The 72089-nt window shown below is 43.2% G+C and overlaps 1 long non-coding RNA gene and 1 pseudogene across 1 annotated transcript; both read right to left on the minus strand.

Moving 5' to 3' along the window:
• Positions 1–23700: 23700 nt before the first annotated feature.
• On the minus strand, positions 23701–32396 carry LOC102552793 (uncharacterized). Its single transcript, XR_361105.5, has 3 exons — positions 31957–32396; positions 25082–25256; positions 23701–24124 (listed from the first exon to the last, which is right to left on the minus strand). It is a non-coding gene; the product is annotated as an uncharacterized LOC102552793 (long non-coding RNA).
• A 12385-nt stretch (positions 32397–44781) lies between these two features.
• Hnrnpa1-ps26 (heterogeneous nuclear ribonucleoprotein A1, pseudogene 26) lies at positions 44782–45609 on the minus strand (annotated as a pseudogene).
• Positions 45610–72089: the final 26480 nt, after the last annotated feature.

Below are 72089 nucleotides of genomic sequence, written 5' to 3' on the forward strand. Positions count from 1 at the left end.
GTTTTATTTTTAATTATGTGCATGTGCATGCGTGTGTGTGTGTGTGTGTGTGTGTGTGTGTGTGTGTGTGCGTGTGTGCATATGAGGGTGCAGGAACGCAGAGAGGCCTGAGGAAGGCACCAGATACCCCATAGTAAGAGGTAGAGATGGTTGTTAGCTCTCTAACATAGATGTTGGAAATCAAACTCACACATAGTTCGCCTTTGTGAGACAGGGTCTCTCCTTGGCTTGGAACTTGAAGTGGGCTAGCATACCCCAAGGATTCCCCCACACTGCCTCCACACTGCTTCTATTAAATGGGGATTCTGGGCATTTAACTCAGGTTCACAAATTTCCAAGGCAGGCACTTTACCGACTGAGCTAGCTCCCTAGGCCTGGATATTTTCCAATACTCACAATCTCCCAATATCTGTCCATAGAGGGGACAGCAAAGGACAAATGAGGCAGAGCACACGTGCTCCTTTACAGAGAGGGACAGGTAGTTCCTGGTAGCAAGGGGATGAGGGCAAGGCATCAGAGCAGATCCTGTTTGTCACTGCTCTGGCCAAATAATGGCTTTCTCTGCTCGTTTTAAAAGTCAGAGACAGTCTGGGTGACTTCAGTATAGAAAAGCAGCACACAGTTTTAAAATGCTCCAGAAAGTACAAAAAGGCGGAGAGAAGAGAAAAGCAGACTTAGTTGTGGCAAAGTCTGTGCCAGCACAAACTGGCTGGGCCCCTCCTGATCAAGGCTCTTCTGTCAATCAAAAGGCTCCAGATGCTTGCCAGCAGCACTCTCGTCCCCTAACCCAGTTGCATGTTCGCAGCCCGACTTAAATGTTTTATGATTTGATTTAAAATTAAATGACGATCCTTCACAAGTTCTCTCAGGGATTAATTGCGCAATCCTAGAAGTTAAAGGTAGACATGAATGAAATCGCCATGTCCTAATTTGCAAATGCTAATTAATTTCGCATAACTAAGCATTACCCTGTGAAGACTAATGGAAATTTCATAAATTCCCCATTTTTTTCATACAGCTGTGATCAGTGCGTTTCCAGGAGTTGAGACAAACATAATTTGCATAGGCAAACCGGAACAGCTCAAACAATGTCTTAATTGTTGTTATTTAAATGAGAAGTAAATAATTAGCATCTGCATAGCACGCTAAGTTCTAGTTGGTTAATTGCATGTATACAAATTCCACAAGGAAAAAACACACATATATATGGTCCCCACTCGCCAACTTTCATATCAACTGAGGCTTCTTCATATGAGTAGCCTGTGGGGGGAGTTTCGTGAAAGAAACATTTCTCTCTCTAGTGCTTTCAAACTTGGGGTGCAGGGTGGTAACCTTTGTCCTTCTCATGCTCAGATAAAACCCAAGGCATTATAGAAATAAAGCAAAAGTAGTCAGGAAGAAATTTGAAGATTAAGTTTTCAAAACTATTTTGGTGTGCGGTGTAAAGCCTAGGGCTTCGCGCCCGCTGAGCACACACCTTGCCACTGGGTTTCACACACCTCCGTCCCCCAAACTGCTGATCTAAGAGACGTCTCTGCTGAGGCTGAACTCCCTCAGTCACTCACAAGACGATGGCAAAGCGGCCCCAGCTCTTCTCATTACTCCAGGCTTGTCTGCCAAGAAGAACCCCAGTGTGTCCTGAGCTCTAGTGGGGCTGTTTGCTCTGCACTCTCCCGGCACAGTTTTCCAGATGGTTCCTTGATGGTATTTCATTCAGGGATCCTCTGGCGGGATGAGCCAACCCCTTGGGTTGACTCTGTGAAGAGAGGCTGGAGTGCTATATTCCACGTCTACGTGTTCTTGCAGTTAGGATCTTGGGTCTGAATTTAGGCTCTGCTGAGAAGAACCTTTGGCATGGTGTATGGATTCGAGGGAGAGAATGGCTCTCCTTCATGTGAATCTTGGTCAAGGCTCTGGAACCAGCACGTTCAGAGACAGCTTTTGTGCCATGATTAGAAGCGCCCTGGTGTGCACTTTTAGCATACTAGCTGAGGAAGATGGTTTGAACCAGCAGCAGTATAATCTCAGAGCTGTTCTTAGGCGTGCACGCTAGGATGGGTTCCTGCAGTCTGCTCCGTGGGTCTAAAACTCATCACTTAAGTTTAATTTGCCTCTGAAGGAAGAAGGCAAAGGACAGTGAGGGGCCCAGGAATAAACTTACCTGTTTTCATTTGGGAACAGTATAGACATTTTACCTTCGAAATATGGCTTACAAGTTTTAACTGTGTCAGAAAGCTTCATGTTAGCAACAACAGCAGCAGCAGCAGCAGCAGCAGCAACAACAACAACAACAACAACAACAAAACCAATAAACACAGAATTCAGTTTTTCTTATTAAGAAACAGAAAGGTTGAGGACAGGGCCCAATGGGTGAAGTGCTTTCTGAACAAACCATGATACACTTAGTTTGGATTTTCTGCACCTATGTAAAAACCAAGGCTGCATGCACTTTAATCCCCAGTGCAAAGGGGTCAGGGGAAGGGAATCCCTGGGGCTCAGTGGTTGCCCTGTCTAGTCAACATGGGGAGCTCTAGGTCCAGTGAGAGACCTTGTCTCAGAACGTAATGTGGTGATGTGAGTAGAAGAAGACATCCACACTCGAACTTTGCCTCTATGTGCACATGCATAGATGAATGCATCTGCAAGTGCATACACAAACACACATACATAAAGCACACACAGAAGCATGCAGAGCCCCTCATAGGCAAACGCACAAAAGAAACAATCAGAGGAGCAGACGTTTCTGTGGGTTTCCTTAAGAAAACAAACCAAAAACAAAACTAGGTCCTAGTCACAGGGCTGACACACATGATTTAGACACAGCCGTGCTGGGTGTCACCACGATGAATTTTAGATTGTCATTTTCAGCTTCATGCCCTCTCTTTTATAGAAATTCTTGGGACAATTCTTGAGAAGAGAGGATGGGAGGGAGAAGGGCAGGGCAGGCTTATTTCCAATGGAGCTTCCTTGCGAGTGGAAGCAGATTCCTCCATAGTGTGGCTCATGTAAAGGTCTCTCCTGGATGGCCACTCACTGGATCACAGCTTTTCCCAGACAACCATTCTCTCCTTGCCTACAAACACCTGGTTGCTCTATTGTGGAAAACTCTGGAGGCAGATCCCACAGGTCTCAGTAAGGAAACAGGAAGTCTGACCCAAGAGTGGAAGGCCTGCAAGCTAATTCCTACCAGGTTGCAAATTCTTACCAGGCCACCAGTAGAGGCAGGGAAAGCACGAGTTAAGAGTGGGTTCTGTAGGCCTGAAACCAGGAAGAAAGGGACATAAAAAGTCACTGTCCCTCACCAGAGATTCTAGACTCTGGTGCGTTAGCTGGACAAAGAGTGGTTCTGATTCCTGCTCAGAGTATCTCCTAGAACTTGGGACTCTGGTGGCAGTGGGGTCTTGACTTGAAGTAGAATAAGGGAAAAAAGAACTTTGGGGATCCAAATAACACAGTGCCAATGGGAAGAATAGTGGAGAAACTTGGCCCGAGACCAGCTACGTCTAGATAAACTGGAAATTTGCCCTGGCATTTTCCCCCTCTATTGTGAAAGGCAGGACAAAGTGATGTCATCGGGACATGCAGATGTCTCTGTCCTCTTGTTTGACTAGTGCCAACAAAATGGATCTTGGCAATTGTGTGATGCGACCTCTCCCATGCTAGACCAAGTGGTCTGCTATTCTTATACCTGTAGCCTCTGGCCAGACTAATGGAAACCCAGGAACCGCACATTTCTTTGGAGAAATGGGGCCATTCCACTTTTAGCTCCCAAAGGGAGTGCTGGTTTACTACCACGAGTTTTCAGATAAGACTGGCTTGCATTTCAGCTTTGCTTTCAAAGAATATACAGAAAAGCAACTTGGGCAATCCCTTCCCTTCCCTCCCTTCTTCCTCTTTGCCCCCATTCTCTTCCTTCTTCTCTCCATATCTTCCCCTTTGCCCACCTCTCTCTCACTCACTCATTTTTTCTGATTGTGAAGACCACTGAGTAGCCCTCGATAGCTTGGAACTCTCAATGTAGACAAGGTTGGCTCCGAACTCAGAGACTGCGTGCTTCTACCTCTTGAATGCTGAGATTAAAGGCATTTGCGACCTGCTGGCACTGTTGTCTTCTATTCAGTCGTATATTCATTCCTTGAAGAAGCAAGTATTTGTTGAGCATCTAATCAGAGAATGTAGGCATTGAGGTTTAGGTCACACATCCTGTCCTAAGGGTAAAAACAGAGAATGAAGCAAGATACTAGGATATATCATAGCATCAGACAACCAGAATGAACAGATAAGAGACACCCAAGGAAAGGTCACTTGATTGGAATGGGAGATGGGTCTTTTGGGAACATTTTAGAGAACGGCAAGAAGGTAAATCTTTTTCTAATGCTTTTCTTAACATATATTAATTATGTACCATAATGATTAGTTGTGATGGTCTCATGTATATATATATATACAATGTACTTTGTTCATATTCACCCCATTACTCCATCTTGTCACCTTCCGGCTCCTGCTAATCTCCTTTACAGAGGGTTAATCTAGGTGATAAGTGGAAGTCCTCCAGAAGAAAAGAATGGACAAGCTCAGTGTTGATGGATGGAAGATCAAAGGGTTTCGAGAGAACGTGATGCATTCTGGGAGCTGCTGGAGACAAGTGTCTTGTGGTGACAGTAATGCGTTGACAGGACTTTAATTTGGATCACACTTGTCTTGTTTCCCTGAGATAGCACAGCAGCTACAACAATGGAATGTCCCACATGTGGAATATTTATTACATATTAGAGATTGTACTGGGAGTTTTGTGATACTGTGTTAATGTATGTAAAGCTTCACTTTCACAGCAAAGGAAGTAATCTAGACAGGATCTGACATTGATTTGGCTGTCTCCTGTGACCTTCCCTTGGTGCTGTCACCCAGTGGGATTTGGAAGCTGTTCTCCATTGATTAGACCCTTGGTGATGATCACATAGTGCTAGAATATGAAAACCTTGGCAATTTCGATGTGAATCCTTAAGAAGAAAGCCAATTGAAGACCTAGAAATGAACCCACACACCTATAGTCACTTGGTCTTTGACAAAGGAGCTAAAACCATCCAATAGAAGAAAGATAGCATTTTCAACAAATGGTGCTGGTTCAACTGGAGGTCAGCATGTAGAAGAATGCAAATCGATCCATTCTTATCACCATGTACAAATCTTAAGTCCAAGTGGATCAAGGACCTCCACATCAAACCAGATACACTCAAACTAATAGAAGAAAAGTGAGGAAGAATCTGGAACACGTGGGCACCGGGGAAAATTTCCTGAATAAAAAACCAATGACTCATGCTCTAAGATCAAGAATCAACAAATGAGACCTCATAAAACTGCAAAGCTTTTGTATAGCAAAGACACTATCATTAGGACAAAATGGCAACCAACAGATTGAGAAAATATCTTTAGCAATCCTACATCTGATAGAGGACTAATATCCAAAATATACAAAGAACTCACGAAGTTAGACTGCAGGGAGACAAATAACCCTATTAAAACTGGGTACAGAGCTAAACAAAACATTCTCAGCTGAGGAATATCGAATGGCCAAAAAGCACCTAAAGAAATGTTCAACATCCTTAGTCATCAGGAAAATGCAAATCAAAACAACCCTGAGATTTCACCTCACACCAGTGAGAATGGCTAAGATAAAAAAACTCAGGTGACAGCAGATGCTGGAGAGGATGTGGAGAAAGAGGAACACTCCTCCATTGTTGGTGGGATTGCAGACTGGTACAACCATTCTGGAAATCAATCTGGAGGTTCCTCAGAAAATTGGACATTGAACTACCTGAGGACCCAGCTATACCTCTCTTGGGCATATACCCAAAAGATGCCCCAACATACAACAAAGACACATGCTCCACTATGTTCATAGCAGCCTTTTTTATAATAGCCAGAAGCTGGAAAGAACCCAGATGCCCTTCAACAGAGGAATGGATTCAAAAAATGTGGTACATCTACACAATGGAGTACTACTCAGCTATCAAAAACAATGACTTCATGAAATTCATAGGCAAATGGAATGAACTAAAAAATATAATCCTAAGTGAGGTTACTCAATCACAGAAAAACAGACTTGGTATGCACTCATTGATAAATGGATATTAGCCAAAAAGCTGGAATTACCCAAGATGCAATCCACAGTCCACAGGAAGCTTAAGAAGAAGGATGACCAAAATGAGGATGCTCCTACTCCTTCTTAAAAGGGGAAAAATATTCATAGGAGGGAATATGGAAGCAAAGTTTAGAGCAGTGACTCAAAGAATGGCCATTCAGAGCCTGACCCACATGTGGCCCATATATATACAGCCACGAAAACAAGATAATATTGATGAAGCTAGAAAATGCATGCTGAAAGGGACCAAATATAGATCTCTCCTGAGAGACACATCCAGAGCATGTCCAATACAGAGGTGAATGCTAGCAGCAAACCACTGAGCTGAGAATAGGATCCCCTTGGGGGAAATTAGAGGAAGTATTGAAAGAGTTGAAGGAGCTTGCAATGCCATAAAAACAACAATGCCAACCAACTAGAGCTTCCAGGGACTAAACCACTACCCAAAGACTATACATGGACTGATTCAGGGCTCCAACTGCATATGTAGCAGAGAATAGCCTTGTTGGGGCACCAGGAGAAGGGGAAGCCCTTGGTCCTGCCATGGTTAGACCCCCCCCAGTGCAGAGGAATATGGGGGGGTACAATAAGGGGGATGTATAGGGGAATTCCTGTATGGGGGAGGGGGAGGGGGTGGGGAGGGAATGGGGATTTATGGGCAGGAAACCAGGTAGGGTAATAACGTTTGAAATGTAAGTAAAGAAATATATTCAATAAAAAATTAAAAGAAATAATGAAGTAAAAAAAAAAAGAAAGCTAGGATCAGTAATGATGTTGATAACCCCTATGCACCATTTATTTATATGGAAGGTCCAGAGTCATTAAATCCATACAAAACAAAGCAGTAGACCATCAGTTGTCTAAGAATGACTACAGAGGGGAAAAGAGACATGTCTTATTTGGATGTGATAAAAATATTCAAAAATTAATTATGGTGATGGTTGCCCAAAACAGAGCACACAAGAATATCATACACATCAAAGGCATTGTTCTCATGCTAAGAGTTATATTTCAATAAAGTGATTGCTACCCAAAATAAATAATGAAATATGGGTGTGTTGAAATTTACGTAATGCCATGAAGAGGTGGCATAAATTAGGCTAGGTCACACATTTGATCATATGAAAGGCAGCAAGTCAGATTTAATGAGGCAGAGGGATGGAAATTCTCTGGGCACGAAGAAGTCAAGACGCTTTGTAGAGAGAAGTTATCGCAAGTGTTATAATGTGTGAGAGTCAGAAATCTGGACTCACCTGGACTTGAGGTTGGCGTAGATGGGGAGGTAGAGCTGGCTTATGGCATGGACCCCCTCGATTGTGGTTCTGAGTCACCTCTCCTTCCTCGGAGCTAGACAGCTGGCTGAGGTCTCCTCCATTTAATGATTATCCTTCCTTATGTCTGCTCAGAGCTCCGTGGCACCAGACGAAGCACTGGGTAAACTTGGCAAAAATAAGAATTCCACAGGTCAGCTAGCAAGATGATACAGCTTTCACTTTGCCATTTTCATATATTTTTTTGCAATTTCTCTTCTGTTGTTCAGCTTACGTTCGATATTTTAATTTGTTAGAATTTATATCTGCAGACATATATGAGAGCCCGAGTGAGGACTTTTCAAAATAAGATATGAGAAGAAAGAGGCAACATTGACATCTAGACCTATACACATTTCTGATAAATCGGGGCCGTGATGAACAACTGCCATTGTGTGAGTCATTCCCCTGTATCAGCACAACAAAGGGCTCACAGGAAAGAAGTGCTTGTACTCACATTTCAACGGAGTCAACTGCTCCTCAATGGACCTTATGGGTCATTGAGGGTGGCTTACTCCATTTAGCAGCCTTCTTTGAAAAGACCTTACAGATGCAGCAATGGCTCCTGCCAAATTAAAAAGGTCATTGTGCCACAAACTGGACAGACGAGTGTGCTGGTTTGTTGAAATAACCATTGGCCTCTACAAGACACACACAAGCATTTGTTAAAATGAGTTTCTTTTGGAGAGGAATATTTCTTGAGGCATTTTACTATCTAAGTAGTAAAACTCACCAGCCCCAAAGGGAAAAGTCACACATCACATTATTAAGTGTTCTGCTCTCAAACAGGGTATGTTGACATAGTGATGCTGTGGTAACCTGATATAGACTGCTTCCTGGTCTTTCTCAACTTACATTAGGTCTTTTGTAAGGGCAACAGTTAAGATTGATTTTCAACTTATAAGACCTAGCACCTAGGAGAGAGATCTCTGGAGTGTATCTGAGATAGTTTCGAGATTGAGTTAACTGAAGGCGGAAAACCCATCCTGACTGTGAGTGACACCCTCCTTTGGGGTAAATATAAATCGGAAAGAAGTTGGTAACCACTGAAACCACCATGCCACTATTGTACCTGTGGGCCACGTCTTGCCAAGGCAAATATTATTGTACACACAAAGTTTATATCTGAGCAAGGCTGTTGATAACTTCTCTCCCCTGGCAGTTTGCAATGTTCTTTCCAATTCAAAAAAAAAAAAAAATAAGCTGTCCAGAGCAAGAGGAAGCTTCTATGTTAGAATCTGTCTGCTTCCTGACTGCAGCTGTCATGTTGAGTGGCCTTTATCTCCTCGAGTTCATCTGCCTCTCATTCCCCAGTATGATGGACTGTGTCTTCAAACGGTAGCTGAAAGACACCCCTACTAAAATAATACAGTCCTACTAAAATAGGCTCCTACTTCATTAAGTAGCCTTTCTTAGGTGTTTTGTCACAGTAACACAAAGAGTGACAGAGTAAGTAAGCTTTAGGGTGAAAAAAAACTCAAGAGGCATTTGTTCTTTCTTAATAACCCAGCAGAACCTGATGGTAAGACCCTAGTGATGAAGACAACACACACATTGGTCACAGGATCAGGAAATATCAAGCTTGTGCTAACCTGGAAGTTTTCTCTTGCTGGACAGCTTTTTATAGCATTTCAAGGTACAATGCAGAGTGCCAGGGGTGAAGCGTTATCAACAGCCTTGCTCAGAGGCAAACTTTGTGAGATACAATAATATTTACTTGGCAAGACATGGCCCATGGGTGCAATGGTGGCATGGTGGTTTTAGTGATAACCAATTTCTTTCTGATTGGACCTTCACAAGAAGAAACTCACTCCCGGTACTGAATATCTGGCCAAAAACCCACGGTCCAGAGGGCCCAGGAATGAACGTGCTACAATTAGTTTGCTAAATGGACATTATACCAAACTGCTCTCTAACTATCGATCTCCATGCCTGTAGATTAGGGCATCTCTCGGCCCTCATCACAGAAGCATCTTTGTTACTGGGTGGAGGTTAGTACAGAGATTCAGAAATGGTCCAATGAGGGCTGGAGAGATGACTCAGTGGTTAAGAGCACCAACTGTTCTTCCAAAGGTCCTGAGTTCAAATCCCAGCAACCACATGGTGGCTCACAACCATCTGTAATGAGATCCGATGCCCTCTTCTGGTGTGTCTGAAGACAGCTACAGTGTACTCACATATAATAAATAAATAAAATATTAAAAAAAAAAAGAAAAGAAATGGTCCAATGAAGAGAGTTAGTGAGTGCGGAATCCTCAGCCCTGACTGAGATAACTACACCACACTCTTTCTTTCATCTTCTCTTTACCACACAGCTTCTGGGAAACACTGTAGGAGAGGAGGCGGGAGGACTATGAGAGGGTTATGAGAACCAGAGGACCGAGAGGACTATGAGGTACTGCTTATAGACACATTCTGGTTTTGCTAACAAGACCTCTCAGGGTCAGGACCTCACTAAGCAGATTAAGCTGGCTTTCAAAGCGTGCTCCACGATGCCTGTGGTTTTTGTTTTGTTTGTTTGTTTGTTTTTTGCTTTTTGTTTTATTGACATGAGCTTATTTACATGGGCTCTGGGGATCAAATTTAGTTCCTCATACATGCCAGACAAGTACTCAATTGACAGAGCCAGCTCAGCCCCGCGTCTCAGTCTTCTTGTTGGAGACATTACAGAATGAAACCAAATTGTGCTTTCTTCCTTTTAGAGACATGAGCTGGAAAGTTTCTCTGAACCTGGGCCCTCTTGAGAACCATCTGGAAGAATGAGGAAGGACTTTAACTGTAGCTGGATTGTTCTGTCTAGATTGGACATGGATCTCTCCAAGGACCAACACCAAGCGCTAGGATTATAGGTGAGCACCACTGTGCCTAGCTCATGAAATGCTGGGCATCCAGTTCAAGGCATTGTGAATGCTATGTAGATATCCTACTGACGGAGCCACATCCTGTCTATTAAACCATTAGAAAAATGCCCATCTTTTTTGAAGATGAAAGTATGGGCTTAATGTGTGAAATTAAACTTACTTGCTTTAACTTTTTCTTTAGTATTGATTAATTAAACACACATTACTTGTATTAAGTAAGATAAAGTCTCACTTGGATATACCATGTGGATCATGGTTTACACAGAATTATTGCATTTTACTTTTGAAATAAGGTATGAGGCCAAGGCTGGCCTTAAATCCTGATCCTTTTGATTCTGTCTTCTAAGTGATAGAACTAGAGAAATGTCCCACCATGCCTAGCTGGGCCATAAAAGTTTAAATTTTGTCTTCTGAGAATCTTTCAAAGGGTTCCTCCATACTGGAAGGATTGAGGACGTCTGGCCTTAGGTGCAATCATTTGCCAGATTACAAGTTTAACCTTCTAGAGAGTCAGGTTGGCCACACTCTACAGGCATTTATCTCAAGAAACTTGACCTCCTGATCAACATGATATATTTTACTAATCAGCATAGGTCACTATTAAGGAAGCATTTTAATCTGTAAAGGTAGGGGCTCACAAATTGATGTGAGTACTGGGCTTGGGTTTTAGAAGTGAATTCAGCAATATTCAAGGCACTGAGTGGCCTAAAATGTTTTGTAGACTTTACTTTCATTTATGAGAGCCAAATACACCCCTATTATGGATGGCCTCTGTCTAGACGGAAGTCTGGGGCATTCTAGTGGGCCAATGGCAAGTGTTTAGTAAGTGAATCTTGTGTCTGAAATCCCGTGGGCTCCTCCAATCTCTCGTGCCAGACCAGATCTTTTAAAAGGTCGTCGAATTGAATCTCTACTGATCTTTCAGAATCTTCCCCATCTGTTCCCTAGTGACCTATAAAGGTCTCCAAGTGTGGCAACGTTCGAGCTCTGTCTTGGTTTTATTATGATAAACATATGGTTGTCTTGTGAGGAGGCAGGAAACTCATATCTACTTCATATTTTCCATACTATGGTTATCTATTAAAAATAACTAAGAATTTGGCATGGTTAAAGTCAAGGTAACAAGGCTTCCTGCTCACCACAGATGGGTTCATGTGCAGATGGCATCTTGCACTGTAAGGGGTGCTTAGGAAGAGAGGGGTGAGTTGAAGTATTGGTGATGGGGTGTGCACACATCTGCAGAATATGACCTGAACTAGGAGGTTGTTAATTGCTAAGAAACACAGCGGAATCCAGTGGTTGATAAAGGGAAACAATCATCACCATGCTCTCTTTAACATTTTTTACTTATTCTCTAAAAAGGTGTTTTAGCAGTGTGCCCCAAATAAAAACAAGAGTCACCCCAAGTGACTGACAACTCCATGGCATAATCCCCTACTCTTCACAGGAGTGGCTTGGTTCTTGAGTTTGCAAACATGGATTCTCTGAAGAGAGATTTCAATGCGAGCCTCCCTTTTGTTCTTCATGGTTCATTTTCATGCATGATTAGATGGGCAAGTACTCGACGAATACAGGGTCTCACAGAACTGACTACAAAATAGCATTGGCAATAGAGATTCACTGCTGACATTGGCACTAGAAAGTTCTCTGTGGAGATGTTTATTGGATGAACCTCTACTCTATACTGAGCCTAGGAATGCACACCTCAGGGTATTTTCATTATTTCGTGGGCTCATCAATGAGATTTTGTTATATTTGGGACCTCTTGCCTGGGAAATAAAACATTCAGATGTTCAAATAACCTTCTTGTTCATGTCAAGACTTCAAAGGCACACCAATTCTCCACTGTGAAACAGCAGTTAACCATAACACCCTTGCCTGGAAATGTACATGTTCCTGGACCTGCGAGTCCCAGATGATTTCTTCTTTACCTTTTCTCATTCCTAATCAAGCCTTCACATTAAGAGAACTATCCTAGGGCTAGAGAGACAGCTCATCTGGTAAAGTGCCTGTCAGACAAGCATGAGGGTCTGAGTGTGATCCCCAAAGCCCGCATAAAGAAACTGGCCATGATGTCATACAGTTGTAATCCTAGTGCTTGGGAGGCAAAGACAGGAGGATCCCTGGGGTTCATTGGTGAGCCAACCTAGCCTAATTGGTGAGTTCTAGGTCGACGAGAGACCCTGTCTCAAAGGACGAGATAGATGGATACCTAGGAAAGATGCCCAAAGTTGATCTCTGGCCTCTACATGCTCTGCACGTGTGCATACATGCTTGCATACCAACTCATACACACATGTGTACACACACGCATGCTCACACACACACACACACACGCACACACACACAGAGACAGAGAGAGAGAGAGAGAGAGAGAGAGAGAGAGAGCGCTAATACCAGAATTAAGACTCCCAAAATATCCTGAGTCCTTATCTTGAAATGGTGCTATGATGTAATTGTGCTCTGACTTAACTCCTTCACTGTAGCCCCAAAAGATCATACAAACAAAATGGAGTCACCTATGCCAATGCTGCGTAACTTTACAGATGTGGGCAGATCCACAAATAGGTGAGATTTCCTCAAACAGATTTCTGTTCATTAGAGTCAGAGTCACAGGAGTCTTCTCTCTTTTCCCCTCTCCTTTAAAAAAATTATATATATATATATATATATATATATATATATATATATATGAGTGTTTCTTCATAGACACCAGAAGAGGGAATCAAATCCCATTACAGATAGTTGTGAGCTACCATGCGGGTGATAGGAATTTAATACAAGGCATCTTAAAGAACAGCCAATGCTCTTAACCACTGAGCCATCTCTCCAGCCCCAAGTCTCCTCTTTTTTAACCTTTACCAAAACCCATAATGGATGCTATCCAGTTAGCTCTTCCTGTCCCTTAGTCTCCACATTACAAAGCAGTTGCTGGTGGAGTTTACATTCTGTTTTTATAGAATGTTGTCTGTTCTAATTCGGGAATCTCAAACAAAAGCCAACTATAGATCTTTAACTAAATTTGTAGTAATGTTGCCTTTTTAGCAGTGCTAAGGCTCCAGTAAGGATAAATGAAAGAATACGGTTATTTACGTGAATGTTCATTTTTCTAACAGATTCCCCCAATCCTTTTCACAGAACCATATGCTAACATTTGTTGAGCATTTGTGTGCACTGGGCTGAGCACTTGGGTTGGCGATGACTATTCATGAATTATGCGTGGGGTTCAATTCTTGTCTCTGTTTCACAGAATGGGAAAATGAGTCTTGAAAGGATTAAATAGGGCTAGGGAGATGGCTCGGTGGGTAAAGTGCTTGTTGCACAGACGTGAATGGGGACCTGAGTTTGAATCCCCGGGAGCCATGTAAAACTGGGCTTGGTGACCTGTACCTGTAACCCTACTGTGCCTATTGTTGGTATTCTGTCTAAGCTCCACCCCTACAGTTACCTGGCAACAACCAGGTCTGCTCCGCCCCACAGTTACCTGGCAACAGCCAGTTGTACCTGGCACTATATAAGGAGCTGCTTGCCCTCTCACTCTCTCTCTTCTCTTTTCTGTTCTCTTGCCCTCTTCCCCTTTGTCCCTTCTCTCCCCATTCCCCTCCCCTCTTCCCACCACATGCTCATGGCCGGCCTTTACTTCTCCCCTCTTCTACTCTTCTCTCATTAAACCTCTCCATGTGGAACCATGTTGGCTTTGTGTGGTCTGTCCAGATGCAAGCTGAGACTTAAACCCCAACACCTATAGCAACATGGAGACAGGCAGGAAAATCTCCAAAGGCTGTTGTCCCAGTTATTGTGGGGTAGATATTGGGCAAGGACCCAAGATTGTTCTCTGACCTTCACATGTGTGCACTTTCTGCATGAATGTGTACAAACAGACACACAGATACACAGTCAAATACTTTCATCCTTTTTTTCTTTTTGGCATGCACAGTTCCCATTCATCTGTTTTACTCTTTTTTTTTAATTTTTTTTTATTTTTTATTTTTTTAAAGGTTTATTTATTTTATGTATATGAGTACACTGTAGCTGTCTTCAGATACACCAGAAGAGGGCATCAGATCTTACTATAGATGGTTGTGAACCACCATGTGGTTGCTGGGGATTGAACTCAGGACCTCTGGAAGAACTGTGAGTGCTCTTAACCCCTGAGCCATCTCTCCAGCCCCTGTTTTACTCTTCAAGAAAGTTTTTTCCTAGATATCACACGCACACACACACACACACACACCCGTGATCTGTATTATGTATATCTGGTGCCAGGCTAAGTGTTCCTTACTCTGTGGCTGAAAATGGATCTCCTGCTGTCTCAGAAACTCAATTCCCAGGAGTCATGAGTCATCCGTTCTCCTTTTAGACTTTCAGGACCGAGAGGAAAAGAAAACTACTCTTATGTAAATCTCAGGTAAAGTGACCTGGTCTATCGCCCAGGATTGAACTGGTTGGACTTAAGGCAGTTTACAAAGGGATTTATAGACCAGTCCCCAGTCATGGTGGAAGGCTGTATAACAAGTTACATTAATCTAATGAATACTGGCAAAATGTTTAGTAATGTCTACCTGGGGCTTTTCCAGAGACCCTTTGTTGTCTAATTAGGAGATAATGGATGTGTGTGCAGAGGGCAGAGGGTTCTGAAAGACACTGTTGTGTCTGTGTGCTTATACCTGGCTTGGCAGAATGATCTAAGCCAGCTCTTCAAATAAATTGACATCATTATGCCGTGTGAATTAAGAAGGGGTCATTATTCACTAACTAATTTCATTTTAACGCATCCTAAGGGGCAAACAATTACTGCTGGGAATAATAAAAGGTATCCAGGAGAACGTTTCACTCAACACAAAGATGTCTCATGCCCCTGCCCCTTACCATCTTCCCATGGGGTCATCTGCTTAGAAAGGAATTTCTTCTTTTATGTGAAATATGAAAGCATTAAGCATTGGTCATTTCCGACTGCTGTCCCTCTGACTGTGTTTGCACTGGCTTCTCTCCCCACAGAGGATGATATTAAAACTTACATTTCAGGGCCAGCAGAATGACCCAACAGGCAAAATGCCTCATGACCGCAGTTCTGTAACCCAAGTTCTATGTTCAAAAGCTGGATGCCAAGGTGCAGCTGAGAGGAGTGCCTGGAAACTTGGGAGGGGAGGCAGTGAACCTGCAGTCCCTAGGGAGGCAGAGGCAGGAGGGAAATGGAGGGCTCAAGAACTGTCCTCTGATTGCCACATGCTTTCCATGACAGGCACACTCTCTAAGTAAATACATTAAGTAATTAATAAAATTCACATTTTATTTTTAAGTTTAGATGCCTTTCATCGCAAATGACAGGAAAGTAGACTCATTTTATAAAATTAATTAATTAATTTTTTGTTTTCAATACAAATACATCCTGACCACAGCTTCCCCTACCTCTACTCCTACCAGTCCCTTCCCCACCCCAGATCCATTTTTCCTTTCTTTCTCCACCAGAAAAGAGCAGGCCTCCCAAGGATACAAACCGAACGCTGAATAGCACGATATAGGCACAGACCCTCATATCAAGGCTGGGCCAAGCAATAGGAGGATAAGGGTCCCAAGAGCAGGTGAGAGTCAGAACCTGCTCCCGCTGTTAATAGTTCCACAGAGACACCAAGGTTATAACCGTAACTCATAGGCAGAAGACCTAGCACAGACCCATGCAGGCCCCAACGATTGCTGCTTCAGCCTCAGTGATCCTCTATGAGCCTCTGACTCTAACAGATCTTCTGTCCAATCTTTCACAGGGTTCCCTGAGCTCCAAGGGGAGGGGCCGGGTGGAGATCTCCCGTTCGGGATCTCTCCCCACCTAATGATTGGCTCTGGGCTCTGTATGTGCTCCCATCAGCTAGGGTGGGGGTGGACTGGGCTAGGTATTGATCTATGCATGTAGCGGAACATCATCTTATTGATTAGAAATCGTCTTAATGATTTTTTTTTTCTCTAGGTTATTTAGCATCTTGTTCCTGGCTAACGAGGCAGCGTCAGGCCTGGGCTCCCTCTGGTGGCGTAAATCTAAAATTAGACCAGTCACTGGTTGGCCACTCCCATAACTTCTGTGCCTCCAGAGCCCCAGCACATCTTGCAGGGAGGATAGATTGTTAGTCGAGGGCTTCGTGGTTGGGTTGGTGTCTCAGTCTCACTATTGGAAGCCTTGCCCTGCTGAGGGAGAACGGCCGGTTCAGGCTCTGTATTAGGAGTCCTTACTAGGATCGGCTTCATAGAATCCTGGCAGTTTTTACAGCAGTAGGCTTCCACATGAGTCCCCAAATGCCCCCCATTCCAGTCATTTCTCCCCATACTCTTTCTCTCCCTCCTCCCCGTCCTCGGCCGGATTCCTCCTGTTCCCATTTCCACCTGTCCCCAGTCCACCCACAAAGTTCATTTCCCCTTCCCAGGGAGATCCATGCGTGCCCCCTCAGTCCTCCTTTCTACTTAGCCTCTCCGGGTCTGTGGATTGTAGCATAGTTATCCTTTATTTCACAGCTAACATCCCCTTATAAGCGAGTGCATACCATGTTTGTCTTTCTGGTCTGAGTTCCCTCACTCAGGATGATTTTTTTTTTCTAGTTCCATCCATTTGTCTGCAGATTTCATGATGTCGTCTTTTTAACAGCTGAGCAACGCTCCATTATGTAAATGTGTCATGCTTTCTTCTTTGGTTGAGGGGCATCTCGCTGTCCGTTATAAATAAAGCTGCTACGAACATATTTGAGCAGGTGTCTCTGTGGTAGGATGAAGTATCCTTCGGGTATATGTCCAAGAGCGGTATAGCTGGGTTTTGAGGTAGATCAATTCCCAGTTTCCTGAGGAACCGCCATATTGATTTTCATAGTGGTTGTACAGATTTGCTGTCCCATGGAGGACAATGGAGGAGTGTTCCCCTTGTCAGCATCATCTCTTACTTGCGTTATGGGTGTTGACATTCTGACAGGTATAAAATGGAGTCTCAAAGTAGTTTTGATTGGCACTTCCCTGACGGCTAAGGATGTGGAGCATTTCAAGTGTTTCTTAGCCATTTGCGTTTCCTCTATTAAGAATTCTCCGTTTAGATTGTCCCCCATTTTAAAATTGGGTTATTTGTTTTCTTGGTATCTCTTTTACACAAATGAGTGTTCTAGGGCCGGACACAGAGCAAGGCAGAACTGCTCCATCAGAAACCTGATTCCACTCCAGAGCGTTTGTCTGTAGATCTGCTTTAGCCTCTGACAGACGTCTGTCCTGTATGGATGAGTAGGAGACATGCTTCCCCAAACCAGTGTAGCTCAGCTCCCACAGGCGTCTTACAAAAGTGCAGATCCACATGGCTGGGGCAATGGTGTGTGCTGACTCCCCGAGACTTGGAATACTGGATAAGAGATTCCGATTGCCTTGATTGGTTGAGGTATGTAAATTCCTCCTCAATGCCCTGGCCCTCACAGGGTAGGTGTAACATCAGACACCTTCAAGCTGAAGTGTGCTACACAGAGAAGAGGAGATCAGGGAGAAGGGAAAGAGAGTGTTGATGTCTATTATAGTGAATATCAGGTTGGCAGAAGTCACTTGGTAGGTACATGGAGAAACTGAATCCAGAAATGTCTTATCGTTCATAAAGACCAAACTTCTGGACCAGATTTGGGCTCCTCTTACTCAAACACTTCTGGGCCTTGACCTTGACCTGCAACGACTGTGAACTTTTAGCACAACCACTCTGATTCACTTACTCTCACACTCAATGCTGTGTTCACACACCAGCATGGTTTCTAAGTTCTATCTGTGCCCTTGGGATCAAGGCTGCAGTCCCTTTAAGCTTCCGCCTAGAAACAAGGCCACCAGAAAGAGTTGATATGTGTTCTAGGCGACACCCAAAGTCATGAATTCTGTCTTCTAGTCTCATGAGAGGGTAGAGGTTATCCTGAGCAAATGCCACTGTGTTGGTTTTGTTATCATTGTGATCAAGTATTTTTTTTCCACAAATAATTTAAAGAAGGAAATATTTATTTTCTCTCAGTTTTCAGAAGGTGTGTGGTTCTGTTGGCTCTGGGGGCTTGGGCAGAACATTACAGTGGCAGGACTATGTGGAGGAAGGGATTCTTCTCTTCATGGCTGACAGGGAGTAGGATAGGGAGAAGCAAAACACCTCAAAAGACCTCTCGTAGAGTTGTACTTTCTACGCAAGACTATGGCTATGGCGAGGCCCTACCTCCTAAACTTTCCAGAACCTCCTGAATAGCAGCTCCGCCTGGGGTCTTAGACTTTAACACCTGTTGAAAACATTTGTTATTCGAGGCATAAAAACCAGTGGACAGACTCTCGTGACCGAGAAACTGAGGGAAATACTCTCCCTGCTTTGGGCAAATTTCTACTCCCCAGATAACTGGATCCCTTTCCATCTCTCTCTCTCTCTCTCTCTCTCTCTCTCTCTCTCTCTCTCTCTCTCTCTCTCTCCTTTTCTCCCATTCCCTTCCCTCTTCTTCCCTCCTTTCTGTTCCCCTGTATCTTTCTTCCCCATGATTGGATCTGGATTTTCAAACACACTCACTTCTGCATAAGATAAGCTGCTTATACTGGGTCTCCTGTCTGTGCAGTAGACAGAATAAAATCTGTTCTCACCATTTTCCAATCCGTGATTGGCATCCTTTGCATCCAAATCCTTCCTCCTTCTCTGCACCCCCTCTATTGTCATTTCTTTGGGCTTATGTAGCAGGGAACGCACAGTAACACCATTTTGTTTTTAAAGAAGCTTGAAATTTAGATCTACCATCCATCCATCTATTCATCTGTCTGTCTGTCTATCATCTATCTATCATCTATCTATCTATCTATCTATCTATCTATCTATCTATCTATCTATCTCATCTATCTATTATCCATCTATCTATCTATTACTATCATCTATCTGTCTGTCTATCTATCACTTATCTATCTATCAACATCATCATTATCATCTATCAAATAGATCTGGCTATGGGTCAGAGATATAACTAAATTTGCCTTGTTTAATCTATGATTTCATGGCCATGAATAAATAAATATACATGCATACATATGTATAGCACAGCTGGTTTGATAACTTAGCTTACCCACAAGGTTTTTACAACCTTTGTCCCTGATGTATGGGGTTTATTTTAAATGACTAAATCCTGTTGATCTAAGTATCCTGGGAACTGCCTGGAGGCAGGAGGATCTGTCTCTTTTGATAGAGAAGCAATGAGGAGATGAATCTCTCTTCTAATGGCTTCAGGGAATTAAAACATCCAAGAGACCTTAGGGATCCTTAGGCAGCTAATTCATGAAATACTCACATTAATTAAATTATTTATTCTGTCAATGGTCTTTAGCCAAGGGCCACTCAAAATACTCTCGTAGAAAGGACGGGCTAATTATTTGTTGCAGTGGAGGAAAATACACACTGTGGAGGGTTTAAACGGGACAATAACACTGTATGGGCTTCAAGCTGTAATTGGGAAATGGTGCAAGGATATAAATTCTTCCTAGATAAAGGAAGACTGTCAAACCAGTAAGTAATCCAAGGGACGAGAGGCTGGCAGGGATCACTGTCCCTGCTGTGAGAGCAGCTGCCTCTCACCTGTTCTGGGGGGTGGGTACTAGATATTTATTATTATTTTTGCCTGTGCTTAGATGGAATTAGGAAATGGGCCTGCTTTGTATCACTTTCCAACGAGCTCAGAGTCCTCATGTCTGAGGCTGGCCTCTTCTGAGGTGGTTTATATCTAACAAGAGGATTAGCCTGTTCTAGCTGAAGTTCCAGGTCAACATCTGAAGGACACAGACTGTGGTCTTTTTTCATTCTCAATTCATTTTACCTCATGAAATACTCATTGTGTGCTGGGATATCCATACACATCAAAAGTGGCTCTCCAGTTTAAAGAATCTACAATAGAGTAGGACAAACAAACGAGAGAGACTGTTATGCAGTCAGTGAACATGGAGTGAGCCTTTATAAAGGTCAGGCTTTGATATGAATATGTTTTGAAATGGGCATTGGATAGATTAGTAAAAATATATCTAAGATATTTTTATTTCATCAAAGGGACAGACAGTAAATAGTAAAAAAAAAATCTAAAAAATAAAAGGGACTGAAGAGATGGCTTAGTCAGAGACATGATTTCTGGGCGAGTATCCGGGACCTGAATTTGAGCCTCAGAACAGAAGAGCCAAACGCCATGGTGCATTTTGTAATCCTAGTGCCAAGAGAGAAGCAGAGACAAGAGGCTTGTGTCCTTGCTCTCCAGGAAACCTAGTTTAATCCGGGAGCCCGAAGTCCTCATGAGAGACTCTGCCTCAGAAAATAAAGTGAATGACTTGACTCCTTAGCTGTAACTCTGAGGTTAATCTCTGTGCATACATACACATACACACACACATACACACACACATACACACACATACATATACACATACACACATACATATACACATACACGCACACATACACGCACATGCACATGCACATGCACATACACATACACATAACGCATACACACACATACACACACATACACACACATACACATACACACACATACACATACACATACATACACATACACACATACACGTACACACATACAATACACATACACGCACACGCACACACACATACACACACATACACATACACACATACATACATACACATAACACATACACATATACACACACATACATATACATAACACATACACATATACACACACACACATACACTCACACATACACACACCCAAACACACACACGATCTCTTTCACACACACACACAATATATATATGTGTATATATATATATATATATATATATACACACACACACACACACACATACACACACACATTCATTTGTGTCCGAAGGCAATGACAGATAAAAGAAAAAAGTAGAGCTAAAGGGTGAGCGGCCGACCGCAGTATTATGCTCACTCATAGAGAATGTGCTACAAGCACGTGCAACCATTTGGTGAGGGGGCTACATGGGCATTCAGGCAATATTTTGATGTTTTCCTTTGGCAATATAGTGAGTGAGGTAAAGGTAAGACTACAATTGTTCATTGCCCTTCATGTTTTCAACCATTGATATTAGAGTATAATATGAGGGTTTTCACCACCATTAGACCATCTCAGTCCGTAGCATTTACACCCTGGGCTTATTCACCTCTCAGAGATTCCTGTTGCCCTGTGTCTTCCTACCTGTTAGACAGAAATGAGCTGTTCACTTTCTGCTCATTGGCTTTCGTCAGCCAACAGGAGACTCTGTTTTCTGTTAAGGTTTTCCTGGGTTGAAGAATGAACCTGTGGTTGTTTTTTATTTTTATTTTAAGTTTTTGATGGGAGTGTGGTGGACCGTGGATAGAAAGTCTAGGGATGGGTGGGTGGGCTAGATCACAATCGGAGTTGTAACAGAGCACAGCGGTCTCTGGAGATCTCTGTAGGCTGAGCGGGAGCTAGCTCTGCTTGTCCTGTTCAGAGTGATTCAGTCTGTTGTTGAGTTTTCTTCAGGGCAGTAGCACACTTTCTGTCTGCTGTTGGCACCTCTCTGCCTGCAAATACAGCCTGCTTTCCATATGTCAACATAGAACGTACAGTTCTGGTATAAGAGACAGAGATTTGAAGCGAGTCTTCTGCCTCTCCAGCTTCTAGACCTTTCTCTTTCGAGTCACTGGATCCGAGCATGAAGTGTGTTTTAATGACCCTTTCATCTACCACTCTCAAGGACACCCAAGACCCAAAACTGGCTATGGGAGTCTCTACTGAAATTCCCACAATAGAAAAAAAATTCAATTTTTACCCAAGGTGTCTCATCGCAGCTTGTTGTGTGTTTCACATGTGTACACAAGTGCATGCACGTGTCTGTGCACACTTGCGTGCATGTTTTTCCCCACTAATTATGATTCCAGCACTTTGGGGCAGTGAAGAAAAATGCTCCAAATAGACCTTTACAATCTGGAGGGAGGAAAACTCTTATGACATGTTTCCTTCAGGCTTTGATCCACCCGGCTTTCATCTTCTTAGAGCTACCAAAATATCTTAGTCCATATGATGCTGCTTTAACAGACACTAAGTAATTTACAGTCCAACGAAGTTACTTTGGTATCGTTGGGGGGAAGTGGGGATGTAGAAAATCTCATTGCTGGTATCTGCTGATACATTATCTAACATATCCGGTTGCTGGTATCTTAGCTGTTGCATTATCTAACATGGCAAATGGGAGGGAGGAAGGAAGGGAGGGAGGGAGAAAGGACCCAGGAGGAGGAGACCGCCCCTCTTGCCTTGCATGTGCAGTTGTGTTGTTTATGCATGCTCACGCATGTGCGGGTGTGAATGCTTGTGTGTTGCCATCTTCCGTGTATTTGCTCTCCTTGTTACTGTTTGAGGCAGAGTCTCTCACAGAACCTAGGGCTCACCATTGGGCTGTATTGCCTACTGCAAGCCTCGAGGTCTCTCACGTCCCCGCCTCCCTAATGACAGGGTCATAGCACTCAGTGCTGCTCTGTCCAGCTTTATGTCTATAGGTGGACACTGGGGACCTAACTTCAGGTCTTCGTGCTCGTATCCACTGGTGTGTGTGTGTGTGTGTGTGTGTGTGTGTGTGTGTGTGTGTGTGTTCTGTGTACTTATTGTAATTCCAGCACTTGATCCACCAGGTCCCCTCCCCAGCCACTGACAGTCCTTTACAATGACATGACTCCTTACAGCCTAAACACTTCTTTTAAAGTTCTGCCCGTCTTTTGTGCAGCGCTGGGAATAAAACCCAGGGTCTCATGCGTGATTGACAAGTACTATTTTGCTGAGCGGCAGCCTTAGACCAAGCCAATTACACTTCAGCTTGAGTACTTTGGGGATGCTAAACGTTCAAATTGTAGCAAGCACGCTCTTTAATGCTTCATAAACTGAGTAAAGTGAAGATTCCTTAAAAGAAAACACGGGCACCACACCTTAGTCACCTTATTCTTGACTTCAGTTTTAAAACTATTTAATCATATTTTAAATATAAATGAGATAAAAAGTTCTAACGCTTATAATTTTTAAATATGATACTTAAGTTTTTTTTTTTAAATAGTGCTGAGGAGTCGATAAGGTTCCTGCTGCACAAGTTCGAGGACCCGAGTTCGAATCCTAGCAACCCACACAAAATGCTGGGTTCCACAACATGTGCCTGTAATCACAGCACTGGGGAGGCAGAGACAGGAGGATTCCTGGGAATTGGTGGTCAGCTGGTTTAGCAAAATTGGTGAATTCTGGGTTCAATAAGAGGCACTGTCTGAAAATTATAAGGTGGAGTGTCCCCGCCAGCGGGGACCCAGTTATTCAGGGTCCCGAAGAGGCTTTCTACCTGTGGGCCAAATGAAGGTGAAGAGAAGAAGGAGACCAAGCAAGATTCTGTTGTCAAGGTCTCGTTTATTGAGAGAAATGTACAGCATTTAAAGCTCTGAGGCAGGAATAGAAGCGGGAACTGAACCTTAGGGTGGGGGAGTTTGGGAAGTGCCCAAGGATATAAGGTGAATCACTACACTGCAAGATATCCTCCTATAACAAAGAGGCAACAGTCTTCCGGGGACATGTTCTTTGAAAAGGTCGAACCCTTCTCAGGAATCTGCTCAGGGACATCGGTGTTTTGCTCAGGCTGAAACATCCTGTCATTGCTCCCAGGGTCTTCCTGGGAGAGGCTTTAGTTCAACAATCTCATGTCTGTATGGCAGTCATTTCAAGGTTGAACCTCTGTGGCCATGCAGCCCAGAGTCACGTAGCCACCTTGAGCTATGCAGTCACAAAGCGGCCAGGCCCAAATCCAATATGGCTCACTACAGTGGAGAACAAATAAGAAGCACACTAGTTGTTCTCTGGCCTTCACACACATTTGCACTCAAACCTGCGCGCGCACACCATATGAACGAACACACACACACACAATTTTAAATAAGATTACAATTAATGACATTAGGGTGATTAATATGACACAGAACATTAAAATGTTCTTAATTGAAAAAAACTAGGTTGGTTTTTAAAGCAAAGCTAACAGGACCAAGAAGAACACACTATGTGTGGAGAGAGAGCTCAGCAGCTAAGGGCAGTTACTGCTCTTGCAGAGGACCTAAGTTTGGTTCCCAGAATCCACATCGGCTGGTTCACACCTGTCTATAATTCCATTTCCAGGGGCTCAGATAATGGGCACCTGAATGCAGTTGATGCACATACACTGGGGTACACACACACACACACACACACACACACACACACACACAAACGTCTTTTTTTTTAAAGAAACATGTATGTACTTTGGAAACTTAATTATAATCCAATCCTCCTTCTTATCTTCTGTATATAAAGGATGCAAAATTGATTACCGTCTCACAGGTGTAGTGTGAGCACGACATAACATTGACTGCATTAAACTCAAGCCTCACTGCAGAGGAAACAGCTCAGTACAGAAGATACTGCTGCTGTATTTGCTATTGCCAATGCTCAGTATACAGCTGGTGCTCGGTAGCTGCTTGCATATCCAAGTAAACTCTAACGAAACCCTACCGATAAATGTCTTCCAAATCCCTGGCTAGTTTCCAGTTCCCAGTACGACTCGGAAATTGGCTCTGACAGTTCTTGGTCACAGCTCTTTCTAAATCACACAGACCCATCAGTTACTGACTAGAAACTGGGCTGTCTCAGTGCAAGCTGGAAAGCAGGGAAGACTTACAATGGGATATAAAAGAAACATGAAGAGCTGGAATTATACGTGTGGAATCTAGAAAGTATTTACTGACCTGTCTTCATGACTCTAGCTGCCCACAGTGGAGTACGTTGTGATCCTCTTTGATTCCGGATGAAAAATGGCGCTTGAAAGTTAATGTCTAAATGTAACAAATGATGGCTACTTGAAAGTTTACGAACTGATCACTCAGTACGGATGTTCTAAAACTCTCCAACACTTCTCTGCATCTACATAGAAGCAAGGAGAGGATCGGTGATTCCACACCCGGTCCTAGAAATGTTATTTTCCCACAGGCGTTCACTAAAATGTGGTTTTACTCAGGCCACAGGTGTGAGAAAATATGGACATCCCCAAAGGCATTAGTTGTTACTTAGAGCAACATCTTAGCAAAATAAAGGCCAACCCCCGTATTTGTTTGCTTTTTAAAATGATCACACTTTGATTAATAGGCAATGTTAAGTCTGATGCAGACACTGTCAGTGGGACATTTGAAACAAATACCATCCTGACTTTCTTTTTTATCTTTTGGTCCAAATGCACCAATACTGGACAAAGCTTAAGTAATGTAAAAAATATTCAAAAGTGTATTATCAGCTCAGCTTAAGTGGCAGTTTCCCTTTCTTTTTAAAATTAATTTTAATTATTTTATTTATTTACATTCCAAATGTTGCTCCCTTCCTGTCCCCCCCCCCCCCCCGCCCGCCAACCCCAACCTCTCTCCCCTAGCCCCACATGTCTGGTTTTAATATTCAAGTTTACACAGCCTAGAGTCACCAGAGAGCAGACCCTCAGTTGAAGAATTTTCTGGGCAGATGGTTAAATGTAAGTGTGGTCAAACCAGTAAGCAGTGTTCCTCCAGTTTCTATTTCAGCTTCCTGCTTTGACTTTTCTTGATGACAGACTGACCTGGAACTGTCAGCCAAACCAACCCCTTCTGCCCTTAAATTACTTTCAGGCAGTAACCCCGCACCAGAAAGGAGACCAGAGCACCTTTCTTTCTGTGTCTGTGCAGCTAGATAATTTACTCAGAGATGTCTTGATTTACCGTTTCCCAAGCGAGCATGTTCTGAGTTCAGAGCAGGCTTTAACAGCCCATGGGAAAGCAGGATTAAAAGTCACTTTCCAGAGTCTGAACTTGATGTTCATGAATCCTTTTCCCCAAACATGTCTGAGAATGTATTGGGGGAAAACTCTTCATATTATCGCCTTTTATCTTACCCCCCTCATGATCCCTTCTCTAACATGCTAAATTCTGACACCAGAGGAGAGCGAACGGCCTCAGGGTGAGGGGACTTCTGTGCTTTCAACCAAGTGGACCATTAAAAATATTGACAAGATTGATCATGTCTCCACAGGGAAATACAAATCACATTCAATTTCCATGGAAAATTCTAGTATCTGGCTATCAAAGATTTTTGTTCCTGTCAAATGCAGACCACATCTATCTTCCCAAGCGTCCCATCTAAATTATTAGTTCAAAACATATATCTGCCTCAGGCGGTCACGAAGCTGCTAGGTCAAATTCACTGACACAGGCGTTGTGGCACAATTTCTCCTTACTTGGGGGATCCATGAAACTAAAGCTGAAAACCACTTCTTCCCAGCATGCAATAGTAAGGCGGCACAGATTAACTCTTGAAACAGGCTTTTTAGAAATAGGGGTGGAGGGATAAAATCAGCCTCTTAACAGGAGGCAATGATGAAATTCAGCTGAGAAAGGGGTTGTTTAAAAAGATTCATTTATTTTATGTGTATGGGTGCTTTGTCCGTATGTATGCCTGGAAAGCACATGGCTGGCGGGTGTCTGTGGATGTCAGAAGAGGGCATTGGGTCCTCTGGAGCTGGAGTTACTGATGTTGTGAGCTGCTAGGTGGGTGCTGGGAATCAAACTCCTGTCCCCTGGAAGAGCGACAAGTGTTCACAACCGCTGAGCCATTTTTCCAACTCTACAAACTAGGGCTTTAGACAGTTTTATTAAATTTAAATCTTGGGGGCTAATTCTCCCTGGCCCTCACATATACTTTCTGCGTTCTTGATTGTGTCTGTTGAACCACACCCCTTTCTTTTCCTTAGTGGCTGTGTGTGTGTGTGTGTATGAGTGTGTATGTATGTATGAGTGTGTGTGTATGTGTGTGTATGAGTGTGTATGAGTGTGTGTATGTATGTGTGTGTATGAGTGTGTGTGTATGTATGTGTGTGTGTATGTGTGTGTGTGTGTATGTATGTGTGTGTATGTGTGTGTGTGTGTGTCCACGGGTGCTCGTGTGGAGCAATCACGTGTTGTGGAGTAGTTTCTGCCCTCCTCCCCTGAGGCAGTGTCTCATTGAGGCCTAAGGCTCATTGAGGCTGACTGGCCAATGACCACCAATGACCACCAATGACCACCAATGTCCACCGTCCTGCCCCTCCCTCAACTGTGCTGCTCTCTGTTCTCGGCTCTTACGTGGATTGTGAAGATCTGAACTCAGGTCTTCATTCTTCAGCCACCAAGCCAGCAAAGAAGAAGAAGTTTAAGCTCTATAAATTAGATCCTTGTCTATTCGATTTCCCTCTAACAGACTAATCAGGAGAGTAATGTTGACACTGGTGGGAGAGAACTTCATTATGCTTACGAAGTTTGTTTTCAATGAGGGAGGTTCTTACGCAAGAACAGAATGGTTTTTGATAGATGTTATACCTTTGCCATGTGTATTGCATTTCCTTTGTGTGTTTTTCCATTTCTGAGTCTAATTTAAAGCAACAACAACAACAACAACAGCAACAACAGCATCAACAAAAATCCTGAGCTCTCTCTGTCCTGTGATTCAACTTTGCCAATACACTTTACTATTAACCTCTGTCCATTTCTCTCTATGCTTCTAATCACCAATGTCCTTTTCTGGAAGGCGTTGAGATCTGTAGTGGTTCCTTTAGACATTGAGTTGACACGCGTTTCAGACCATTAGTGATGTGTTGGCATGTTGGGAAGAGGGGTCCCAGGGTGGTACTTTCCTCCTTTAGAGTCTGAAGGAGACCTCCAGCACCATCTTCCTCTCTATTTGACTCAGCCCCTAGCAGGCACAGGGTGTCCCAGCTCCCCCCAGGTGGGCTGGCTGCCCGCTGTCACACTTCTCTGGGTTAGCAGGTCCATGGCTTATCAACTCCTTCACCATTCTTTGAAACATTTCCTTGCAGGCATTCAGAAATCCCCTTTGTTTAAGGTCATTGGGCCTAGAGTCTGCTCTGCCTCAGGGAACCGGGCACTGTAGGAGGGATCCGAAGTTGACTGCACTTGCCCCATGCTGTCACCAGACAGGTGTCAGGCTGTAGGGAAGCCTTGGGACACTGCCCCAGGGGTTGGGAAGCACAGTCTGAGGGGCAGGACACAGTTGAAGCTGACTTGGGGGTCCCTGAGCCTCCATGGATGCTGGGCCATCTGGTTCTCAGACTTGGGTATCCAGGTGTTGGAAGAGCTGAGAATGGAGTGGGGGCCTGTGGGGCTGGATGTAGCCTGGGGCCAAGGAGGGGGGAAACTATGGCTGGTTCTGAGGGGATAGCTCTTGGCTTGACAGTGGCCGGTTTGGTTTGGCTTGGTGGTGGTGGCCAGGGCTGGGAGCGCAGGGAGGCCTTTTACCTTTCCCTTAGATTAGACTGAGGCTCTATAGGTGAAGGCCTTTTCTGTGGCTCCTCATGGGGGATCCTGGTGAAAAGAGGCAGTCCATCATTTTAAGACATTTATTGTCATGGCGGAATGTGGATGTGTAAAGAACCATACCCCATTTCTCAGGGTGGGCCTAAGATTAAATACCCTTTGCAGGGAGGAGTGTCTGGGAAGAGAAATTCGTTGGCTAAGCCTCCAGGCCTTTAGGTACCTCATTGTAATGGAGATCTGCCTTGAGCCTACTCGACCATGACCATGGGTCACATCCTCTACCTCTGGAGGGGCTTGGGGCATTGTCCTTACATAACTGATGCCACAAATCTGTGGAGGGCTGTGGCTAGTGATGGGGACCTGGTGCCTGGGACTCATGTGGAAACACCTACTGTCCCTTCAGGGTCATTGGGGTTTCTAGTCTCCTCAACTGGGAACCAGGGTGCCTTTCACGGTCCCACACAGAACTTACCAAACAAGCAAAAGAACTGACTTCCACATCCCCAAACAAACCAAAACAAACAAAAACATGCAAGGTAGTGTGTGCCTTGTACTCCCAGAGCTGGGGAGGTGGAGATAGACGGATACCTGAGACTCACTGGCCAGACAGCCTAGCCTGCTTGGTGAGTTTCAGGATACTGAGAGACCTTGTCTCAGAAAACAAGATGACAACACTGAAGGAATAGCATTGAGGTTGCTCTTTGACATCCACACGCATGTACATCTACATGCCTGTACCTCACTGTGGGTACACAGGCATACAGTACACACACACACACACACACACATACACACACACACACACACACAGAGGCATACAGTACACACACACACACACACAGGCATACAGTACACACACACACATACACACAGGCATACAGTACACACACACACACAGGCATACAGTACACACACACACACAGGCATACAGTACACACACACACACACAGGCATACAGTACATACACACACACAGGCATACAGTACATACACACACACAGGCATACAGTACACACACACACACACACAGGCATACAGTACACACACACACATACATACACACACAGGCATACAGTACACACACACACACACACAGGCATACAGTACACACACACAGGCATACAGTACACACACACACACACAGGCATACAGTACACACACACAGGCATACAGTACACACACACAGGCATACAGTACACACACACACACACAGGCATACAGTACATACACACACACAGGCATACAGTACACACACACACATACACACACAGGCATACAGTACACACACACACACAGAGGCATACAGTACACACACACACACACATACACACAGGCATACAGTACACACACACACACACACATACACACAGGCATACAGTACACACACACACACAGAGGCATACAGTACACACACACACACACAGGCATACAGTACACACACACACACAGGCATACAGTACACACACACACACAGGCATACAGTACACACACACACATACACACACAGGCATACAGTACACACACACACACAGGCATACAGTACACACACACACACAGGCATACAGTACACACACACACACACACACACACATAGGCATACAGTACACACACACACAGGCATACAGTACACACACACAGGCATACAGTACACACACACACACAGGCATACAGTACACACACACAGGCATACAGTACACACACACAGCATACAGTACACACACACACATACAGGCATACAGTACACACATACACACACAGGCATATAGTACACACACACACATACACACAGGCATATAGTACACACACACATACACACATACAGGCATACAGTACACACACAGACAGGCATACAGTACACACACACACATACACACACAGGCATACAGTACACACACACAGGCATACAGTACACACACACACACAGGCATACAGTACACACACACAGGCATACAGTACACACACACATATACACAGGCATACAGTACACACACACACACACACACATACACACAGGCATACAGTACACACACACAGGCATACAGTACACACACAGGCATACAGTACACACACACATACACACACAGGCATACAGTACACACACAGGCATACAGTACACACACACATACACACACAGGCATACAGTACACACACACATACACACACACAGGCATACAGTACACACGCACACACACACAGGCATACAGTACACACACACACACACACACACACACACACACACACACACTTTATTTTCCTGGTTAAATAGGAACAGATACAAGCCCTTACAAACTTCATTCTTCTCTGACCATCTTAATAGTACATCCATTATCTGTAATCATGAGCCCTAACACTGAGCCAATGACTAACGTAGTCTTGTAAGGTTTCCTTTTTATTCTTAAATAAAATAAAATGTAACCACATAGATTCATTTTTATGCTTAATAAGGGTGATGTGCTAGTAATTTAATAAGAGGAATTTAAAGGATTTCTGACATAACATAGATAGCAAAGTGTTTTAATAGTGTTGGCGCAAAATATTTCTGAATAGTATATTCATTAGTCTGCCTATACGTGTTGATTTATTAATATAATTATTTCCACATGGGCTAATTTCTCCTTGCCTGTCTTATTCAGGGCTTGCACGTATTGAAACCATATTTGAAGGACTTACTCTTATGAGTTCTTGACTAGCATGACCAATCCTGAATTTGACCCCTATGAACAAGATGTTCTCGTGCAACTCTGTAACCCCAGACTTTAGAAGGTGGAAGCAGGAGATCAAAAGTTCAAGGTCACCCTCTTCAGCTACATAGTGAATTGAAAGCTAGCTTGGGCAAAGTGGCAGTTAAAAACCGATTTTGAAAAAAAAAATATAGATTCCAACACAAAATTGCAATATCTTGCTCTGGGCCAGGAATCAATTCTTCTAATCGCCCGTGTTTGTGATTGTCAGGCAGCTGGCTCGGTCTGACCAGGCATGGTTTGGGAAAATAGCATGAAAATTTGAGGGATGAAAATTTGGGCCCAGTCAACTGGCTTCTGATTGAGTGATCTCTGGGAACTATCCATAGACTGAAAACAAACATTGGGCAGATCTTTGAAGTGTCCAAGGTTGCCCCCAAGAACTTGTAATACTGTAAGACGTGCCCCCCTTGGTATTTCCTTGAAGGTGTCACCTGAGATTTGCTACCAAAAACACTTAGTCATTTTGCAGTTAGGGTATTTCTGCCTGATGGATAAGGAAAGTGGGAAACTTTTACTCATATCAGTTAATAAAGAAGTTCTGCAAATGCCTTACATTTCCCAAGGATAAGCCAATTTGGCAGCAGCAACGGCCCCTTTGTACTCGCTTTGAATCGCTTGCAATTTAGGTGCAGTTGAGAAACCTGGGTGGTGAAGGGATGCTTGCTGATGGGAATCAATTTTCCAGTCAAGCCTTTCCAGGAGTCTCTTCCTGCGCTCCCCCAGGGCCGTCTGTCCGTGCTCAACACAGGAGAGGCTACAGTTTATCTTCAGTCCACTTTCTCCTCCTCTTCGACATTGAGCCATTAAAGCACGGGCATGAGGCTCTGAGGTAAACCTGTATGTCCCAGTCTTCCTTTTGACTGGTGTGGCCAAGGTGCTGAGAAAGGGTGAAAGGTCTAAGTCCACTTCCAGGTTTGAAAACCTACTAAACTCCTTTAATCCCTGGGCTCAAAACACACAGCAATCGCCAAGCTTAAAAAACCCACCAATCCCTGAGCTCAAAATCCCACCAATCCCTGAACTCAAAAACTCACCAATCCCTTGAGCTTGAAATCCCACCAATCCCATCCCTTGAAATCTTTATCCTGGAGATCCCGCCCCCTCCCGAGGTTCTATATGAAACCGTTTTACTTCTGCTTCTAGCCCAGGCAGATGCAGCTACCCTCTTGGGTCTCTCCCAATAAATCTCCCACGTGATGAGGTTTGTTGCACAGTCTGACTTTGTGGTATTCCTTGGCTCCTGACTGCCAGGATACTGGTCCCCTGAGAGCTACACCACCTCTATCAGGGAAACCTTACCCCTCAGAGCTTTAATATTTCTACTGAGCTCTTGCTGAAACTCTGTGGAGTTGCTCTGCAGAGTGTCTGCATCAGCAGGAGACCATCCGCTCTTCGTCTACGATCATTCTCATCTATGGTCGTTCTCCTTTCTTCCTCTCTGGGCACGGAGAGATACAGAGGTTCCAGGTGGTTGGGGCAGAGACTGGAGAGAAGAGATGGGGGCTTGAAGGATTCAACAAACAGAGCAACTGATCAGATAGGATGTTGCAAACAGGACAAACAAGCATCTATGTTTTATTTCATTCCTGGTTTTAATAGCAAAATACCATGGCCTGGGAGGCTTATGAACAAGAACAACTTAGTTCTGATAGCTTTGGAGGCAAGATGTTAAACATGGCAGCATATTTAGGGCCCCAATTCACAGGTCTTCTCTCCGTCTCTTCATATGTTGGCAGGGAAAACCTCCCCTCTTTGTTATAGGTTGATGTCAAGGTTGATACAACATGATTGGACAGTAGAGAGTAGGGCGGGGACAAAGTTTTTGTAAGGCGGGAGAGAGGAGGAAGGAGGGAGATCAAGATGGCGTCTACAGAGGAAGATGGCTCAGATTTAGGTGAACTTGATCGATTTTATCTTGTCTAGGTGGACAGTTTATATCTTTATCAATTGGTAGTGAATTTATTGTGTGGATGAATTGTGGATTGAGAATTTAACATAGATTTAATTGCTAAATCACAAGTTTCCGCAACTTCGATTTTACCAGGCTAAAGAGGACAGTGTGTGAAAGAAATGGCTGAGGGGCAGTTGTGTTGCCCGGGTGGAGTGAGAACGCATAGGGCCCACAGAAGGAGATTGTGTGTGTGTGTGTGTGTGTGTGTGTGTCATGGTAACTACCTCCTGGGGACCCCGAAGAGAGGGCGGCTAAAATGGAGACAGCTGGGAGAGGGCGGCTTGCAGACCACATGGCAGAGTAGCAGCTGGAGCGAGCAGAGCCGGCTCTCAGGAACTGATAGAAAAAGATTACTTTTTAACTTTTAAACCACAACACTTTGGCTCCTTCTCAGAGCACCAGTCTCCCTCCCCAGGGCTCGATCCTCAGAGCCTGATCACTTTCCCACAGTGCCCCTACTTAATCCCAGCAGCTTGGGAATTTGCAAAGAGAACCAGAGCCCCACCACCACCTCCCACAGCAGTCACACGGCAGCTGGTGCTGCTGGGTCCCTCTTCCACACTGCCACCCTGTGTCCTAATGTGACTTGATATCGCAGCCATCTCATATCTGCCCCAGTTGGTTCTAGACTACAGGGACTCCCAGCATCCTAGAAGCAATTTGCCTGGCTTATTGGCTGTCCTGAAGGTAATTAATGACCTTAGGAGACAATGTCATCAGGGTCTGGTGTCCACAAAGCTCTCCAGAAGTTTCTTCTTAAAGGAGTACGTAAACTTCTCTGGATCACTGCTCATCCCTCGAGGCTTCCATATCAATAACCTGCCACCCCAGAACCAGATTGACTGTGCTATAATTCTGAAGCCAACATGGTAAGCTTACAGTTCGTCGATCAATCAGCAAATAATCATTACATATCCATGGCTGCTGAATTCTCATCAGATTCAAGGGAATGAGAAAGGAAAGACAGAACTATATATTTTAAATCTTACTTAGACAGTATATGGGAGTATTCAGTAGAATGAGATGGGGGACACACACACACACACACACACACACACGCACAAGCACTCATATATACCACCACAACCATAATGAGAACATTAAATAACCCCATAAAAATAAAGAACAAGGGCTGGAGAGATGCCTCAGTGGTTATGAACACTGACTGCTCTCCCAGAGGTCCTGAGTTCAATTCCCAGCAACCACATGGTGGCTCCCAACCATCTGTAATGAGATCCGATGCCCTCTTCTGGTGTGTCTGAAGACAGCGACAGTGTACTTATATATAATAAATAATTCTTTTAAAAAAAAAGGGCGACTAAAGACTAGATGGAATGAAAGTGGAGGTGGAAACTTAAAGGGATTAACAATAAAATCAATCAATCAATCAAACAAGAAAAATCAAGTGAGTTCCTTCCTCCTCCCCTCTGCTTGTCCTGCTCAACCACCTTCTTTCTTTCCCCTTTCTCTCTCCCGTCTGTTTCTCCTCTTGCCCTTTCCATTTTCTTTGTATATCGGTCTAGAGACCTATTTTGAGAGAGGGTGGTTTGGAAGAAGAGAACACTTACCTTAGAACAAGATACAGCTCGTTGATGCTGAGAGAGGTCTCAGAGCCTCCAAAGTGGAGGCTGCTGGCTAGGCACCATGTCCCCAGGTGGTGCCCGCTGGCTGGATAACATCTTTCAGCATAGGATCCGGTGGGAGACTCAGTCAGTTCGTATCTCCTGGATCTGAAGAGGAAAACGTGGTTCATCTGGATCTTTCTTATTAGAAAACCCAACTGAAGCTTCTCGATTACCGGCCTGATTACCGCCTGGTAGCACAATCAGAAAGATACTCCGTTCTGTAAGTTTGGCACAGTGCCCCCTCGTGGTGAAATGTGGAACTAAATACAAAACTTGAAGCCCCTGTAGGCAAAAGAATATAGCACATCATCTGAGTTAGGGCTACTATTGCTGTGATGAAACAACGTGGCCAACGGCAACTTGGGGAGGAAAGGGTTTATTTCACTCACAGTTCCATGTAAGGGCTCATCATCCGAAGCACCGAGGGCAGGAACTCAAGCAAGGCAGGAACCCAGAGGCCGGAGCTGATGCAGAGGCCACGGAAGATTGCCGCTCTCTGGCTTGCTTACCATGGCTTGCTCAGCCTGCTTTTTTATAGAACCCAGAACTACCAGACTAGGTTGGCTCCACCCACAAAGGGCTGGGCTCTCCTCCATCCATCAATCACTAATTAAGAAAATGCCTTACAGCCTGATCATACGGAGGCATTTTCTTAATTGAGACTCCTTCCTTTCAGACAACGCTGGATTGCATCAAGCTGACATAAAACTAGCCAGGCACCCAGCTTTTACAAATTCACAAAAGCCTCCAGGACTGAGTACGTGGTAAAGTTCTCAGTATCAGATCAAAATATTTTTATTCGCTGATTGCCTTCATATAGACTGTGCTTTGGTCACTCAGTCCTCCCTAGTCCTCTCTCTGCCACCCCTCTTCTTCCCCCACCCCCACCCCATCTGTGTTTGGTGAGTCAAGTGGGCAGAAATGCCAATCTTATGAAATTGTACTTGTGAAGGATAAGGGGAAACACAGCTTTTCTTTTTACTCGAATAGTGTGCGCACTATCTTTTTAAAAGGAGACATTTTTTTTCAGCAATTTGTTTTTAGTAGATACAGAACTGAAGTTGAGGCACACAGCAGCCCTCAGAGATTGAGGATGGTGGATGGAGAGTCTAGGAGACATCTCGAGGCCCTGTCTCAAGATGAACAAACAGACATAAAATCAAACAGAATGGAAGCAACATATTGTCGTCATTACTTTATAAAATATTACAACTATATGCATGATGTGTGTGTTTGTGTGTGTGTGTATGTGTGTGTGTGTGTGTGAGAGAGAGAGAGAGAGAGGGAGAGAGAGAGAGAGAGAGAGAGAGAGAGAGAGAAAGGGTGTGTGTGTGTGTGTAGGTCAGAGGAAAGCTTCATGAAGTTGGTTCTCTCTTTCCACTTCCCAGTGTGTGTTCAGAGGTGACCGCAGGCTTTCAGACCTGCTCTCACCCACTCAGCCCTCTCACCAGCCCTCTATTGGCATTTTTGTCATAAAGGGATGGATACTTCATCAAAAACCCTTAGTTCCGTCAAACCACGTACCTGCACCTAACAAGGCCTAGCACAGAGTAATGTGGCTGGCAGCTGGAAGGTTGACTCACTCATAACTTGTGCAAACCTGAGTAACTATTCGTAAAAACAAGAACAAACCTTTAGAGAATAACAGTAAAGTTAAAATGGCAGCTTCGAGCGTTAAGGTTAAAGCAAAAGAAAAACAGGATGTGGCCCAGCAGAAGTCTAGGAGAAATCAGTCGTCCCACCGAGCTGAGGAAGGTGAGCGGGTCATGAAGACAGCATGGCTTCTTAAACCCTAAAATGCAAACAGGGAATCCAGAGGTGTTTGGGGAAGATTCTCATTCAGCTGGCCTGGAGTAGGGCCTAGGACTTTATATTTCTGACATATTCCCCTGGAGATGCCTTGAGTCCTTCACACTCTCAATGCGGCCTGTCTGGCTGTGTTCAGCAAAGCTGGAGTTTGCTTGAAGCTGCTGGTTATGTGGAGAGACAAAGTACAACATGTGGGGAAGGCGGGTGGATTGACATGTCTTTTCTGTTTTCTAGCTATTCCCAGATCACCAGTCACGAGTCAGTTAAATTGGACTATAGAAGCATGCATTCATTGAGTTGACTCTCTAAATATTCTTTTAGAGAGATCTCTGCTCTGCTGTTTCTTAAGGTCAAGTGATGGCAGCACTGAGAAGGGATGTGAGAACCATCCCATTCAACACTGGGATTTGATGGGAGAAAGAAGTGTATGGCTGTAAATTGATGTCTTTTGGCTCATAAAGGCACCACTGAATTAATCAATTCCCCAGTTATGTTCCCACTCTGCCTGGGAATAATAGTTATTTCCAGAAACAGAATGTTCTGTTAGAGGTAATTTCTTTCTTTTTTTTTTTTTTTAAGATTTATTTATTTATTATATACACTGTCGCTGTCTTCAGACACACCAGAAGAGGGCATCAGATCTTATTACAGATGGTTGTGAACCAGCATGTGATTTCTGGGATTTGAACTCAGGACCTCTGGAAGAGCAGTCAGTGCTCCTAACCGCTGAGTCATCTCTCCAGACCCTAGGGGTAATTGCTAAATAGCCTTTTGTCTTATGATTATCCCCAATTATTCCGAATTCCAGAATCCATTCCTGTCTAGGAGGAGTGTCAAGGATGCTTCAAGTGTACTGCCATTGGCATGCACAAATGTCGATTATGTGCTATGTGTGAGTATATCTTTGTTGTGTGTTTATGTACCTGTGTAGATAGGTGTGTGTGCATGTGTGTTGCACGTGTATGTGTGTGTGTGTGTGTGTGTGTGTGCACCTGTGTACCTGTGTGCACGTGTGCTTATGGAGCCCAGAGGTTAACCTCAGATAATCTTCAAGGGCTATACATCTTATCTTTAAAACAGGGTCTCTCCCTAGCATGCAGCTTGCCCAGGAGACAAGGCTGGTTAGCCAGCGTGCACCAGGGACTCACCTGTCTCCACTTCCTCAGCACTAGGATCACTGGTGTGTACCACTATGCCTGACTTTTTGATTTGGGTCTTGGGGATCAAGCTCAAGATCTCAGGTTTGCAAAGCGAGCAGTTTACTGACCACACCATGCTTCCAGCCCTGTGTACATCTGTAGGAGGCATCTCATCACATGCTGACCCAAATCTTGGTCCTGACTTTACTCCTCAGCTCTGCGGTAACGAAAGGATTCCCATTGGGAAGTCTCTGAGATTCGTGGGAAGGCACTGAGAAGTGATGTGGAGAGGAGAAGCCTCTTTTTGGATCTTGGCTCATTAAGCAGGGCATTCACAGTCTTCTTGATATCCCCACCCTCAGAGAGCCTTGTCTACCTTGCAGAGATGATCTGTATTCAAAGCAAAGAGAAGTGAGAAAAGGAGCCTGACATTGGGCAGGAAGCTGAGACTACTGTGTATGACTTCTGATTGACTTTTCTAGCCAACCAAGTTCTCTTCACCTATCTGAGCCTTGGGTTTGCTTTTCATGCCTCCTTCCTCAGAGTGATGAACACATTGCTCCTTTATGTGTTAAGACTTGGGATCTTTCATTCCGCCCTTTGTTATTAATTGTGTGCCACAGTTTTCTCTTTCATACTAGATCACAGGCCACATCGTATAGGCAAGCCCTTAAGGGTCGGCTCTCCAGTGCTTGGTTCATTACATACAAATATGCATGCATGTATATGAATTAATTGTGTGTGTGCATGTGTGTATTGTGAATATATGTGCGTCTCTGTGTGGAAAGAATAGCATTGGTTGTAATTTCTTTTTTCTTTTCTTTTCTTTCTTTCTTTTTTTTTTCTTTTTTCAGAGCTGGGGACCGAACCCAGGGCCTTGCGCTTGCTAGGCAAGCGCTCTAGGTTGTAATTTCTTACATGCTGTTAACCTTGTTATCTATCTATCTATCTATTTATCTATCTATCTATCTATCTATCTATCTATCTATCTACCTACCTATTTATCTATCTATCTTTGTTTTTTTGACATAGGGTTTCTCTTTGTAGTCCTGGCTGTCCTGGAACTCACTATGTAGACCAGGCTGGCCTTGAACTCAATCTGCCTCCCGAGTGGTGGGATTAAAGGTGTGTGCCACCACCACTTGGCTGAACCTTAGTTTCTTCCATAGGCTCTCTTACTGGTCTGGAACCCCCAAATAGGTTATGGTGGCTGGCCAGAGAGTCCCACAGAGCCTTCTGTTTTTATCTCCAAAGTGCTGGTATTATAAGTATACAGCCTGCTTCCATTTTCATGTGAAAACTTTGCATGGAACTCAGATGATTGGGCTCGCAAGGCAAACACTTTACCAACCAACCTATCTTCCCGACCCTGCAAATTTATTTGTACAGAGGTTCATTTACACGTTTCGTTAATTGAAAGGAAATAAACCACACAATTGACAAATAATAAAACACTCACGGAAACTCTTTACTGTCAATCCCAATTAGTCCTTTGAATCTCATGAGTCGCTGTCACAGCTGCTGTTCATAGCCATGGTTTGTGGCAACCTGCCGGTTTCAGATGAAGAATGGATGTGGTTCTCATACAGTTGTTGATTGATGTTTTTATTCACAATAACCAAAACAGCAAAGATACAGTAAGGAGCTCCACTTCCCTGTCAGCAACACGAATGATCCCTTGGCTGTACTCAGGGACGGTTCCTCGATGTAGATGGATGTTATCTTCAATATGTACTCTTTGCAATATCATGGCTGCATGAGGGACACTCACTGAAGTACAGTGTGCAACACTAAGATTTGCTCAGATGCCCTATTAAAATAGTCGGTCACACCTAGACTTAATAGCTGTTCTTGACGTCCATGGTGGAAACCCCTTCCTAAAGGCAATTTATCACTATGAAGCCACTGAAACAGAGTTAGAAAGAAATGAACCCTGAATTAGCCTTCCATTGTGCCTTGTTTCTCCACATAGCAGCGGTACGAATCCCAATGGAGATGGTGACCATGAAATGTAATGAAACCAGCAGACTAGGCCTCCAGTTGTTGAGCTACAAAACATTAATATTTTAGCAGAAAATTGTTACCCCTGGCTGGCATGTCCAGATATGTAATTGAGGGCATTTCACTAAGCTCATCTCTTTCACACCTATATTTTATACAAGCCAGCTTTATACAAGTCTATGCATCAAGGTTGGTAGGGTTTGTTGGTCTTCAATTACTGGAAAATCTCAATGGATGTTTTGGGGACTTGTCTATTGGGATTCTGGATGGGGAGGGGATGCATTATCAAAACTGGAACTGATGTACAGTGGGACTCTGCTCAATTTCAGCAATAATTCTAGAGGCAAAGCCCCAGGCTTAGCTCTGTGGAATCAAAGTATAAGATGCTCCCTTACTATGCCTATCCACTGAAGAATCATTTTTCTGTACCCTTTTTTGAGAATCTTTGAAAATCCAGTGTTAACACTGTTCATGCTCATGTTTGAGGTATCGAAGCTCAGAAACGTGAGTTTCTTTCCCTCGACTGTATAAACTAATGGATGACATCTGTTAGATTTGGGGGCTCAAATCCTCTTGGAAACATTATCATCTGAGTTTAAGACATATCACCTTCTCACATTAAATCTCTCACCGCGGTCTTCCAATTTTTATCATTTATCAAGAAAAATATTTGTTATTGTGCACATGAGTGTATGATGTGGGAAGGTACATGCACGTGCCACTGTGCACGGGTGAAGGTCAAAGGACAACTTAGTGGAGAGCGGCTTCTCTCCTTCCACTTCTAAATGGGTTCTGGGTTTGAACTGGGGTCGTCATGTTTGCACAGCAAACACCTTTATCCATTGAGCCATCCTTCTGGCCCCTAGTTAATACTTTAGTAAACTCTCCTACTCAAGTATGAAGCCTCTGTCAGAGGCCCCTCTTACCCAGTTTTCTGTTCTTATGTCCAGTGTCGCATGTAGGCCCTTTGGGAGGCAGGATTTCTATTGTGTTTTTTCCCACTTATCTGGTCTTGTTGGCCTTCTTCCTCCTGGGAATCCCTTTTGCAGAATCTGACTCCTGGTGGTAGACCTAAGAGAAAGAGTAGGTCAAAAGTGGACTCATCCAATTCTCTCTTTGCAGATAAAGAACACAGTCCCCATGGAGCAAAGGTTTCAGGTTCTTATAAAACGTGAGAAAAAAAAAAAGTCAAGAAAACAGCTCTCCCCTTTACACGTGGTTTTCTCCACGAACGCTTGCAGATCAACTCAGGGCAGCTGGCTTCCGTTGTTTCATAGTCCTTGACTTCCCCTCATCAAACCCAGATTTCTCTCCTTCCTTTTGAGAACCTGGGGCCCTCTACAAAGTGAAATTGATACTGTATCTTCGATAAACACTTTATTTTTTTTTAAATCTATAGTGCTGTGTTTGCAGGAAAACATATCCTTACATATGCTAATTCAACTGACTAATGTAAGTGGTACTTGCAAATGAAATAAAGTCCTTGAGAAAACAACTACTCACCCTATTCTATTTAAATATAGATGCAAAATCTGCACAAGATCGACTACTAGTAGAAGTAAAAAGAAACAGAAGATACCCACATAAAGCACAATTGCATTAAGTCAAACCTGTTGGATCTTCCTTAGCAACAGACGACAACTGGATTTGTAGATATGATATCAAATCACTCATTTGAACACAGATATCTAAAGATTCAAAATACCCACAAATTAGTGAGTCTCTCAGCCCTCATAAAAGAAGCTTTTCCCCCACCAAATAATGATCAATACAGAGACCCACAACTGGTCAGCATGAAAAGAGTAAGAGTAAGGGGCCATATGTCACGACCCTTCCCTCAGGGACCATTACATAAGAGGAGGGAGGAAGATTGTCAGATTGGTTAGATGGATACGGTAAAATGTTATTTGTTGGGCCTAATAGTGTAAGTGGACACATGCAATTACAGCTCTACTGTATATTAATATGGTATTCAATCTCACATCTACGTCTTTTTTCACGCTTGGGTAGGCACAAAACATTACAGCATGTTGCAAATGATCATAACCCAGGCTTACAAATCAGTAGCATAAAGAAGTTCTGATTATCTCATTCCTGTGACCCGTTGGTGGAGGGAGTAGACGACAATGGGAAGAAAGAAGTAGAGAAGACAAAAAATACAAAAGCAGGAATGATCAGGTCCCAGAGAGACAATATATCCACTCAGACAGGGTCAGAGAATCGGATATTTCTCCAAACATTGATGTTTGTTATGAAGAAGTTGAGCCCTGTTGAGGTGGGGGGTACTAAGAAGAATCAAAAACAGGGTCAAAACTATGGTCTCCCCAAGGAAATGACAGCAAGGAGAGGGGACAACAGGTTGGTGAAGCAATAGGGTGGTGGCAGGGTTGGGATCATGTAGACCTTACATGACCTATAGGAATTGGGCTTCATCCATTGCACACTAAAGTGTCAGTCCATGTGTCAGGTAACAGGAAAGCCCAAGAGTTGTCCTACTATGCAAGGTGTCCTAGCTTCATTTCTGTTGGTGTGATAAAAATAATACCCTAAAGAAAAGTAACTTAGGGGAGAAAGGGCTTATTTTAGTTCGTAATTCAGGCCACAGTCCCCCAATGCAGGGGCGTCAAGGCGGCAGGAACTTACATAGCATGCCGTGTGGCATCCATATTAAAGAGCAGGGGAAATGGTTGCAGCTTGGTACTCAGCTATCTGACTCTACTCTCATAAAGCCCAGGGCTCCAAAGCAGGGAGGGACTCCAGTCTGGATCTTTTCACATCAGTTAAAGCAATCAAGACATGGTACATGCAGCCACCCTTGCAGGCCAATTGCTTTAGACAACCCCTCACTGAGCCCTCCTTCCTGGCTGATTCCAGATTGCATCAAGTTAACAATTAGAACTGATTATCACACAAAAACTAATTAGCAAAACAGCCAACTAGTACTTTATGGGTTGTTCTTGATGAAAGGGTCTACACTGTGGGGATGGAACCCGGAATTGGGGGGATCAGATCTTCTGAAATAACCCACCTTTGGCTCAGAAGGGATGTACAGTCTTTCGAGCCCAAGGCTGTTGGATAAAATGACATTTGAAAAATCATTTGTTACAAAGTGCACTGAAGATATTCAGCAGCCCTGTTCAGAGAAATGATCTCTCCGAAACCGACTGTAATTGCTTTCATGTCGAAGCTCCATAGATATCGATGACCAATATATCGAATGCAAACTAGAATTTCTCTAAGAGGCTGCAAGAAATGATGAAGAAATACAATTTTTTTTTTTTTTTTTTTTTTTTTTTACTGAATCACTGTGGCAACGTCTCACGGCAATCTTTCTACACACATTCACACATCTGTATGCAGACATGGAGCTGCGATATTTATGCTTATTAAGCAAGCAAAAATAATTCTGTATTTAAATGACAAGACTAAACTGGTAACTGGAGAAGGTTGATGGAGCATAAATAACCTTGCTCGAGTTTTATTTGTTATAGACTTGTATATGTTAGCTTTAATCTAGAGAACATGGCTTATCTTTCTTATGCCTTGCAAAGTAATAAAAATTCTACTTCAAACAATGTATTGGAATAGATAGCTGCATATTTCTATTAAACCTAGCATGTAACCAAGTGACTTAATTAAAAAAAAACAAAAGCCCCCCCCCCCTTTTTTTGTAAGTTTAAATTCTAGACCTCAGGAAGAAGTTGGGTCTTTTTTTGTTTTGTTTTGTTTTGTTTTGTTTTGTTTTGTTTTGTTTTGTTTTGTTTTGTTTTTCAAGACAAGTTTTCTCCTGTAACAGCCCTGGCTAGTCTGGAACTCTCTTTGTTGACCAGACTGGCTTTGAACTCACAGAGATCTTCTTGCCTCTGTCTTGTAAGTACTAGGATTAAAGGCATAGATCACCGTGCCAGGCTAGTTGGGCCATACTTTAAGCACGACTTCTGAGCTGTAGGAAACTTTTAAAGTTTTATTTTATTTTATGTGTTTGAATGTTTTGCCGCATCTATATCTGTGCACCAGGTGTGGCCTCCAAGGAGGCCAAAAGAGGGTGTTTGATCCCCTGGAACTGGAGGTACAGGTGATTGCTAGCCACTTAGTGGGTAAGGAGGATTGAACGCAGGTCCCTCTGAGAGACCACTGAGGTATCTCCACACTAAATTTATTTTTATTATTATTTTTGTTTTTGAGATTATAATTACATTATTTCTCCCTCTCGTTTCCTCCCGTCAAACCCTTTTCTACACCCCTTCTTTCTCTCTTACAAATTCATGGCCTCACCCTTTCGTTGACATGAATATTTATTCCTAAATGGAACCTGCTTGGTTTGTAGGATGTGATTTGTGTTTACGCTGTCAGGGCTGAGCATTTGACATTTGATAGCCAACCGCTGTGCCAACCCTGGGGAAGCCTATTTCTCAGCATTTCTTGGTTACCCTTGGCATGGAGGTTTTACGGTCTTTCCCCTGTCCCTTTCGGTGTGTCATCCTTGCTAAACTCATGGTAGTCATGTTTGTTGTTGTTGTTTTAAGACACATCTATTCAGCCTCCTGATCAGACTTTTACATTGAGCAATTCACAGCACCGGTGAAAAAGGTCTACAGTAAAACCCTTTGTTGGAATGCCTTACACTTTCCAAAGGACAGAAACTAAAATAACCTGTTCTACAATTAGTCACAGATACACAGTCCTGGAGATTTTGCCCACACACACACGAGTATTGTCTAAAACATGTCTTCTTTGTAGCAGCTAGGCCCTGCCACCACTGTGCTTGGCTGAGTTCAAAACCTGTGAACCGGTAGCTTCCCGGTCACTTCTCTGCCTCTCCTCTCCTGCTAAGCTTTGTTTCCTGGCTGTAATTAGAACCTCCTGCCACTGCCATAGCCACTGCTGCTGCTGGAACCTCCATGGCACCTTGGTTTCATGGTTTAGCACAGTACTGGCCTCTTCCACCATGAGGGCCAGAGTGCCTGCCTCCAAAGTTTCCTCCTTCATCGGTCCAGAATTCTAAGACCGATTGTTATCATTGTCAAAATCATTGTCGTTTCCACCACCTCCAAAATTGCTTCCATCATTGCCAAATCCATTATAGCCATCCCCCTGCCACCATATCCACCACCACCATGGCTGCCACCAAAGTCACCATGACCACAGAAATTTCCTCCGGAACCAAAATTGTCATTGCTACCAAAACCGCCTCCACGACCACCACCGAAGTTTCCGGAGCCACTTCGACCTCTCTGGCTGGATGAAGCGCTAGCCCTCTCCTGCTTTGACAGAGCTTTTCTTACTTCACAGTTGTGGCCATTCACAGTGTGGTATTTCTGAATGACAATCTTATCCACAGAGTCATGGTCATCAAAGGTGACAAAAGCAAAGCCCCTCTTTTTAACACTGCCCCGATCAGTCATAATTTCGATCACTTCAGTTTTCCCATACCACTCAAAATAATCTCGTAGGTGATGTTCTTCAGTGTCTTCGTTAATACCACCAACAAGGACCTTTTTCATAGTTAAGGGGGCACCTGGTCTCTGAGACTTTTCCATGCCACAGCTAACTCTCTTAGGTCCCACAACTCTTCCACCCACCTTGTGTGGTCTCGCATTCATGGTAGCATCCACTTCCTCCACAGTGGTGTATGGGACAAACCCAAAGCCCCTGGACCTTTTGGTGTTTGGATCTCTCATTACCAAGAAGTTGGAAGTGTTCTCCATTGCTCAAAAATTGCTCTTCAGACTCTCGTCGGTGGTTTCAAAGCTCAGCCCTCTGATCAGATACAGCTGAAGTTATGTGTGCTGATGTTTCGGTATTGCCCCCGCATTGGTCTGCGTGTCTCTTTTTCTGCCAGCATCATGTTGTTTTTTTATTAATATAGGATATTTAACCAAGTCAAATATACATCCATAGTCCAGACTTGGATCAGTAGACACAGCCTATACACTATTTCATTTTCCTCCATCCTCTTGATTTTGTTTCTAGCCCAACCCACCACACATCCTTTCTCCTGCACTGTTCTGAACATATCTGAAAAAGAAGTCTGCCTGCCCAGATCTCATCACAAAGATGCAAATAACATGAAAGATCAAGCCAAGCTTGGCGCAGTGGCTGTATCATAGCCAAGGAGGTTTATCTGAGGCGCCATTATTATTACTAATGCAAACGTCAAGCCAATATCTTCTCTCCAAAATCCACCAATCCTGTAGAAATGCTTGCCAATGAGAATTCATATGCGAGCCCCAGGGTACAGAATCCAAATGAATAATCATACAGTTCATCAAAGAATTCAAGATTTAAACAAAGCACAAAGAAATCAGGGAGAAAGACCTTAAAAAGAAACTCCTCAGGGATGCCCAAGACAATGCAAACGTAAGGCTAATGGAAGAGAAGAAGAAAAACCTGGGTGGGTGAATGGAGTTCAATAAGGAGACAGAAACACTGCAAAGGACCCAAGTAGACGCAATGGAACCTAAAAATCAACACCCCAACTGAAAAACTTCAAGGAAAGCCTCACAAACACAATGAATCAAGGAGCAGAGTATATCAGGACTCTACTGAGGCTATGAGGCGCTCATAAAAAGGGACCTAGCATGACTGCCCTCCAAAAGACCCAACAAGCAGCTGAAAGAGTCAGATGCAGATATGTGCACCCAACCAACAAACAGAAGCTGTTGACCCCTGTGGTTGAATTAGGGAAAATCTGTTAGAAACTGAGGAGGAGGGTGACCCTGTGGGGGGGGGGACCAACCTGGACCCCTGAGATCTCTCAGACACTGGATCACCAACCAGGCAGCATACACCAGCTGAGATGAGGCCCCCAACACACATACAGCAGAGGACTCCTGGGTCTGGGTTGAGTCAGAGAAGATGCACCTAACCCTCAAGAGACTGGACCCAGGGAGTTTAGAGGTCTGGTGGGGTGGATGGGGTGGGGACATCCATGTGGGGACGGGGGAGTGAAGGGAGGACATAAGGGATGTGGAACCCTCAGGGGGTGGACCAAGAGGGAAATAAAATCTGGAGTATAAAAAACAAATGATAGCTTCCTGGTAGCACCCCACGAGCAAACTTGAGCCTCGGGACCACAGGTAAGACCAACTTTTCTGCTGCAAGCGACCTGCCTGGTGAACTCAGGACACACTGAGGCAAAATTCCTCTAGGACCGGGCACTTCTGGTGGTTAGCGGGAGTCCCAAACCGGCGGATCCCTGCCTGCAGCAGCTCTCTGCTCCCAAACCCTGTGGGGGAGAGAATTCACCGCCTGGTCAGGTGGGCACTCCTGAGGCTGCAGAGCGGAAGAGACCACCAACACTGCCCACCCCTGCCCACATCCCTGGCCCAAGAGGAAACTGTATAAGGCCTCTGGGTTCCCGTAGGGGAGGGCCTGGGAGCGGCAGGACCCCTGCGCCTGAGACACCGCCGGAACCTGAAGGGAACAGACCGGATAAACAGTTCTCTGCACCCAAATCCCGTGGGAGGGAGAGCTAAACCTTCAGAGAGGCAGACACGCCTGGGAAACCAGAAGAGACTGCACTCTGCACACATCTCTGACGCCAGAGGAAAACACCAAATGCCATCTGGAACCCTGGTGCACTGAAGCTCCCGGAAACGGCTGCGCAGATCTTCCTGGTTGCTGCTGCTGCAGAGAGCTCATGGGCAGCACCCCGCGAGCAAACTTGAGCCTCGGGACCTCAGGTAAGACCAACTTTTCTGCTGCAAGAGACCTGCCTGGTGAACTCAAGACACAGGCCCACAAGAACAGCTGAAGACCTGTAGAGAGGAAAAACTACACGCCCGAAAACAGAACAGTCTGTCCCCATAACTGGCTGAAAGAAAACAGGAAAACAGGTCTACAGCACTCCTGACACACAGGCTTATAGGACAGTCTAGCCACTGTCAGAAACAGCAGAACAAAGTAACACTAGAGATAATCTGATGGCGAGAGGCAAGCGCAGGAACCCAAGCAACAGAAACCAAGACTACATGGCACCATCGGAGCCCAATTCTCCCATCAAAACAAACATGGAATATCCAAACACACCAGAAAAGCAAGATCTAGTTTCAAAATCATATTTGATCATGATGCTGGAGGACTTCGAGAAAGACGTGAGGAACTCCCTTAGAGAACAAGTAGAAGCCTACAGAGAGGAATCACAAAAATCCCTGAAAGAATTCCAGGAAATCATAAATAAACAAGTAGAAGCCCATAGAGGGGAGACACAAAAATCCCTGAAAGAATTCCAGGAAAACACAATCAAACAGTTGAAGGAATTAAAAATGGAAATAGAAGCAATCAAGAAAGAACACATGGAAACAACCCTGGATATAGAAAACCAAAAGAAGAGACAAGGAGCTGTAGATATGAGCTTCACCAACAGAATACAAGAGATGGAAGAGAGAATCTCAGGAGCAGAAGATTCCATAGAAATCATTGACTCAACTGTCAAAGATAATGTAAAGCGGAAAAAGCTACTGGTCCAAAAAATACAGGAAATCCAGTACTCAATGAGAAGATCAAACCTAAGGATAACAGGTATAGAAGAGAGTGAAGACTCCCAGCTCAAAGGACCAGTAAATATCTTCAACAAAATCATAGAAGAAAACTTCCCTAACCTAAAAAAAGAGATACCCATAGGCATACAAGAAGCCTACAGAACTCCAAATAGATTGGACCAGAAAAGAAACACCTCCCGTCACATAATAGTCAAAACACCAAACGCACAAAATAAAGAAAGAATATTAAAAGCAGTAAGGGAAAAGGGTCAAGTAACATATAAAGGCAGACCTATCAGAATCACACCAGACTTTTCGCCAGAAACTATGAAGGCCAGAAGATCCTGGACAGATGTCATACAGACCCTAAGAGAACACAAATGCAAGCCCAGGTTACTGTATCCTGCAAAACTCTCAATTAACATAGATGGAGAAACCAAGATATTCCATGACAAAACCAAATTTACACAATATCTTTCTACAAATCCAGCACTACAAAGGATAATAAATGGTAAAGCCCAACATAAGGAGGCAAGCTATACCCTAGAAGAAAAAGAAACTAATCGTCTTGGGAACAAAACAAAGAGAAGAAAAGCACACAAACATAACCTCACATCCAAATATGAATATAACAGGAAGCAATAATCACTATTCTTTAATATCTCTCAACATCAATGGCCTCAACTCCCCAATAAAAAGACATAGATTAACAAACTGGATACGCAACGAGGACCCTGCATTCTGCTGCCTACAGGAAACACACCTCAGAGACAAAGACAGACACTACCTCAGAATGAAAGGCTGGAAAACAACTTTCCAAGCAAATGGTCGGAAGAAGCAAGCTGGAGTAGCCATTCTAATATCAAATAAAATCAATTTTCAACTAAAAGTCATCAAAAAAGATAAGGAAGGACACTTCATATTCATCAAAGGAAAAATCCACCAAGATGAACTCTCAATCCTAAATATCTATGCCCCAAATACAAGGGCACCTACATACGTAAAAGAAACCTTACTAAAGCCCAAACCACACATTGTACCTCACACAATAATCGTAGGAGATTTCAACACCCCACTCTCATCAGTGGACAGATCATGGAAACAGAAATTAAACAAAGACATAAACAGACTAAGAGAAGTCATGAGCCAAATGGACTTAACAGATATTTATAGAACATTCTAGCCTAAAGCAAAAGGATATACATTCTTCTCAGCTCCTCATGGTACTTTCTCCAAAACTGACCACATAATTGGTCAAAAAACGGACCTCAACAGGTACAGAAAGATAGAAATAATCCCATGCATGCTATCAGACCACCACGGCCTAAAACTGGTCTTCAATAATAATAAGGGAAGAATGCCCACATATACGTGGAAATTGAACAATGCTCTACTCAATGATAACCTGGTCAAGGAAGAAATAAAGAAGAAATTAAAGACTTTTTAGAATTTAATGAAAATGAAGGTACAACATACCCAAACTTATGGGACACAATGAAAGCTGTGCTAAGAGGAAAACTCATAGCGCTGAGTGCCTGCAGAAAGAAACAGGAAAGAGCATATGTCAGCAGCTTGACAGCACACCTAAAAGCTCTAGAACAAAAAGAAGCAAATACACCCAGGAGGAGTAGAAGGCAGGAAATAATCAAACTCAGAGCTGAAATCAACCAAGTAGAAACAAAAAGGACCATAGAAAGAATCAACAGAACCAAAAGTTGGTTCTTTGAGAAAATCAACAAGATAGATAAACCCTTAGCCAGACTAACGAGAGGACCCAGAGAGTGTGTCCAAATTAACAAAATCAGAAATGAAAAGGGAGACATAACTACAGATTCAGAGGAAATACAAAAAATCATCAGATCTTACTATAAAAGCCTATATTCAACAAAACTTGAAAAATCTGCAGGAAATGGACAATTTCCTAGACAGATACCAGGTACCGAAGTTAAATCAGGAACAGGTAAACCAGTTAAACAACCCCATAACTCCTAAGGAAATAGAAGCAGTCATTAAAGGTCTCCCAACCAAAAAGAGCCCAGGTCCAGACCGGTTGAGTGCAGAATTCTATCAGACCTTCATAGAAGACCTCATACCAATATTATCCAAACTATTCCACAAAGTTGAAACAGATGGAGCACTACTGAATTCCCTCTATGAAGCCACAATAACTCTTATACCTAAACCACACAAAGACCCAACAAAGAAAGAGAACTTCAGACCAATTTCCCTTATGAATATCGACGCAAAAATACTCAATAAAATTCTGGCAAACTGAATCCAAGAGCACATCAAACAATCATCCACCATGATCAAGTAGGCTTCATCCCAGGCATGCAGGGATGGTTTAATATACGGAAAACCATCAACGTGATCCATTATATAAACAAAATGAAAGAACAAAACCACATGATCATTTCATTAGATGCTGAGAAAGCATTTGACAAAATTCAACACCCCTTCATGATAAAAGTCCTGGAAAGAATAGGAATTCAAGGCCCATACCTAAACATAGTAAAAGCCATATACAGCAAACCAGTTGCTAACATTAAACTAAATGGAGAGAAACTTGAAGCAATCCCACAGGGACTAGACAAGGCTGCCCACTCTCTCCCTACTTATTCAGTATAGTTCTTGAAGTTCTAGCCAGAGCAATCAGACAACAAAGGAGATCAAGGGGATACAGATCGGAAAAGAAGAGGTCAAAATATCACTATTTGCAGATGACATGATAGTATATTTAAGTGATCCCAAAAGTTCCACCAGAGAACTACTAAAGCTGATAAACAGCTTCAGCAAAGTAGCTGGGTATAAAATTAACTCAAATAAATCAGTTGCCTTCCTCTATACAAAAGAGAAACAAGCTGAGAAAGAAATTAGGGAAACGACACCCTTCATAATAGACCCAAATAATATAAAGTACCTCGGTGTGACTTTAACCAAGCAAGTAAAAGATCTGTACAATAAGAACTTCAAGACACTGAGGAAAGCAATTGAAGAAGACCTCAGAAGATGGAAAGATCTCCCATGCTCATGGATTGGCAGGATTAATATTGGCATGGTATTGGTACAGAGACAGACAGATAGACCAATGGAACAGAATTGAAGATCCAGAAATGAACCCACACACCTATGGGCACTTGATTTTTGACAAAGGAGCCAAAACCATCCAATGGAAAAAAGATAGCATTTTCAGCAAATGGTGCTGGTTCAACTGGAGGTCAACATGTAGAAGAATGCAGATCTATCCATGCTTATCACCCTGTACAAAGCTTAAGTCCAAGTGGATCAAGGACCTCCACATCAAACCAGATACACTCAAACTAATAGAAGAAAAACTAGGGAAGCATCTGGAACACATGGGCACTGGAAAAAATTTCCTGAACAAAACACCAATGGCTTACGCTCTAAGATCAAGAATCAACAAATGGGATCTCATAAAACTGCAAAGCTTCTGTAAGGCAAAGGACACTGTGGTTAGGACAAAACGGCAACCAACAGATTGGGAAAAGATCTTTACCAATCCTACAACAGATAGAGGCCTTATATCCAAAATATACAAAGAACTCAAGAAGTTAGACCGCAGGGAAACAAATAACCCTATTAAAAAATGGGGTTCAGAGCTAAACAAAGAATTCACAGCTGAGGAATGCCGAATGGCTGCGAAACACCTAAAGAAATGTTCAACATCTTTAGTCATAAGGGAAATGCAAATCAAAACAACCCTGAGATTTCACCTCACACCAGTGAGAATGGCTAAGATCAAAAACTCAGGGGACAGCAGATGCTGGCGAGGATGCGGAGAAAGAGGAACACTCCTCCATTGTTGGTGGGATTGCAGTCTGGTACAACCATTCTGGAAATCAGTCTGGAGGTTCCTCAGAAAATTGGACATTGAACTGCCTGAGGATCCAGCTATACCTCTCTTGGGCATATACCCAAAAGATGCCCCAAAATATAAAAAAGACACGTGCTCCACTATGTTCATCGCAGCCTTATTTATAATACCCAGAAGCTGGAAAGAACCCAGATGCCCTTCAACAGAGGAATGGATACAGAAAATGTGGTACATCTACACAATGCAATATTACTCAGCTATCAAAAACAATGACTTTATGAAATTCGTAGGCAAATGGTTGGAACAGGAAAATATCATCCTGAGTGAGGTAACCCAATCACAGAAAAACACACATGGTATGCACTCATTGATAAGTGGCTATTAGCCCAAATGCTTGAATTACCCTCGATGCCTAGAATAAATGAAACTCAAGACAGATGATCAAAATGTGAATGCTTCACTCCTTCTTTAAAAGGGGAACAAGAATACCCTTTGCAGGGATTAGAGAGGCAAAGATTAAAACAGGCACAGAAGGAACACCCATTCAGAGCCTGCCCCACATGTGGCCCTTACATATACAGTCATCCAATTAGACAAGATGGATGAAGCAAAGAAGTACAGGCCGACAGGAGACAGATGTAGATCGCTCCTGAGAGACACAGCCAGAATACAGCAAATACAGAGGCGAATGCCAGCAGCAAACCACTGAACTGAGAATAGGACCCCTGTTGAAGGAATCAGAGAAAGAACTGGAAGAGCTTGAAGGGGCTCGAGACCCCATATGTACAACAATGCCAAGCAACCAGAGCTTCCAGGGACCAAGCCACTACCTAAAGACTATACATGGACTGACCCTGGACTCTGACCTCATAGGTAGCAATGAATATCCTAGTAAGAGCACCAGTGGAAGGGGAAGCCCTGGGTCCTGCTAAGACTGAACCCCCAGTGAACTAGATTGTTGGGGGGAGGGCGGCAATGGGGGGAGGATGGGAAGGGGAACACCCATAAAGAAGGGGAAGGGGAGGGATTAGGGGGATATTTGCCCGGAAACCGGGAAAGGGAATAACACTCGAAATGTATATAAGAAATACTTAAGTTAATAAAAAAACAAAAAACAAAAAACAAAAAACAAATGATAGATAGAGGGTTAGCCAAATAAGCCAGGAGTGGGACAAATAAGTGGTACAGGAAAAACAAAAACAAACAAAAAACAACAATAACAAAAAAAAACCAAATCAGGAGAGAGTCAAGCAGAAAATGGGGGACACCATCAAAAAACCAAATCCTCAAATTATACGCCTAAGGAGGAAGAAGAAAATGGATTCCGAGTCAATGGATCCTCTATACTGATTTTTTTTTAAAATGTGATTGCTCTTCTCTGCATGTGACAGTGCAGGCTGGAAGAGGGCATTGGATCCTTCTACAGATGCTCAAGAGCCACCATGTGATTGCTGGGAGTTGAACTCAGGACCTCTGGAAGAGCAGCCAGTGCTCTTGACCACCGAGCCATCTCACCAGCCCTACACCAAACTTCTAATGCTGGGAATATTTTAATGTAGATAACCTCAGTGAAGAAAATGATGCATTCCCATGACTCCATGAAAAAAGAAAAAGGTACAGAGTAAACACTGAGAGATTGTGTATTGATTCCTTGTCCCCCAAGATCTTCCTAAATTGATGGTCAGCCTTTAAGGGATTTGATGTGGGTTTTAGTATGTTCTATTTTTTTCCAGTTGTTTTTATGGATTTAATTTAAAAAGGAAGGATGAAGAAAGGAGGAAAGTAATCACAGAGCTGTCACCTGAGAGAAGATCTGTTAAGGGTGGACTAGAAGGTGACCCAGCAGCTTCAGCAAGCAGAAGGCCTATGTGACTGACGCTTCACCCCTGTGGGTTCTGTAGGCACCGCATCTTCTGGGTGCTTCTGCATAACTGGAAAAGAGGAGCCCAGTAAGCTTTCTTAGAGGAGACGTGATAGAGGCTCAAAGACTGCTGGGAAAGGGGGAAATGAGACTGACTTCATGTCTGTTGGCAGATGCAGACATTGCTCTGTGTGCGTGCGGGCACCTGTGCTTTGAGCTTGTACCTTTGTGGATCTTATCGGGTCCATTGTTTCTAGTCAAGCCCCTCCTGTTTCTGAGGTCTCTCTCTCTCTCTCTCTCTCTCTCTCTCTCTCTCTCTCTCTCTCTGAAATGACGTTTTTTATTTTATAGGGTCTCACAGGTGTCAGTATATAACGTACTTTCAGATTACTTTTTCCCAGCATGCTCCTCTCTGTCTTTCATCTCATGGCAATTTTGTTTCTACTCTTACATCGTTTGGCCCAGTAGCATTAGCTGTCTATCATGTCTAGAGGAGAGGAAACATCTTTGTTACTTTGAGACTGACTACCCACTCAGGGTGGTTATCTCCAGTTGCATCTGGTTTCCTTCATAACTTCATCCTCTCATTCATGGCTGAAGGAATTCCACATGCAACATAAACCACGTTTTCTTAACCCTTCTGTTGATAGGCACATAAATTGGTTTCAAGACTTGGTTGCTGTGAATAATTTTATCTTAGCTATTTCCTGTTTCTCTCACTTGAGAACAATGGCTGCTGGTGCAGGACAGTGCATTTCTCCAGTCTTCAGTCTTTACTTGGTTAGCTCATACTTCATTGCCCTTCCCCATGGCCAGGAGTTATTAGCAATTTATGTTTCAGTTGTACAGGGTTGAGTTGACTGCGCTGTCATTGAAATGTATAACCTTTTGTTGATGCAGAGTTGAAGTTGATGTTAACGAGAACCACGAGGAAAGTGCTGGTTTGCTTTTGGAATCATTGTGGAGACAATATTAACCACTACTATGACAACTAAAATTTATGCACAGCCAGTTTTCATGAGAGAGACTGACCTCCAGTTGAAGGACACAGCCTTTTAAGGTGTGGGGCACTGCTGCTCTGTTACAAAGAAATGGAAACTAAAGGGTTAAGCAACATTGTATAACAGAGAAAGACACATCTACAATAATAACATCTGTACAGGTGAAAGCCTTGTTCCTCTGTCATTAGGGGAGAAGCTTCTATATGTGTAAAGGCAGAAGGGGTTTGAAAATGACGCAGGAAGAGGCAATTTCTGTAAAAGTCTTTCCAGGTTTCATCATATGTCCCTGGACTCTAACAGGATATCTGGATTTACCACCTTATTTATAAGAATGGTGCATTATCCCCATTTGTATCATTGTCTCCAACGAACAGAAACAGAAGGGCTCCTATTTGGTTTATTAGTTGAGCTCTTAGAGGCAAGGAGAACTTTAAAGGGATTCCACAGGACCCAGACACTGATGCTTGGGCTCTGGGTCTGGGGGGGCTACACTAAAACCCCCGTTTTACCACATACTGATTGTGTGACTTGGGGTAACTGCTTAATCCTCAGTGCCTTCAGTTTATCAACTGTAAAGCTGGAATGGTAAGAACAGTAAACTTATACACATGCTAATCCACTATGCAGTTTGATGGTTTGCAGCACACTTAACAAGTGTGATCTGTCACCATTGCACGATTCTAAAACTGGCTGGTCAATCCTCAGAGAAACTCCAAATATATTAGTAGACATTTCTTCCTCCTGTATCCCTTTCTCCCTCCCTCCTTCCCTTCATTCACTCCCTCCCTCTTCCCTCTCTATCTTCCTCTTTTCCTTCCTTCCTTCCTTCCTTCCTTCCTTCCTTCCTTCCTTCCTTCCTTCCTTCTGTCCTTCCTTTTTCTCTCCCTCCCTCTCTTCCTTCCTTCCCTCTTTTATTTCCCTCCCTTCCAACACAGGGTCTCACAATATAACTCAGGCTGTTTTTGACCTCAGTATGCATGGTGGTTTGATGAGAAAAGTCCTCTAGAGGCTCCGCTCTTCAAATACTTTAAACTCAGGTGGCGGTGCTGTTTGGGAAGAATACGGGACCTTTAGAAGGTTGAGCCTTGACTTCCCATTTCTGCCTGCCAGAGCTGACATGGTCCCACAACTCTCTGCACCCAGATCCAGATGTAAGAAAACAGGTCCACAGGAGTGCTGTCCCACAGGCTTTTAGGAGGGTCAAGCCACTGTCAGAGACAGCAAGACAAGCTAACAGCAGAGACAACCTGATGGCAAGAGGCAAGTGCAGAAACCGAAGCAGCAGAAACCAAGACTACTTGGCATCATCAGAGTCCAATGGTCCTACCGAAGCAAATACTAGATATCCAAACACACAGGAAAAGCAAGATTTGGATTTAAAATCACATCTCATGGTGATGATAAGAGGACTTTAAGAAGGGCATAAATAATTCCCTTAGGGCAACACAGGTAAACAAGAAGTCCTTAAAGAGGAAACACAAAAATCCCTTAAAGAATTACAGGAAAACACAACCAAACAGGTGAAGGAATTGAGCAAAACCATCCAGGATTTAAAAATGGAAATAGAAACAATAAAGAAATCACAAAGGAAGACAACCCTGGAGATAGAAAACCTAGGAAAGAGATCAGGAGTCATAGACAGAAGTATCACCAACAGAATACAAGAGATAGAAGAGAGAATCTCAGGGGCAGAAGATATCATAGAAAACATTGACACAACCATCAAAGAAAATGTAAAACACAAAAAGCTCCTAACCCAAAACATCCAGGAAATCCAGGACACAATGAGAAGATCACACCTAAGGATAATAGGTATAGAAGAGAGTGAAGACTCCCAACTCAAAGGACCAGTAAATATCTTTAACAAAATCATAGAAGAAAACTTCCCTAACCTCAAGAAAGAGATGCCCATAAACATACAAGAAGCCTACAGAACTCCAAATAGATTGGACCAGAAAAGAAATTCCTCCTGTCACATAGTAGTCAAAACACGAGACCCACAAAACAAAGAATATTAAAAGCAGTAAGGGAAAAAGGTCAAGTAACATATAAAGGCAGACCTATAAGAATTACACCAGACTTGTCACCAGTGACTATGAAAGCCAGAAGATCCTGGGCAGATGTCATACAGACACTAAGAGAACACAAATGCCAGCCCAAGTTACTGTATCCAGCAAAACTCTCAATTAACATAGATGGAGAAACCAAGATATCCCATGAAAAACCAAATTTACACAATATCTTTTCACAAACCCAGCCTTACAAAGGATAATAGATGGAAAATTCTAATACCAGGAGGGAAACTACACCCTAGAAAAAGCAAGAAAGTAATCTTCTTGCAACGAAGGCAAAAGAAGAGAGCCACGCAAACATAATTCCACCTCTAACAACAAAAATAACAGGAAACAACAATCACCATTCCTTAATATCCCTTAACATCAAAGGACTCAATTCCCCCAATAAAAAGACATAGACTAACAGACTGGATACATAAAGAGGCCCCAGCATTTTGTTGCACACAGTAAACACACCACAGTGACAAAGACAGTCACTACTTCAGAGTAAAAGGCTGGAAAACAATTTTCCAAGCAAATGGTCCCAAGAAAAAAGCTGGAGTAGCCATTCCCATTCTAATATTGGATAAAATCGACTTCAACCAAAAGTTATCAGAAAAGATAAGGAAGGATACTTGTGATGATTTGGATATGCTTGGCCCAGGGAGTGGCATGATTAGAAGGTGTGGCCTTGTTGGAGGAAGTGTGTCACTGTGGGAGATGTTCTTGGAGACACTCCTCCTAGCTGCCTGGGGATGCTCAGTCTGTTCCTGGCTTCTTTCGGGTGAAGATGTAGACCTCAGCTCCTCCTGCACCATGCCTGCCTGGATGCTGCCATGCTCCCGCCTTGATGATGATGGACTGAACCTCTGAACCTGTAAGACAGCTGCAATTAAATGTTGCCTTTATAAAACTTACATTGGTCATGGTGTCTGTTCACAGCAATAAGACCCTAACCAACTCAGAAGTTGGTACCAGAGACAGGGGTATTGCTGTGATAGGCCTGACCATGCTTTTGTTTAGGAGAATGTGGATTTGGGGACTATGAATTTGGAAAGCCATGGAATGATTTAAATGGGGCTTAGTGGGAATCTTAGTAGGAATGTGGAAGTCTTTGTTACTCAGAGTGATTTGAATTGTGCAGGCTTGGCCCACGAGGTTTCAGAGGAGAAGAATTTCGGTATGTGCTATAAAGACTGCTTTTGTGGTATTTTGGTGAAGATTGTGGCTGCTTTTTGCCCTTGTCTGAAGGGTCTGCCTGAGACTAAAGTGAAAAGGCTCAGATTAATTAAATTGACAAAGGAAGCTTCAGAAACGCCCATCATAGATTTTGTTCTCTGGTTAAGTCTCATGAAGAGCATTTTAATGAGAAAAGGGAAGTTGAAAAAGGAAAAATACAAAATATATGGTTTGAGTATTAAAGGGACACCTGGAAGTAAAATGGAGCTAAATCCTGTGTTCAACGATATTAAATTGAATTAAGGGAGTAATGACCTTCGGCCAAGAGCCCACCCTGCTAAATTAGCTCCAGGCAACTTAGTATAAAGCTTTACTCCCAGGAGACAGGCATATAGCTCTCTAAATTCAAGGTCAATCTACAAAGCAAAATTGAGGAGAGTCGTTTCAGCAATGAAGGAGTTAGAAAAGAGGAAGCTAGTGATAATGTAATAGAACAAGGGGGCCATGTTCCAGCTCCTGCAAGCAGCAGAAGTCAGCAGCTGCAGCCATGTGTCTCTGGCTTTTTATTCAAGAGGAGAAGGAGACGACTGGGACACTTCATGCTGATTAGCTGGAGCTAAGGAAGAGATCAGCATCACTGAGGTGAAATCTTCTGGGAAGTGTCTTTTGAGAGCTGTGTTCCAGGGATGCCAACGTTGTACCTCGTGCTGTGGTTGGACTTGGTAGTGTGTAAGAGTCACCCGGGTGGTACTGGTTTTGAAGGCATGAAGGGGTCATGAAGAGCAGCTGAGGCTGGGCACTGTGAGAGGCCGTGGAAGGCCATTGGAGAAGGTGTACCTTCAGTTGCAATTGATGGCCCAGCACTGAAGGGGTCCGTTGGAGAAGGTGTACCTTCAGTTGCAATTGATGGCCCAGCACTGAAGGGGTCCGTTGGAGAAGGTGTACCTTCAGTTGCAATTGATGGCCCAGCACTGAAGGGGTCATGCAAAGGAGTTGGCACCATGAAGAGAGCCTAGGAGAGGCTATTGGTGAAGTCTAGATGGAACAGAAGACCCCAGTGTATTAGAGATGCCAAGACCATGCCATGATCACCAAGAACAACAGCAACAGTGTAGTGTGGATCAACCTGAAGTTAAACTGCTACATAGAGCAGAGCTGGAGAAGTGAAGCCAGCCCTTTGGAGGATCATGTGTGGATCTGAGACATTGAAACAAGCTGTAACATTGAAGCTGCCTTGGAGACCCAAAGATGTTAAAGCTGCCAGAGTCACCGGCTATCTGCTGAGGAAAACTGCTAACAGGGAGTGGAACCAGCTCAGGAGAAAGAAGTTTGTTGTAGTCAACAAAGATGACAAAGGAGTTGAAGATCCGAAGACCACTTTGACATCAGACATGGAGATGGCAGAGTGTGACATTTGCCCAGCTGGTTGCCTGTCTTAATTTTGGGATTACAGTTAAGTGATTGGATGGATCTCAGAAAGAGTCTTTGAACTTTGGACTTTTAACATTGTTGATACTGCTATAGACTATGGGGACTTTAGAAGTTGAACTAAATGTACTTTTTTATTATGCTAAGTTTAGGTATGGCCTCCACAGACTCGAGTGTTTAAACAAGTCTGTGGAGGCCAGGGAGTGGAATGTGGTGGTTTGCATATGCTTGGCCCAGAGAATGGTATGATTAGAAGGTGTGGCCTTGTTGGAGGAAGTGTGTCACTGTGGGGTGGGCTTGGAGACCGTCCTTTAGCTGCCTGGGGATGCTCAGTCTGTTCCTGGCTCAATGATAAGTGGATATGAGCCCAAAAGCTTGGTTACCCAAGATACAATCCACACACCACATGTAGCTCAAGAAGAAGGATGATCAAAGTGCAGGTTCTTCAGTCCTTCTTAAAAGGGGAAACAAAAATATTCATAGGGGGAGATATGGAGACAAAGTTTGGAGCAGTGACTGATGGAATGACCATTCAGTGCCTGGCCATCTGGGAATCCAGCCCAAGTGTATACAGCCACCAAACCTAGACAATAATGATGAAGCCAAGAAGTGCATGCTGACAGGAGCCTGATACAGCTGTCTCCTGAGAGGATCAACCAGAGCATGTCAAATATAGAGGCAAATGCTAGCAGCCAACCATTGAGCTGAGAACGGGATCCCCATTGGAGGAGTTAGAGAAAGGATTGAAGGAGCTGAAGGGGCTTGCAAACCCATAAGAACAACAATATCAACTAACCAGAGCTCCCAGGGACTAGACCACCATCCAAAGAGTACACATGGACAGACCCATGACTCCAGCTGCATATGTAGCAGAGGATGGCCTTGTTGGGCACCAGTGGGAGAAGAAGCCCTTGGTCCTGCTAGGGCTCAACCACCCAGTATAGGGGAATGTCAGGGTGGGGAGGCAGGAAGGACTGGTTGGGGAAGGGGAATACCCTTATAGAAGAAGGGAGAAGGGGATGGGATAGGGGGCTTATGTCTGGGAAACCAGGAAAGGGAAAAACATTTGAAATGTAAATAAAAACAATCCAATAAAAAACATCCAAACTGCACATCTGCATATACAGTGAGAAGCATAAACCCTTTGTGAATATCAATTTAAGATCAGAGTGGGAGTGTAGCAAGTGGGAAATAAAAATAAAATGGACTGAAATTGAAAAAAAAAGGCGGAGCCTTGGGAGGAAGTGCGTCACTGAGCAGGCTTTGAGAGTATACCTCCTGGTCACATTTTCAGTTCGTGCACTCTGCTTCTCTCTGTGTGTGGTGGGAATATAATCTCTCTGTCTTCTGTTCATGCTGACGGGCCTGTTTGCTGCCATGGCTCTCTGCCATCATGGTCTTGTATTCTACGGAACCATACGCCAAACAAGCCCTGTCTTCCGTACAAGGCTTTGGACCATGGACTTTATCTGAAAAGTATTTCTGAAAAGTAACAAATACACTGTGTAACCCCGATGGGCTCCAAACTTGAAGTGATCCTCCTGCCTCAGCCTCCTGAGTACTAGGATTCCAGGTGTCGGTCACCACGTTGGGCTAGTGGTCCTTTATTTCCCCCACTTATTCTGGCTTCTGGAATCTGTTTGCGGTCTCTCCGATGCCCGTTTTGCACATTTCATAGGTGGAACCGAGAACATGCTACCATTGGTGTCCGTTTTCACTTAGCGCAGGCTGTTTGGATCCATTCCTGTTCTTGCTTGTGCCAGGGCTTCATCCCTTTTTGTGACTGAATCACATCCCACTGGATGAATGGCGTGTCCGTGCTTTTAGACATTTCATCTGCGGATGGACTTCTGCATTTTGTTCCCATTATTTTACTCTGTGAATTAGGCTCCTGTAAATGCTGTGTACGGATTTCTATGCGGATTTGTGCTTGTTTGTTTATAAATTCAAATTCTCTTGAGTATATGACTAAGTGTGGAAGAGTGCACCCACGTGAAGTTTTGCGGACCAGCCAGGCAGTTTTCCAAAGCAGACGCCCCTAGTTCGTGCTCCTGCCAGAGATGTGTGTGAGCTTTCCAGATCCACGTGTTAGGCCAGCTGTGGCAGCCGTCTCCCCACAGGCGTGAAGTGGTTGGCCTGTTACCGTGTTCAATTTGTGTGTTCTTGATGTCCAATGATGAGACAGTCTACTCATGGCTTCTCTGTACCTCTGAGCTTCTTCTCTGCAGAAACATGAGTTTAAACTCTAGCTGCTAAAATAAAGGATGTGTTTGCCTTGCTATTGTTGAGATTCAGAAATTCTTCATATATTCTAGAGACAAGTTTCTTGTCAGTCTATGAGTTGCAAATGTCTACCTTCGTTCTGTGAGTTATTTTAATTCTTGAGGCAGTTCCTGGAAGCACAAATTATCCCAATTTTGATGATGTATAAATGTATTTATTTTTTCTTATGTTGTCTGCATTTTCAGTCCTGTCTAAGAACTTCCTGTCTAGTCCAAGTTCTTGTAGATGTCCGTGTTTTCTTTCAAAATGTTTCTGTCTTTAATGAGTATGCTTAGGTCTTTGTTAGATCTAGGTCTTAACTAATTTGGTATGCCACGAGAACATATGCCACGTGACTCCTTGTGTATTTGGATAGCTAATTTTCTTAGCAGTATTTGGTTGAAAGGCTATCTTTGAGGCCGGAGTGATGGCTCAGCGGTTAAGAGTACAAACTGCTCTGGCAGAGGATTTGAGTTCATTTCCAAGCACTCATACTGGGATGCTCACACTGCTTATTACCCAACTCCAGGAGATCCAGTGCCCTCTCCCTCAGGCACCAGGGTACCTGCACTCACATGCACACATGCAGACACATAATTTAGAAAGGGTTAAAACAAGTCTTTCTACTGTAGACTATTCCTTCAGCATTGAATTGTCTGGTCTCTCTTTCAAACATTCAGCTCAACTGGCTTGTTTCTAGATGATCCTATGCCATTTGGTGTGCAACTGTTCTATTTCAGCACCACAGTCTCTCATTTATTGTAACTACTTAGTGAGCTCTGACTTAGGAAGGCTGAGCCTTCCAACTTTGCTATTCTTTCAAAAACTGGCTATTCCAGGTCTTTCCCATTTCCGTGTTTGTTCAAAAAACATCGCCCATGAGTTTGATAGAATTTCATCGAATCTACAAATGGAGCAGGGGAATGTTTACTTTTTATAATATTAAGTCAATTAGTCAATTTATGGGTATAAGATGTCTGCATATTTATTTGTTAACCTATTTCAATAGTTTTGGAGATTTCAAAATAAGTTCAGCTTTGAACTCATTAAATTTACCCCCATTTTTGGTTTGTCTTTTGTAGACAACACATTGATAGACTGTGTGATTTTTCTGGCCTCTTCTGCTTTTGTGTTTTGAGACCAGGTTTCATGTAACCCAGGCTAGCTTTGAACCATATAGTAAGCCTGATCTTGAATCGATGGTCTTTCTCTGTTCATTTCCCAATGGCTGGGATAACAGGCATGTGCCAGCATGTGTAACTTTGGATTGTAATTTAAAAGCCAAGTCAAAGCATGTTCTTCCAATCTCTGTTATCTTGCCTGAGTTCTGAGATTCATTTGCACTTACTGTAACTGCTGAAAAAGTGGAACTGGCATCAGTTTTTGTATGTGTTGTTAGAATTCTCCTACTCTCCCACTGTTGCTTATTTGGTTAACTGTGTCCCTTTATATAAGTCCCTGTGATTAAAAAACCACAGTGGGACACTTAAGAAATTTCTCTTATAATGTCTTTCTCTGTACTGGGTTGTTCTCTTGGGAGTTAGAATACTTTTAAAAACCAAAAGTCAGCTTGTTTCCATTTTTTTCCCTTTCTCAGGAACGACTTTTGTCACACTGTGATGCAGTCAGAAGAGCCTTATGAGATTCATTTTTCTGGCCTTGAAATACTTTTGAGGTTAGGTCTACTGCTAGTCTGTTGTAATGCTAGATCCTATACCCAAAGGTCTAGGTCTAGGTCTAGGAGCGACTTCTCACATTTATAAGCTTTTGTTGTGCAAACCTTGTTCTTTAACCTAAAACTATTGGTTAAATAAAATTGGCAACAGCCAGTTAGTGGAGGGATTAGAGGTATGGAGTGACCTGGATAGAGAGGAGGAATGCAGGAAGGGTTAGGAGTCCAGAGAACATGGCCCTGAGGGCTGTCCAATTGTAGTTAAGAGCAGGCCAGATGAAACATAGCAATAACTCAGAGTTATCAATAGGAAAGTGGATTCTAACAGCATAGAGAGTAGTTTCCGCCCAGCTCTTGTGTCGTTTAAGGCTGTAAATATGAAGGTTGTGTGTGACTTTCATCCGGGAACTTAAATGGTCTAAGGCAGGGTAGAAACCTCATGTCAGGATTGACTAATTTCTACAACACCCAGAATCTAGAACCAGGAGCCAAATAAACTTCCTATCATATATTACCTGGACTGCGGTGTTCTCTTATGTAGCGAAAAGTGGGAGGCGACTCTGACCTTCATAATTACTGATGAAAATCAAAAGGCTGTCTTGTGGATGAGAGGTCCCTTCTCCCTTGGGCCTTCCAGGCTCTCCCTGCCTTCACCTTCCTCCAGGCTGATTGTAACATCTTTAGGTGTGGGTTTCTCTGAATTTCTCTCACATGTTTCTGTTGAGCTCCCTGTGAATATACATTATAGTTATCTCATGATTTTTAGATGCTTTTCAGTTGCTGTGTGTTCCAATGTCATGTTAGAGACCCTCCTATCTTCCTGCCATTCTGAGAGTTCCTGTATGAGGAACCCCCATGCTTCTTTCACCTCACTTTTACCCCCTCCCTTTCTCCTCAGAGAAGGGGGGCCTCCCATGGATATCATCCCACTTTGGCATATCAGGTTGCAGTAAGACTGGGTGCATCTTTTCTTATTGAAACTAGGCAAAGCAGCTCATTCAGGGGAAGAGATCCAAAGCCAGGCAACAGAGAGACGTTCTCTGCTCATGCTATTAGGAGTCCAATGTGAAGACCAAGTTGAACATCTGTTTCATATGCGTAGAAGGCCTAGGCCTGTCCTATTGCCTGCTGGTTGGTGGTTCCATTTCTGTGAGCCGCGATGGGCCCAGGTTAGTTGATTCTGTAGGTTTTCTTGTGGTACCCTTGACTTCTCTGGCCCACGCAACCCTTCCTCCCTTTCTTTGATAGGATTCCAGCGAGCCACCTAATGTTTGGCTGTGGATCTCTGCATCCTCCCTGCCCCCATCAGTTCCTGAGTGAAATATCTCAGATGACAACTATGGTAGGCTCTGGTCTGCAAGGAGCATGGTGGTGTGCAGGCAGACATGGTGCTGGAGAAGGAGCTGAGAGTTCTACATAGATCCCAGAGGCAGCGGGAAGTGACAGAGACATTGGACCTGGCTTGAGCATCTGAAACCTCTAAGCCACACCCCCAGTGACACACCTCCTCCCACAAGGCCACACCTCTTAATAGCGCCACTCCCTATGGAGTGGCTGTTTTTACTCTAACCACAGCAGTCACCAATGTCCCTCGTCTGTAATGAGGGACTCTGCATATGTCGAAGGGTATCGAATTCTTAGGCAATAGGATGGTTTGCATTAACAGTCAACTCTGTGATCTGGAATCTCTAGGTGTGTTTGAAAGGGGTGATCTAGATGACGCGGACTGAAGTAGAAAGACTCATCTCACTATGGGGAGTACCATTCCACAGACCTGGTTCCAGGCTGGATAAAGAGAGAATATGATCTCAGCTCTCTGCTGCCCGAGTGGCCACTGTGTGACCGGCTTCGTCCCATTGCTCTGTGTTCCCTGCCAGGAGGGGTTGTGTCCCTGAAACTATGAATCAAAGTGAACAGTTAGTTCCTTCTTACAATATCTCTGCCAGCCACTTTTGTCACACAAAGATATGGGTGACAATTATAGGCAGGTTGTTTGCAGTCCTATCGTTGCCTTTACTTCCTGTGTGTGTAGTTGAAAGAGCTATGACCTTGGGACTCTTTCCTCTCTCTCGGGTGTGTACAAAGCCACGGGTTTGCATGCATGTCCTATAGCAGGTGCATGGTCATTTACATCTCCAAGGACACATCAGAACTTTGCCCTTGTCATGATATCTTGTTCCTCAGAGTTCCCTCAGATGTTCCTTAGTTATTTTTGCCCCAAACATTCTAACTATATCAAGAAGCTTTGGCGTAAACCAATTACCGCTGATCCCTTTTAGACAGATTCTCCCAGTAAATGCTCTTCCTAGATAACGTGCACCAGCTCTGGTCATGAATGCAGCCATCTACATAGGGATTTCTAGGGAAGTACAGGGTAGATAATTGCAGTTCTCTGAGAGCCGTGTTTTGGGGATGAACTCTAATTCCATTTTGCCTCCCTTGGGGTTTGTAGCATGATCTTCTGATTGTTTTTGCAAGGATATTGGCATCCAAGTCTGTTGTGGAAGCAAGGAGAATGTGTAAAATGAAATTACAGTTACACAAGAGTTGATGTTATGACCAAGACTTAGGATTTTCCCACTAAGGTTAAACCCTCCTCTAATTGCTGCAAGAACCATTTCTGAAAATGATGACCTGACGCCATTTTCAAGTATCGCCACTGCTTCTGGGAAGGGTGGGTTTGAAACGCTTATTCACTTCAATGCTTTTTATAAAATGCACCATTCTAATTAGCATATATTTGTAACATACCGAGAAAGTGGTAAATTGCATTTAGCACTAGTTCAACTGATCTGACTCTTCTGACCTAGTAATAAAGAAGTTGGTTTGTCTCAATTATAGGGGGAAAATCTATATAATTAGCCTTACAAATTGTGTAAAACTTAGCAGTAACTCTGGACTTTTATTTTGGTGGGGGGTCATTACGCAATCATGAACCACTCTATCTTTTCCCTGTATTTCCCATGAAGTCTTTCCTAGTTCACAGGATTTTCAGCCTGACCTAAATCTGCCTTCAGAGTCTGTATGCTTTCATGTTTCCACAGTTTAATGTGCATAGTTTCTTGCTTTCAATTTCCAGACCTCAGAAATAAAAGGTGAGTTGTGGTAAGAATATCAGATCTACACATGTGCATACAGGAGCAATGCTAACTACACTCAGTAGGTTGCATATCTTAGATGTGCATATTGTGCATACTTATTTACATGTGTAGTAACAAAAATAGAACAAGAGGTCATGAATTAGAGGGGGACTTGTGGGATATGAGAAGAATTGGATAGTAGAGAAATGGATAGAATATTATATTAAATTATATTACATTAAGTAAAAAATTACAATGAAGGCTGTACCCTGCCAGAGCCCCATCTCCCTTCCAGTCCACACCTTCACCTGTACTTCTGGCAGATCATTACCTCCACCTGCACTCACAGTGGATCAGCATGCATGCCCTTCTACCCCACAGCTCTGCATGCCTCCAAGGAGGCTTGCCGGATGTAGGGGCTCAGGAGGACAGCTATATCCCCGGACACACAGCTCCACCTACCTCCTAGAGACCTGCTCCAATCCAGTCAACACCAGAAACAACCAGATGGTGAAAGGCAAGTACATGAACATAATCAACAAAAGCCAATGTAATTTGGTGCTATTAGAACCCGGCTATCTTACTACAGCAAGCCCTGGATAACCTAACACACCTGAAGAATAAAATTCTGACCTTGGATCCCATCTCATGAAGACGATAGAGGCCTTTAAAGAGGATATTAAAAAATCCCTTAAAGAAATACAGGAAAATACAAACAGGTGAAGAAAATGAACAAAACTGTCCAAGACAAAAATAGAAAAAGAAGCAATAAAGAAAGCACAAATGGAGGCAACCCCAGAGATAGAAAACCTAGGAAAAAGAACAGGAATTACAGATGCAAGCATTACTGACAGACTACAAGAGAAACATGAAAGAATCTCAGATGTAGAAGATACTTAGAAGAAATTGATACATCTGTCAAAGAAAATGTGTAAAAGTTCTTAGCTAAAAACATCCAGAAAATTTGGGGACATAATGAAAAGACCAAACCTAAGAATAGTAGGGATAGAAGAGGGTAAAGATTCCCAGTTCAAAGCACCAGAAAACATCCTCAACAAAATCATAGAAGAAAACTTCCCTAACCTAAAGAAAGAGATGGTCATAAACACACAAGAAGCCTACAGATCACCAAATAGATTGGACGAGAAAAGAAAATCTTCCCTCTACATAATAATCAAAACACTAAATGTACAGAACAAAGAAAGAATATTAAAATCTGTAAAGAGGAAAAGGTCAAGTAACACATAAAGGCAGACATTTCAGAATTACATATGACTTTGTTACAGAGACTCTAAAATCCAGAAGATCCTGGACAGATGTCTTGCAGACCCTAAGAGAACACAGACACCAGCCAAGATTACTATATCCAGCCAAACTCTTAATCACCATAGATGGAGAATTCCATGACAAAACCAAATTTAAACAATATCTTTCTACTAATCCAGCCCTATAGAGGATATCAGAAGGAAAATTCCAACACAAAGAGGGTAACTACACTCAACATCAATGGACTCGATTCATCAATAAAATGAAACAGGTTAACAGACTGGATATGGAACAGAATCCATCATTCTGCTGTATACATGAAGCAAAATTCAGCAACAAAGATAGACACTACCTCAGGTAAAGGGCTGGAAAAAATTATCCAAGCAAATGATCTCAAGAACCAAGCTTGAGTGGCCATTCTAATATGTAATAAAATAGACTTTCAACCAAAAGTAATGAAAAGAGATGGAGGTGGATCCAAGGAAAAATCCACCCAGATGAAGTCACAAGTCTGAAGAACTGTGCACCAATGTAAGGGCATTCACATTCCTAAAAGAAACTTTATTAAAGCTCAAAACACATACTGAACCCCACTCAATAATACTGGAGAATTCAATGTGCCAATCTCACCAATGGACAGGTCACTGAGACAAAGACTAAACATAGACACAGTGAAACTAACAGAAGTTATGAACCAAATGGATTTAATAAATATTTACAGAACATTTCACCAAACAACAAGAACAACAAAAACCAAAATAAAAAGAAACAAGAGAATATGCCTTCTTCTTAGCATCTCATGGAGCCTTCTCCAAACTAGACCATATAATCAGATACAAAACAAGCTTCAACAAATACAAGAAGATTGAAGTAACCCCTTGCATTCTATCAGATCACCACGAATTGAGGCTGGACTTCAACAACAATAGAAGCAACGGAAAGCCCCCATACTCATGGAAACGGAACAACTCTCTAATCATGGATAACTGTATAGGAAAGAAATAAAGAAAGAACTTAGAGACTTTCTAGAAGTCAATGGAAATCAAGGCACAAAATATACAAACTAATGGGACACAGTGAAAATTCATTGTGTCCTCATTAAGAGGAAGATTCAAAGCACTAAGTGCTATACTAGCAAGATATTATAAGATATTATAGTAGCAACGGAACAGCACACCTGAAGGCTCTAGAACAAAAATAAGAAGCACAGCCAAAAGGAGTAGAAGGCAGGAAATAGTGAAAGTCGGTTGAAATCATCCAATTAGGGGAGGAGGGAGGGGGATGTTTGCCCGGAAACCGGGAAAGGGAATAACACTCGAAATGTAATAAGAAATACTCAAGTTAATAAAAAAAGAGAAATCATCCAATTAGAAACAAAGAGAACAATATAAAGATTCAACAAAACCAAGAGTTGCTTCTATGAGAAAATCAGAAACCGAGGAAATTTTTAAAAAATCATCAGGTCTTACTACAAAAGCCTATACTTGACAAAACTGGCATATCTAAATGAAATGGATGATTTCCCAGACAGATACCGTATGTCAAAGTTAAATCAAGATCAGGTAAAACTATCGAAACAGTCCCATAGAAGCAGTCATTAAAAATATCCCAAACAAAAAAGGTCCAGGGCCAGATGGTTTTAGTACAGAATTCTACCAGACTTTTGGTAAGTTTTGTTTTTTGTTGTTTTAAGATTTATTCATTTATTATATATAAGTACACTGTAGCTGTCTTCAGATACACCAGAAGAGGGCATCAGATCTCTTTACACATGTTTGTGAGCCACCGTGTGGTTGCTGGGAATTGAACTCAGGACCTCTGGAAGAGCAGTCGGGGCTCTTAACCACTGAGCCATCTCTCCAGCCCCATCTACCAGACTTTCAAAAGAGAGCTAATACTAATACTCTCCAAACTATTTCAAAAATAAAAACAAAGGAACGCTACCTACTTCATTCTATCAGGCCACCGTTATCCTGATACCTAAACCACACAAAGACCCAACAAAGAAAGAGAACTTCAGACCAATTTTGCTCATGAACATCAACACAAAAGTACTCAATAAAATTCTCACCTACCGAATCCAAAATCATCACTCACCACCATCGAGTAGGCTTCATCCTAGGGATGCAGGGATGTTTCAATACATGGAAGTCTAGCAGTGTGGTCTAGTATATAAACATACTCAAACGAAAAAAAAAAATCACACGATCATCTCATTAAATACCGAAAAAGCCTTTGACAAAATCCAGTGCCCCTTCATGTTAAAAATCTTGGAGAGATTAGGAATTCAAGTCATATACTTAAACATATTAAAAGCAATATACAGCAAGCCAATAAACAACACAAAATTATTAAAGGTAGAGAAACTTGAAGCAATCCCACTAAAATCAGGGACAAGACAAGGCAGCCCACTCTCTCCTTATCTATTTCCTGTGGTACTTGAAGTTCTAGCTAGAGTAATTTAGACAACAAAAGGGAATCAAGGGGAAACAAATTGCAAAGGAAGAAGTATCAAGGTACCATTATTTGCAGATGATATGATGGTATACATAATCACCCCAAAATCCCACCAGAACTACTACAGCTGATAAACAACCTCAGCAAAGCGGTGGAATATGAAATTAAATCATTAGCCTTTTTTTATACAAATGATAAATGGGATGAGAAAGAAATTAGGCAAACAATACCCTTCACAATAGCCACAGATAATATAAAACATCTTGGTGTAACTCTGACCAAGCGAGTGAAAGATCTGTATGACGAGAACTTCATGTCCTTGTAGAAAGAAATCAAAGAAGACCCTGAGGAGAGATGGAGAGATCTCCTGTGCTTATGGATCAGTAGGATTAACACAGTGAAGATGGCCATCTTACCAAAAGCAATCTACAGATTCGATGCAATTCCCATCAAAATTCCAACACATTTTTTTACAAGACATTGAAAGAGCAATTCTTAGCTTCATATGGTAAAACACTAAGCCCAGGATAGTCAAAACAATTCTGAACAATAGAAGAACTTCTGGAGATATCCTCATCCCTAAAGGAGAGGATGAAGTATAGATTTCTTTCGAAACATATGAAAGAATTAAATTCTTAGACAATAAACGCAAATAAAAATGACCCTGAGATTCCACCTTAGACCTATCAGATAAGATAAAAAAAATAACCTCAGGTGACAGCACTTCCTGGCGAGGATGTGGAGAAAGGGGAACACTCCTCCATTGCCGGCAGGATGGCAAACTGGTACAACCACTTTGAAAACAATATGGCGGTTCCTCAGAAAACTGGAGCTAGTTCTACCTGAAGACCCAGCTATACAGTTCCTGGGCATATGCTCAAAAGATGCTCCACCGTATCACAAGGACACGTGCTCCACTATATTCATAGCAGCCTTATTCATAATACCCAGAGACTGGAAACAACCTAGATGTTCCTCAGCTGAAGAATGGATACTGAAAATGTGGTCCATTTATACAGTGGGATAGTATTCAGCTACTAAAAACAAAGACATCATGAATTTTGCAGGCAAATGGATGGAACTAGAAAATACCATTCTGAGTGTGGTAACCCAGACCCAAGAGGATAAGCATGGTATGCACTCATGGTATGAATATAGCCAAAAAGTACAGAATATGCATGATTTACCCTACAGACCTAAATGAGTTAAATAAGAAGGAAGGCCTTCCTGTGGGGTTGCCATCCCCTTCAATTTCTTCAACCCTTCTCCTAACTCTTCCACAGGATCTGTTTAGTGCTTGGCTGTGGGTGAGGATGCTTAATAAATCCCACTTAAAAGGGGAACAAAATAGAACTGGAGGCAGAGGGAAGAAGGGACCTGGGTGGGAGAGGGAAGGGTGTGGGGGGGGATAGGGGGAAGGATCAGGTATGGAGAGAGACAGGAGAGGCCCAGAGGACCAAGAGCATGGAAATGTGCAGATGCTGGGATTGGGGGTGGGAGTGGAAGGGAATCTCTAAGAAGTACCAGAGACCTGGGATAGGAAAGGCTTCCAGGACTCAATGTGGGTGACCTTAGCTGAAATG

Source organism: Rattus norvegicus, chromosome 17 (assembly GCF_036323735.1).
Source record: "Rattus norvegicus strain BN/NHsdMcwi chromosome 17, GRCr8, whole genome shotgun sequence".
NCBI classification, from domain to species: domain Eukaryota; kingdom Metazoa; phylum Chordata; class Mammalia; order Rodentia; family Muridae; genus Rattus; species Rattus norvegicus.